The sequence below is a fragment of the Glycine soja genome, chromosome 14 (assembly GCF_004193775.1).
Source record: "Glycine soja cultivar W05 chromosome 14, ASM419377v2, whole genome shotgun sequence".
NCBI classification, from domain to species: domain Eukaryota; kingdom Viridiplantae; phylum Streptophyta; class Magnoliopsida; order Fabales; family Fabaceae; genus Glycine; species Glycine soja.
The window spans coordinates 35,749,633-35,821,721 of record NC_041015.1 but is presented as its reverse complement, the minus strand read 5'-3'; the positions used below and the strand labels follow the sequence as shown (position 1 = coordinate 35,821,721).

General features: G+C 36.9%; 1 protein-coding gene and 2 non-coding genes across 3 annotated transcripts; all 3 read left to right on the top strand.

The window, feature by feature from the left end:
* The first annotated feature begins 12,207 nt into the window (after positions 1–12,207).
* On the top strand, positions 12,208–12,314 carry LOC114385523. Its single transcript, XR_003660894.1, has one exon. It is a non-coding gene; the product is annotated as a small nucleolar RNA R71 (small nucleolar RNA).
* Positions 12,315–22,146: 9,832 nt separating this feature from the next.
* On the top strand, positions 22,147–22,253 carry LOC114385522. The gene has a single exon (XR_003660893.1). It is a non-coding gene; the product is annotated as a small nucleolar RNA R71 (small nucleolar RNA).
* A 12,704-nt stretch (positions 22,254–34,957) lies between these two features.
* On the top strand, positions 34,958–44,916 carry LOC114385306 (uncharacterized protein C57A10.07-like). The gene is made up of 3 exons (XM_028345323.1): positions 34,958–35,921; positions 37,664–37,788; positions 44,220–44,916. The coding sequence occupies exons 1-3, from the start codon at positions 35,324–35,326 to the stop codon at positions 44,538–44,540; spliced, it is 1,044 nt and encodes a 347-aa protein (XP_028201124.1). The 5' UTR covers positions 34,958–35,323; the 3' UTR covers positions 44,541–44,916.
* Positions 44,917–72,089: the final 27,173 nt, after the last annotated feature.

The following is a 72,089-nucleotide window of genomic DNA, read 5'->3' as shown; positions in this document are numbered from 1 at the left end:
ATCTTATACATTCTTATTTTTATTTTTATGGGTTCATTCTTTATTTGTTATCTTTGACTTATGTAACTTATTAAAGATTTGACTTTTCTCTTATAAATTTAAGTTTTCTATTATGGATTTGTCTTCTTTATAGTGAGAAGTGCACTTTAGAGGATTCCCTGTAATAATAATTATTAATTCAAAATTCATTATTAAAATGAAATTATCTTTTTAAATTTATTTTAATATTTTTTTTACTGGATATACATTTTTTTTCTACTCAAACTTCTATAACTTAATTTATCCATGGAACACATTATTCTTTCTAACATAAGAAGTATAAATAAAATATAACAAATTGTGATTAACATTTTTCATAAAAGAACAAAAACAAACACTTAATTTATAACAGGGATGAACGAACAAACAAAAATACTTAATTTATAGGATGAAAAGCTTGCCTTGAATTATATTAATAGTTGAATTACTTAGAAATTTTCTTTGCTTTATTATAATTTTAGTATTTTTTTAATTTATTGTTCTAATAGTTTTAAAGTAATTACTTAGAAATTATTATTTATTATTTATCACCTTTTCATTTTCATAAAATATTGAAACTTTTTCTATACCTATGTAAATATAATTTAATTATATATTGATATCTATATGTAAATTTACCAGTATAAAAATTATGTATAAATAAAACTCAAGAGATAAACATCTTTTTATGAAATCAAATCAGATTTTTTTTATCCGTAATCAAATAGGAAAATTTAACTTTAACTTAAGAGAATGAATATTTTCTACAAAATTTTTATATTTAAACTTATTTGTCAATTATATTAATGAAAATAAATTCTTATATATAATAATTAATTATACTACCCGTGCATTGACAATTTGTTGCTCATATAATTGAAAGTTATTTGCATAGAAAATGCTAATTTTTATAGTTAATATGTAGGTACACATGAGTTTAAGTTTATATCCAAAATATTTAAGATAAAATAAAATAAGATAAAATAAGCATGTTATTTGGAAAGTGTTAAGTTTTTACGTTGTAATTAAATCCGTAAATAAATTAATATAGATTTATAATACAAAGCTTTTGTATGTGAATAAAACAAATAAATAGTACCACAATAGAATAAATTGGATATACAACCCAAAGTGTAAAAGTAGTGAAATGATCAATACATATATGCTACATGCTATATCAAAAGACATTTTCAGTGAAGATCTCATCCATCAAATAACATCAACATATCAAAAGAAATCTAGGATTAGAGCAAATCATTACCCAACTAAAAGTACTAAACTATGCCTAAGTTATAAAAACAGGAAGGTAGTCAATCATCCTCCTCAAATGAAGGTTATACATCTTGTAGAAGCTCATGATACACTTCATCCTCCTCGAGCATCATATCGATGTGATCTCCCTGGTCCTCAGTGACTTGCATTGGATGTACTAACTTGAATCTCCAACTTAGCACATTAACTCTCGCATCAAACCTCACTAGGGTCACTTCAAATTCGTGAGAATCATGAGGCACTTCCATACCCAGATAAAAATTGATGTCTTCAAACCACCCTAGTTGTCGGTGAGATGTAAATTGTAATGCCCTAAAATTTTGATAATTGAAAATAGATGTTTGATGTATTTCTTGTATTATTTAATTACTTGATTAATTTGGATTAAGTTGAAGTGTTATGTGAATTATCCTTGTGCAACTGCTTGGTGTGGATGTTAGTGATAGAGGGTTATCCAAAGAGCGTAAGGACCTACAAAGCCAAGCTTCTACAAGAAGAGATGGCCAAGAGAATCGAGGATGGACTACTCATCAAAGGCAAGGAAGGAGGAAGCTACAAGGAGCTAAATTGGAGCACCTTGGAGATTTCCTTAATGGCTCACTTAGCGACACCAGCTCGCTAATTAAGCGCAATTTCATCTACAAGAAATAATTCACTTAGTGATACCAGCTCGCTAGGTGTAATTCCAGCCAAAGGAAAAATTACGCTTAGCGCGAATGTCTCGCTTACCGGCAACCTTCTACGAGTTTAAGTTAAATTTTGCTTAGCGACACCAGATTGCTAAACGAGTCTTACAGGTTATAAATATGTCCAACTACAAGAAAAAAAATGTGATTTTCTACCCCTCTTCTACCCAAACCTTAAACCCACCTCTTCCTCCACCCCCGCCCACTAACAACCACCACGAGCTGCCACCGCTTGTGTCAGACCACTACACGGAGTGGAACCCTTTGATTAGAGCAGAACCTTCAAAACTCAACTCATGGATTCGGTAGAGAACAGAGCCCTGACCCTCCCTTCACGGTTTCTTTGTGGTAACTGTGATTTCTATGCATTATCTTACTTAGATTGAGCCTATCATTGTATATCTTGTGATTTGGTTACCGATATTTGATGTTTTTATGTTTTCTTTGAAAAATCCTTGAGAATGAGACATTGTAAAAGTTGTCTATTATAAAATTGATTTCATTTTTGTGACCTCTATTGAACCCCGATCACATTGGCATGATCTAAATTTCAAAATGATGTCTCTTTGAAGTGGACCCCAAAAACACCATTTTAAACCTTTTAAAATTGATGGGTATTTCACCCCGAATTTTAAAATTGATCATGTCTTCGAAATCTATATTGAATTGTCTTTCATTTGGTATATAGAGTTCTGTGTTTGGACCAATGGGCATGAACCTAAGAAATCTCAAAACAACACTACGAGGAGCTAACAGGAAGATATAAATAGGTAAGGGGAGTTTATGGCTTGTTTATAGCTTTTGATGCCATACTTGGGGTTTGGGGACCCAACTATGGGGTTGTATGTTTGTCCTTGTTGCATGCTAGTTTTCAAGGAGAAACAGTGTTTTAAACTGAAGGAATGCAATATATTTGTTATTGATAAGTATAACTGTGAATGATGTTGTTGCTGTATTGATTGGAATTTTTGGGAAAAGTCTTAATTACAGGAGAGACTCTGCCCAAAATTTTATATATGTCCTCTTTATTACTTCTTTTATAATTTTAAATGAGCCTAAGAGTTTTCTTTGTTTACTATAGTTCTTCTCTTTAATTTAGAATCTTTCCTAAAATACCAGTCTCATTATATTACGAATTATTATTATATGTGATTTATGTTGTTTGAAGACCTGGGGAATGTAAATCCCTAGCATGAGTTTATATGTGTGTGTGTGGAATGTGATTGCTTCTGATGTTGATGACATTGAGATGAGATAATGTTGATGTCATTGAGATGGATGTATGTTGTGTATGTACATGGGGGTGTAGTGACATTATCTAAATATCCCTAGAGAGGGAATGAGATTGGTTTAAAAATTATAAGCGTCCCTGAAAAGGGAAGGGGATTGTTTAAATTTTTTAACTATCCAAGGTCAGTGTATTATTGGAGCCCGTGTTTCATGCTGCATAATTGTGTGGAAATAGTATAAACTTGTTAGTAAGTACATGTGGTTCATTATAAGGAAAAGTCCTGGTACTTGGGGGGTATTTCACTCAGTTTGAAACTTTCTTGAGACTCATGCTGATCAACATAGGGGAGGGGAGGGAGTGGCTAGTGCACGATTGAGTGACCTCGACAATTGCTGTCAAGTTTTCCTAAGTAAGAGTGTTTTTTGGGAGAATTGTGTTTTGTTATCAAACTCTTCCTTAATTGGTTGCTTGATGTTTTGATTAGGCATGAAAGGAATGATGTATAGTGGTTTAATATATGTATATATATATATATATATATATATATATATATATATATATACATACACGTATTTATGTGTTATTTGGCAAATGTATATCACAAAAAATTTACCACTGTTTTCGTAATTAAATTAATAAAACTTTCACTTAAAATTAAAACTTCATGTTTTAGAGTAGTAATATCGTAGCGACGAGGTGGGTCGTTACATAAATCCCCAAGGAATGTAGCATTAATGTAACATCCTATTTTTCATGAATTAAATTAAAAAGGTTTTTCATTTAAAATAAATAGAGTTTTAGAAGAAAAAAATGATGAGGTTTTTGTAATTAAATAAATAAAGAGAAATAATTTTATTAAAAATAATGGTTTGAAGGAAAATAAAAGGATATTTGATTTATTCATTTGGTAGGAAATAAAATAGAATATTTGTTTATAAAAAAAGAGTAAATAATAAGCTAAGAGTACCTAGCTATAAATAGACATGTTAGGTCATTTTTTCAGACTAACGGTAGTCTCTGCGGTTTCCCTTCCTCTCAGTTTCGTTTTCTCTTCTCCTCCTCCCAAAACCCTCTCTTTTTCCCGTATACACTCAAACCTATCTCAATAAAATAACAATCTTGGACTCGTTAACCGTTGGATCGTCGTAAAATTTGAGCACCATGTTCAAAACTTATTTCCAAACATTCTCACCATTGTAATTTGCGAAACAATTTTGGAGCTGAGAGAAACTTCCTTCGTATTGTAGTTTTCTCTTTTCCCATAGAGACTCAAAACCTGTCCCAGTAAAACTATGATCTTGGACTTTTTAACCGTTGTATCTTTGTGAAATTTGGGCACCGGTGATCGAGGTCGTACCCGAATCAAATAAACATGAAAATGCAGTAACTAGGAAGTGATCCTAGGTCGTTTCCCAACGAGCAGTGACAAGCCAAATGTTCATAATATGCTTGCAGTAACAGTAACGATGGGGGGGGGGGGGGGTTGGTTGTTTGGTAATTAAAGAGCAGAACAAATAAAATGGAATACGAAACTACTAATATTAAAAACGGGTTGTTTCCTCTGATTCAGAAGCCACTCTCTTATCCTGGGTTATGGAGAATTCGTCCCTAACAGTCAACCACTTAATCCAACCCTATTTCAATTTACTAAGCGAAAATCAACTTAGGGTTTTCAATACGTGATTAGGCACCACATACACCAGTTAGCCCTTCGTCCATTAAGCATGAACGCAAGTTAGGCTCAGAGGCAATTAATCGAACACGAAGCGTGCACTGATTAATATTCACGAAATTGGGATAACTGGTGAAGGGAAAACTGCCAGGAAACCACATTACAAGCGAAACCTCAAAGAGAGTAGGGCTTCGTCCTCAAAAGGAAACAACACCAGAAAATCTAGCCTTCCATGGATTCAAACAGAAAACGCAATTGAAACATGAAGCAGAAACGTAAATGAACGGAAACGTAAATGAACAGAAACGTAAACGAACAGAAATGTAAAATGGAACAGAAACGTAAATGAGAGTAAAAGAAGAAGCAAGAACGAAATTGTAATTAGAAGCAGAAAACATAAAATTGCATTACGAACTCAGAAGCAGCAAAACAGAAAAACGAAAAACCCTAAAACAAAGCTCTGAATAATGGATAGCATAACAGAATAGAATGCCCTGCACGAATCCCAAGGCAGCTATTTAAAAAGAGTCACTCAGAGTCACTGGGCCCTATTACAATACTCTGGCCCAAAACGAAATAAACACTGAACAACATAAAATAAAATTGCGAAATTTCCTAATTAGAAATTAACTAAGGTAAGCGCTGCTTTATTTGCCCTCTTCAAGTCCACAACCAAAATCCGGATTAAGCCCAATGTTTCATTAATTCCTGAAATTAGATTAAAAACATCAAATTAGCTAAATGAGCCCAAATAATAAAACTGCCTAATTAATTGACAATTAAGACCAATCAATAATTAAAATGGTGCAAAAAGGGTTTAGAAAATAGAAGAAAATGATGGCACATCAAAACCCCCCATACTTAGCCTTTTGCACTCCTGGGCAAAATGAAACAAAGAACAAAATCCAAGGATATTAGAGGGAGACAAACAAAAACATTCACATATTTCTCAATGAACATCAAGGAATGAAAGGAATGGGTAACATCTAACATAAGGAGATCCAAAAAGTCAAGACATTCATGAAAATCATCCAAGCAACCCAATCATGGCAAAATAGTTAATCAGCTCAAGAATGAAAAGTGATAAAGCCTCACAAGATATACACTCTATCTCTCAAGTGTCTAGGCTACTATTTACCCTCAAAGCACCCATGAAAGCAAACACCACATAAACTTGGCAAGATTCTAAAATTGACAATCAACCCATAAACACAAGCACATGAGGATCAAAAGGTCTTTTAAGGTTGTAACGGGGCCAAGGACAAGGTATGGAGAAATATGGAATAAGTGGCTAAATCCCAAAGGAATAGAGGAGCAAAGGGGAATAAGTGCATATTAAGAAAAAAATAAAAAGAAGTAAAGATAAAAATTAAACATGAAGAGTAGAACCAAGAGTTTCATCATTCTTGTGCCATTTAAGATCTTATTCACTCAACTTTATTGCTTTTCTTTTTCTTTTTTCGATTTTTTTTTTTTTTTTTTTTTTTTACTCTTTGGCCTTTGAGAAACAACATTTCATTCAGCATGTCCAACATTTAACCAATATACAATGTACATCAAGTATGGCCCAAAATACATCATGAAGCATAGCCAACAAAACAAGTTGTCCAATGAAACAAAAACCCCCCACACTTATTCCCAAAACAATTCCAAAGCTCCAAAATTCCTTAAGGATATGGTAATATCATGGTTTTTCACTTAAGGCTTGTAGTGAGCTTCAAAACAAGGAAAGGGAAACAAGGCTCAAAAGGGCTATCAAAGGAATTAATTCAAGGTAAGTCCATTTGGCTAGAAGCTTATAAGAACAAAATTGCCTTAATCATTTCCAAATATGCATGTGAATTAGGACGCATCAACAAGAATCAAGCCAAGGCTATTGTGCAAGCAATCAATGGGGCAAAACACACCAAATGATTATAATGATGGATGGCTCAAATTCTCACAAAGGTAAAATCATCACTTTCAAATTGAGCTTTCAAAACTATCATGACATGTAGAGAAGAATCAAGGATTTCAAGTCACAAAATGTCAAGAACTTTTATTTTCAAAACAATTACCCATTTCTTGAACATATCCTATAATTCAAAGAAAAACATGCAAAGTCGTACGTGCACACAAAATTGACCCAAAATATTAAACTAAAAATCCGACGAAACTAACAACATTAACAAATTAACACAACTAACAAATTAACAAAACCAACAAAACTAGCAAAACCAAAGAACACTCCCCCCCATACTTAAACAACACATTGTCCTCAATGTAGCACAATTAAAAGATTAAAAACAATTAAATCATCAAAGAGAATCGGAAAAGTGTAATAAAAGCAAAGAAGGAGATAGGAAAAGAAAAACTCCCTAAGTCATGGTGGAGGAAGAGTAGGGTGGAGTAAGGAAGTCTCTTCCACCACTACGTCCACTAAAGAAGGGTTCGTGAGGAATGGCTTAAGTCGATGTCCATTGACCTTGAAGCTCTTGTTTGTGGAGTCGCTTTTGATCTCAACTTTGCCATAAGGAAAAACATTAGTAACAACAAAAGGACCAATCCACTTAGACCTCAACTTACCACTCATGAGTCCAAGCCTAGAATTATACAATAACACTTTTTGCCCAACCACGAAGTCTTTTTTAACTATCATGCTATCATGGAACTTCTTGGTCTTTTCTTTGTAGAACTTGGCATTCTCGTAGGCTTCTAGGCGGATTTCATCTAACTCACTCAGTTGCAACTTCCTTTCCTCGCCAGCTTGATCCATAGAGAAGTTGCAAGTCTTCACTGCCCACTATGCTTTGTGCTCAATTTCCACTGGAAGATGACATGCCTTTCCAAAGACAACCCGATAAGGAGACATTCCTATGGGTGCTTTGTAGGCAGTCCGATGTGCCCAGAGAGCATCATCAAGCCTGGTACTCCAATCTTTCCTGCTTGGCTGCACAATCTTCTCTAGAATTCTCTTGATTTCCCTGTTAGAAATTTCTGCCTGTCCATTAGTCTGGGGGTGGTATGGTGTGGATACTCTGTGTACCACCCCGTACTTTTTAAGCAGGGCATGCATTGTCCTGTTGCAAAAATGGGTTCCTTGATCACTAACAATTGCTTTAGGTACTCCAAACCTGCAAAACAGATTAGACCTGACAAAGTCTGCAACAACTTTAGCATCATTAGTTCTAGTGGGCTTGGCTTCCACCCATTTTGAAACATAATCAACTGCAAGGAGAATATAAACATAACCAAAAGAGACAGGAAAAGGACCCATGAAATCTATACCCCAGACATCAAACACCTCACAGAATAGCATAGGTTGCTGAGGCATTTGTTGTCGCCATGTAAGTGTATTTCCTGCTCTCTGACACTGCTCACAAGTGCTGCAGATCTTCCACGCATCTTTAAAGATGGTGGGCCAATAAAAACCACAATCAAGGACTTTGCGAGCTGTCCTTTGAACACCCAGATGACCTCCCGGTGCGGAAGAATGACAGAACTGCAGGACTGAGTCAGTCTCATGATCTGGAATGCACCGTCTAATGACCTGATCACTGCACAATTTCCACAAGTAGGGGTCATCCCAAATAAAATGCTTAGCATCACTTTTAATCTTATCTTTTTGGGCCTTAGATGCTAAGGGAGGAAAAACAGAGGCAACTAAATAATTGACAATGTTAGCAAACCAGGGAGTAGAAAGAGAGTCAGAAATACTATACAATATATACAAATGATCATCCGGGAAATCATCCCGAATAGGTGAATCTGCCTCAGAGACACGTTCGATCCGACTCAAATGATCAGCAACTAGATTTTGTGCTCCGCTCCTATCACGGATCTCCAAGTCAAACTCTTGGAGCCAGAGCATCCATCGGATCAACCTAGGCTTAGAATCAGCCTTCTTCAACAAGTACTTTAGAGCTGCATGGTCAGTATAAACAATAATGCGAGTACCAAGCAAATAAGATCGAAATTTTTCAAGAGCAAAAACTATGGCTAGAAGCTCTTTCTCAGTAGTAGTATAATTTGCTTGGGCAGCATCTAAAGTCCTAGAAGCATAATATATCACCCTGGGCAATTTATCAATTTTCTGAGCAAGGACAGCCCCCAATGCATAATTTGATGCATCACACATAAGCTCAAAAGGGGCTGTCCAATCGGGTGCCTGGATGATGGGGGTGGTAGTCAACGCTCTTTTGAGGCAATCAAAAGCCTCTTTGCATCTGTCATTAAAGTCAAACTCCACCTCCTTTTGCAACAAGTTGGACAGTGGAAGGGCTACTTTGCTAAAATCCCTTATAAAGCGCCTGTAGAATCCTGCATGACCAAGAAAAGATCGCACCTCTCGCACACAAGAGGGGTAAGGCAATTGTGAAATAACAGAAATTTTTGCAGGATCTACTTCAATGCCCTTATTGGAAATAATGTGGCCTAAAACTATACCTTGCTCAACCATAAAATGACATTTTTCAAAATTTAGAACAAGGTTAGTTTCAATGCATCTATTCAAAACTTTTTCCAAACTATTCAAACAACCATCAAAAGAGGATCCATATACAGTGAAATCATCCATAAACACCTCTATGCAATTTTCTAAAAAATCACTGAAAATACTAATCATGCACCGCTGGAAGGTACCAGGGGCATTGCATAGGCCGAAAGGCATCCTCCTATAAGCAAAAGTGCCGAAGGGGCAGGTGAATGTGGTCTTTTCCTGATCCTCAGGAGCAATAGTAATTTGCATATAACCAGAAAAACCATCAAGGAAACAGTAGTGGGATTTACCTGCCAAGCGTTCAAGCATCTGGTCAATGAATGGCAGGGGAAAATGGTCCTTTTTGGTAACCTGGTTCAGCCTCCTATAGTCAATGCAGACTCTCCAACTGTTCTGCACCCGAGTAGGAATCAGCTCCTCCTTCTCATTTCTGATCACTGTGAGGCCAGTCTTTTTCGGGACTACCTGGACAGGACTCACCCATTGGCTGTCGGAGATAGGATAAATGATTCCAGCTTGCAAAAGCTTGGTTATCTCCTTCTTCACTACATCAAGAATCACCGGGTTGAGTCTTCTCTGTGGTTGTCTTACTGGTTTAGCTCCATCCTCTAAATTTATTCGATGCATACATGTGGATGGGCTAATACCAGGAATGTTCGCCAGGGTCCAGCCTATAGCCTTCTTATGCTTCTTGAGAACTGACAACAACTTCTCCTCTTGCTCATCAGCAAGGGAGGCAGATATAATCACTGGAAAACTCTTGCTATCATCCAAGTAAGCGTATTTTAAATTTGATGGCAGAGGCTTCAATTCTGGTGTGGTCGGCTGGACAGTGGTAGAAGGAGATGGTTTCTCAGCCTTTACCTCATAAAGAAAGTCAGAGGTATGTGTACTTCCTGAAACATGGTTAGTCCTATCTGACTCTATAAAATCAATCTCAAGAGGTAAAACACCACCACCAGGCATGCAATCAATATCACTCTCAGATTCACTCTCAGCATCAAATTCAGACATATGATCAAGTGCAATTTCAGACTCAATGCATGAATAATGAGAGGCATGCAGATTAGAATAAAGATCAGTCATGTATTCATCAACAACATGGTCAATTATTTCAGCACGAAATACAGAAAGATCTTCAGATGGGTATTTCATAGCATCCAGAATATTAAAATGAACAGTTATGTCACCAAATTCCATAGACAGTGTGCCTGCATAAACATCTATCTTAGTTTTAGCAGTTTTCATAAAGGGTCTGCCTAGAATGATGGGAACTGATCCTTGAGAAAATCCATCTTCCATATTCAAGATATAAAAATCAACAGGGAAAATCAGTTCACCAACTCTAACTAAGACATCTTCTATGAAACCAACAGGATAGGCAACACTTCTATTAGCTAAATGAATTACCACATCAGTTGACTGCAAGGGACCTAGAGATAGAGAATTAAAAATTGACAGAGGCATAACACTAACAGAGGCTCCTAAATCTAGCATGGCATTGTCAAACTTACTATTCCCTATAATACAAGGTATGCTGAATGTACCTGGATCTTTGCATTTTTCAGGAATTTGAGGAACAGATTTACCAATCAATGCGGAGACATTTCTGCCCATGCTAATTCGTCCACTTCCTTTAAGCTTCCGCTTATTAGTGCACAGCTCCTTCAAGAATTTGGCATATCTTGGAATTTGCTTTATTGCATCCAACAGAGGTATGTTTACCTCTACTTTTCTAAACGTTTCCAAGATCTCTTTCTCTGCCTCTTCCATTTTTTTGTTGGAAACTGCTCTTGGAGGGAATGGAAGAGGGGGAATGTGCTGCTTCTGCAAATCAGAATTACCTGTGGAAGAAGATTCACCTGCACAGAAATTGTTAGGTAAATTTTTGTCATCACCTTTTTCTGGAATAGAGTGAAGTTTGGCAGGCTCATTTGCAGATGAGGACGGTGCTATGGGTTGAGGTCCTTGACATTGCTTTCCCGACCTCAATGAAATGGCACTGACATTTTTGGGATTTTGGACAGCTTGAGAAGGCAGCTTGTCAGAATTCTGGGACTGTTGTTGATTCAATTGGGTAGCTAATTGTCCCATCTGATTGGTTAAGCTCTGAATGGAGGCTCTGGTCTCTTGCTGAAACTGCATGTTCTGCATAGTCATTTGCCTCACAAGTTCTTCGAGGGAAGGTTGTGGAGGGGCCTCAACCGTTGGCTGTTTCTGGGGTTGTTGCTGTTGTTGGATTGGTGGAGGAATGTATGGTCTGCTTGGGCCAGCAGCATTTTGGAAGGAAGGAGCAGGCTACTGTTGTTGTTGCTGAGGGCTGGACCATCTGAGGTTAGGGTGATTCCTCCATCCAGGGTTGTATCTGTTGCTGGAAAGGTCATAATTGTTCTGCTGTGGTTGATTTTGCTGCTGAGGTTGAGGAGGTCTATTGTAAATATTTGCAGCATAAGCTTCAGGCTGCTGAATTGCTCCAGGTTGCTGCATGGAAGGGCAAAGGTCTGTATGGTGGTCAGTAGAGGAGCACAAACCACAAACCCTTGCAACAGGTACAGATTTCTGATTCAAGGCCAGCTGGGTTACCAAGTTAACCAATGCATCCAGTTTGCCTTCAAGCTTCTTAGTTTCAGATGATGCAGATGGGTTTGTAGCTACCTCATGCACTCCTCTAATGACTATGGCATCATTTCTGGCACTAAACTGCTGGGAGTTGGAGGCCATCTTCTCAATTAAATTTCTGGCTTCAGTAGGAGTCATGTCTCCAAGGGCTCCACCACTGGCAGCATCTATCATACTTCTCTCCATATTACTGAGTCCTTCATAAAAATATTGGAGAAGAAGCTGTTCTGAAATCTGATGGTGGGGGCAACTGGCACATAGTTTCTTAAATCTCTCCCAGTACTCATACAAGCTCTCTCCACTGAGTTGTCTAATCCCTGAGATATCCTTCCTGATGGCTGTGGTCCTGGAAGCAGGGAAAATTTTTTCTAAGAATACTCTTTTAAGGTCATCCCAACTCGTGATGGACCTTGGAGCAAGGTAATACAACCAGTCCTTTGCCACTCCCTCTAATGAATGAGGAAAAGCCTTCAGAAATATGTGATCCTCTTGGACATTTGGGGGTTTCATGGTGGAGCAGACAATGTGAAATTCTTTCAAATGTTTGTGCGGGTCTTCACCTGCAAGGCCATGAAACTTTGGAAGCAAATGAATCAGTCCAGTCTTAAGAACATATGGGACATCCTCATCAGGGTATTGGATGCATAAGCTTTCATAGGTGAAATCAGGTGCAGCCATTTCCCTTAGAGTCCTCTCATGAGGTGGAGGTTGTGCCATGTTCTCAGAATGTGCAAAATCAGAATGCTCAGAATCAGAATGCTCAAAATTATAATGCTCAAGATCAGGATGTTCAAAATCACCAATAACAGAATGCACAGATTCACCAGTTATGGAATGCTCAGAATGATCAAAAGGTATAAAATGATGCCTAACTAATCTATGAAATGTCCTATCTATCTCAGGATCAAAGGGTTGTAAGTCAGATGGATTGCCTCTAGTCATACACTACATTCAGCATGCACACAACTAGTTGCCTTGTCATGTAAATAAAGGTGTAGGTTTGAACTACAGCTACCCTCAAATGATATCCAAATGACTTGAAATTTTGTGAGCAACCTTATAAAATGATGAGAAGATAGCACAAAAAATTTCAGACAAAAATTCAAAGTCTAACTATGAAAGCTAAAAATGGTAAGTTAAGAAAAATAAGTGAATAAAACTTGAAAAATAAAAAACTTTTGACAGAATCGCTTTTTTTGGACGATGGAGACCTCAGCCGGCCTAAGGCCGGCTTCCACGGCATAGGAAATTTTTTTCTACCCCAAATGCATATATAATAATTGCGATTCTGATAGCCGGAACAAAAGTTATGGCCGTTTGAAGTTTTGATAAACACAAAATTTGCTAGTTTTTTGGAACTTTCAAATCTGACCAAACTAAAGGCTCTAGCTATTTTTCCCACAAAATATATATTAAAAGAAGTTACCACAAAAAAATTCAGCCAAAAATAACAACCCTAGCTACTAAAACAAAAAATCTCAAATAATTCAGCATGGGTGGTCGCTAAAATCCGTCTCTAATTGATTTCTACTACTACTCTGTTTTTGCCGCAAGCTGATTTCTACTACTACTCTGTTTTCAAGCACAATCTTCACAACAAAACACACAAGACTGAAACAAGGGAAACGCTTAATGGGAAAACTGAAACAGAACACACATTAAACAAAATACCAGGACACTAAACAACACTAACACACATACTAACACAATACTAACAATTAAACATAAAACACGAAAGGATTAAACACACAACACTAGCTATCTATTATGAACCTTTGGACACTGCTCCCCGGCAACGGCGCCAAATTTGATCGAGGCCGTACCCGAATCAAATAAACATGAAAATGCAGTAACTAGGAAGTGATCCTAGGTCGTTTCCCAACGAGCAGTGACAAGCCAAATGTTCATAATATGCTTGCAGTAACAGTAACGATGGGGGGGGTTTGGTTGTTTGGTAATTAAAGAGCAGAACAAATAAAATGGAATACGAAACTACTAATATTAAAAACGGGTTGTTTCCTCTGATTCAGAAGCCACTCTCTTATCCTGGGTTATGGAGAATTCGTCCCTAACAGTCAACCACTTAATCCAACCCTATTTCAATTTACTAAGCGAAAATCAACTTAGGGTTTTCAATACGTGATTAGGCACCACATACACCAGTTAGCCCTTCGTCCATTAAGCATGAACGCAAGTTAGGCTCAGAGGCAATTAATCGAACACGAAGCGTGCACTGATTAATATTCACGAAATTGGGATAACTGGTGAAGGGAAAACTGCCAGGAAACCACATTACAAGCGAAACCTCAAAGAGAGTTGGGCTTCGTCCTCAAAAGGAAACAACACCAGAAAATCTAGCCTTCCATGGATTCAAACAGAAAACGCAATTGAAACATGAAGCAGAAACGTAAATGAACGGAAACGTAAATGAACAGAAACGTAAACGAACAGAAATGTAAAATGGAACAGAAACGTAAATGAGAGTAAAAGAAGAAGCAAGAACGAAATTGTAATTAGAAGCAGAAAACATAAAATTGCATTACGAACTCAGAAGCAGCAAAACAGAAAAACGAAAAACCCTAAAACAAAGCTCTGAATAATGGATAGCATAACAGAATAGAATGCCCTGCACGAATCCCAAGGCAGCTATTTAAAAAGAGTCACTCAGAGTCACTGGGCCCTATTACAATACTCTGGCCCAAAACGAAATAAACACTGAACAACATAAAATAAAATTGCGAAATTTCCTAATTAGAAATTAACTAAGGTAAGCGCTGCTTTATTTGCCCTCTTCAAGTCCACAACCAAAATCCGGATTAAGCCCAATGTTTCATTAATTCCTGAAATTAGATTAAAAACATCAAATTAGCTAAATGAGCCCAAATAATAAAACTGCCTAATTAATTGACAATTAAGACCAATCAATAATTAAAATGGTGCAAAAAGGGTTTAGAAAATAGAAGAAAATGATGACACATCAACCGGGTTTGTAATTCATTTCCGCATATCTTCACTGTCGGTATTTGCAAAATGTTCTCTTGGAATAGAGAAACACGCATTGCACGCAGGCAGTGGAATGAAGACTTCAATATCTTCTCAAAACTCTTGCTATCATCCAAGTAAGCGTATTTTAAATTTGATGGCAGAGGCTTAAATTCTGGTGTGGTCGGCTGGACAGTGGTAGAAGGAGATGGTTCTCAGCCTTACCTCATAAAGAAAGTCAGAGGTATGTGTACTTCCTGAAACATGGTTAGTCCTTATCTGACTCTATAAAATCAATCTCAAGAGGTAAAACACCACCACCAGGCATGCAATCAATATAACTCTCAGATTCACTCTCAGCATCAAATTCAGACATATGATCAAGTGCAATTTCAGACTCAATGCATGAATAATGAGAGGCTTGCAGATTAGAATAAAGATCAGTCATAGTATTCATCAACAACATGGTCAATTATTTCAGCACGAAATACAGAAAGATCTTCAGATGGGTATTTCATAGCATCCAGAATATTAAATGAACAGTTATGTCACCAAATTCCATAGACAGTGTGCCTGCATAAACATCTATCTTAGTTTTAGCAGTTTTATAAAGGGTCTGCCTAGAATGATGGGAACTGATCCTTGAGAAAAATCCATCTTCCATATTCAAGATATAAAAAATCAACAGGGAAAATCAGTTCACCAACTCTAACTAAGACATCTTCTATGAAAACCAACAGGATAGGCAACACTTCTATAAGCTAAATGAATTACCACATCAGTTGACTGCAAGGGACCTAGAGATAGAGAATTAAAAATTGACAGAGGCATAACACTAACAGAGGCTCCTAAATCTAGCATGCATTGTCAAACTTACTATTCCCTATAATACAAGGTATCTGAATGTACCTGGATCTTTGCATTTTTTCAAGGAATTTGAGGAACAGATTTACCAATCAATGCGGAGACATTTGCTGCCCATGCTAATTCGTCCACTTTCCTTTAAGCTTCCGCTTATATTAGTGCACAGCTCCTTCAAGAATTTGCATATCTTGGAATTTGCTTTATTGCATCCAACAGAGGTATGTTTACCTCTACTTTTCTAAACGTTTCCAAGATCTCTTCTCTGCCTCTTCCATTTTTTTGTTGGAAACTGCTCTTGGAGGGAATGGAAGAGGGGGAATGTGCTGCTTCTGCAAATCAGAATTACCTGTGGAAGAAGATTTCACCTGCACGAAAATTGTTAGGTAAATTTTTTCATCACCTTTTTCTGGAATAGAGTGAAGTTTGGCAGGCTCATTTGCAGATGAGGACGGTGCTATGGGTTGAGGTCCTTGACATTGCTTTCCCGACCTCAATGAAATGGCACTTGACATTTTTGGGATTTTGACAGCTTGAGAGGCAGCTTGTCAAATTTTCTGGACTGTTGTTGATTCAATTGGGTAGCTAATTGTCCCATCTGATGGTTAAGCTCTGAATGGAGGCTCTGGTCTCTTGCTTGAAACTGCATGTTCTGCATAGTCATTTGCCTCACAAGTTCTTCGAGGGAAGGTTGTGGAGGGGCCTCAACCGTTGGCTGTTTCTGGGGTTGTTGCTGTTGTTGGATTGGTGGAGGAATGTATGGTCTGCTTGGGCCAGCAGCATTTTGGAAGGAAGGAGCAGGCTACTGTTGTTGTTGCTCTGAGGGCTGGACCATCTGAGGTTAGGGTGATTCCTCCATCCAGGGTTGTATCTGTTGCTGGAAAGGTCATAATTGTTCTGCTGTGGTTGATTTTGCTGCTGAGGTTGAGGAGGTCTATTGTAAATATTTGCAGCATAAGCTTCAGGCTGCTGAATTGCTCCAGGTTGCTGCATGGAAGGGCAAAGGTCTGTATGGTGGTCAGTAGAGAGCACAAACCACAAACCTTGCAACAGGTACAGATTTCTGATTCAAGGCCAGCTGGGTTCCAAGTTAACCAATGCATCCAGTTTGCCTTCAAGCTTCTTAGTTTCAGATGATGCAGATGGGTTTGTAGCTACCTCATGCACTCCTCTAATGACTATGGCATCATTTCTGGCACTAAACTGCTGGGAGTTGGAGGCCATCTTCTCAATTAAATTTCTGGCTTCAGTAGGAGTCATGTCTCCAAGGGCTCCACCACTGGCAGCATCTATCATACTTCTCTCCATATTACTCGAGTCCTTCATAAAAATATTGGAGAAGAAGCTGTTCTGAAATCTGATGGTGGGGCAACTGGCACATAGTTTCTTAAATTCTTCCAGTATCCATACAAGCTCTCTCCACTGAGTTGTCTAATCCCTGAGATATCCTTCCTGATGGCTGTGGTCCTGGAAGCAGGGAAAATTTTTTCTAAGAATACTCTTTTAAGGTCATCCAAACTCGTGATGGACCTTGGAGCAAGGTAATACAACCAGTCCTTTGCCACTCCCTCTAATGAATGAGGAAAAGCCTTCAGAAATATGTGATCCTCTTGGACATTTGGGGGTTTCATGGTGGAGCAGACAATGTGAAATTCTTCAAATGTTTGTGCGGGTCTTCACCTGCAAGGCCATGAAACTTTGGAAGCAAATGAATCAGTCCAGTCTTAGAAAATATCCTTTCCTCGCCAGCTTGATCCATAGAGAAGTTGCAAGTCTTCACTGCCCACTATGCTTTGTGCTCAATTTCCACTGGAAGATGACATGCCTTTCCAAAGACAACCCGATAAGAGACATTCCTATGGGTGCTTTGTAGGCAGTCCGATGTGCCCAGAGAGCATCATCAAGCCTGGTACTCCAATCTTTCCTGCTTGGCTGCACAATCTTCTCTAGAATTCTCTTGATTTCCCTGTTAGAAATTTCTGCCTGTCCATTAGTCTGGGGGTGGTATGGTGTGGATACTCTGTGTACCACCCCGTACTTTTTAAGCAGGGCATGCATTGTCCTGTTGCAAAAATGGGTTCCTTGATCACTAACAATTGCTTTAGGTACTCCAAACCTGCAAAACAGATTAGACCTGACAAAGTCTGCAACAACTTTAGCATCATTAGTTCTAGTGGGCTTGGCTTCCACCCATTTTGAAACATAATCAACTGCAAGGAGAATATAAACATAACCAAAAGAGACAGGAAAAGGACCCATGAAATCTATACCCCAGACATCAAACACCTCACAGAATAGCATAGGTTGCTGAGGCATTTGTTGTCGCCATGTAAGTGTATTTCCTGCTCTCTGACACTGCTCACAAGTGTGCAGATCTTCCACGCATCTTTAAAGATGGTGGGCCAATAAAAACCACAATCAAGGACTTTGCGAGCTGTCCTTTGAACACCCAGATGACCTCCCGGTGCGGAAGAATGACAGAACTGCAGGACTGAGTCAGTCTCATGATCTGGAATGCACCGTCTAATGACCTGATCACTGCACAATTTCCACAAGTAGGGGTCATCCCAAATAAAATGCTTAGCATCACTTTTAATCTTATCTTTTTGGGCCTTAGATGCTAAGGGAGGAAAAACAGAGGCAACTAAATAATTGACAATGTTAGCAAACCAGGGAGTAGAAAGAGAGTCAGAAATACTATACAATATATACAAATGATCATCCGGGAAATCATCCCGAATAGGTGAATCTGCCTCAGAGACACGTTCGATCCGACTCAAATGATCAGCAACTAGATTTTGTGCTCCGCTCCTATCACGGATCTCCAAGTCAAACTCTTGGAGCCAGAGCATCCATCGGATCAACCTAGGCTTAGAATCAGCCTTCTTCAACAAGTACTTTAGAGCTGCATGGTCAGTATAAACAATAATGCGAGTACCAAGCAAATAAGATCGAAATTTTTCAAGAGCAAAAACTATGGCTAGAAGCTCTTTCTCAGTAGTAGTATAATTTGCTTGGGCAGCATCTAAAGTCCTAGAAGCATAATATATCACCCTGGGCAATTTATCAATTTTCTGAGCAAGGACAGCCCCCAATGCATAATTTGATGCATCACACATAAGCTCAAAAGGGGCTGTCCAATCGGGTGCCTGGATGATGGGGGTGGTAGTCAACGCTCTTTTGAGGCAATCAAAAGCCTCTTTGCATCTGTCATTAAAGTCAAACTCCACCTCCTTTTGCAACAAGTTGGACAGTGGAAGGGCTACTTTGCTAAAATCCCTTATAAAGCGCCTGTAGAATCCTGCATGACCAAGAAAAGATCGCACCTCTCGCACACAAGAGGGGTAAGGCAATTGTGAAATAACAGAAATTTTTGCAGGATCTACTTCAATGCCCTTATTGGAAATAATGTGGCCTAAAACTATACCTTGCTCAACCATAAAATGACATTTTTCAAAATTTAGAACAAGGTTAGTTTCAATGCATCTATTCAAAACTTTTTCCAAACTATTCAAACAACCATCAAAAGAGGATCCATATACAGTGAAATCATCCATAAACACTCTATGCAATTTTCTAAAAAATCACTGAAAATACTAATCATGCACCGCTGGAAGGTACCAGGGGCATTGCATAGGCCGAAAGGCATCCTCCTATAAGCAAAAGTGCCGAAGGGGCAGGTGAATGTGGTCTTTTCCTGATCCTCAGGAGCAATAGTAATTTGCATATAACCAGAAAAACCATCAAGGAAACAGTAGTGGGATTTACCTGCCAAGCGTTCAAGCATCTGGTCAATGAATGGCAGGGGAAAATGGTCCTTTTTGGTAACCTGGTTCAGCCTCCTATAGTCAATGCAGACTCTCCAACTGTTCTGCACCCGAGTAGGAATCAGCTCCTCCTTCTCATTTCTGATCACTGTGAGGCCAGTCTTTTTCGGGACTACCTGGACAGGACTCACCCATTGGCTGTCGGAGATAGGATAAATGATTCCAGCTTGCAAAAGCTTGGTTATCTCCTTCTTCACTACATCAAGAATCACCGGGTTGAGTCTTCTCTGTGGTTGTCTTACTGGTTTAGCTCCATCCTCTAAATTTATTCGATGCATACATGTGGATGGGCTAATACCAGGAATGTTCGCCAGGGTCCAGCCTATAGCCTTCTTATGCTTCTTGAGAACTGACAACAACTTCTCCTCTTGCTCATCAGCAAGGGAGGCAGATATAATCACTGGAAAACTCTTGCTATCATCCAAGTAAGCGTATTTTAAATTTGATGGCAGAGGCTTCAATTCTGGTGTGGTCGGCTGGACAGTGGTAGAAGGAGATGGTTTCTCAGCCTTTACCTCATAAAGAAAGTCAGAGGTATGTGTACTTCCTGAAACATGGTTAGTCCTATCTGACTCTATAAAATCAATCTCAAGAGGTAAAACACACCACCAGGCATGCAATCAATATCACTCTCAGATTCACTCTCAGCATCAAATTCAGACATATGATCAAGTGCAATTTCAGACTCAATGCATGAATAATGAGAGGCATGCAGATTAGAATAAAGATCAGTCATGTATTCATCAACAACATGGTCAATTATTTCAGCACGAAATACAGAAAGATCTTCAGATGGGTATTTCATAGCATCCAGAATATTAAAATGAACAGTTATGTCACCAAATTCCATAGACAGTGTGCCTGCATAAACATCTATCTTAGTTTTAGCAGTTTTCATAAAGGGTCTGCCTAGAATGATGGGAACTGATCCTTGAGAAAATCCATCTTCCATATTCAAGATATAAAAATCAACAGGGAAAATCAGTTCACCAACTCTAACTAAGACATCTTCTATGAAACCAACAGGATAGGCAACACTTCTATTAGCTAAATGAATTACCACATCAGTTGACTGCAAGGGACCTAGAGATAGAGAATTAAAAATTGACAGAGGCATAACACTAACAGAGGCTCCTAAATCTAGCATGGCATTGTCAAACTTACTATTCCCTATAATACAAGGTATGCTGAATGTACCTGGATCTTTGCATTTTTCAGGAATTTGAGGAACAGATTTACCAATCAATGCGGAGACATTTCTGCCCATGCTAATTCGTCCACTTCCTTTAAGCTTCCGCTTATTAGTGCACAGCTCCTTCAAGAATTTGGCATATCTTGGAATTTGCTTTATTGCATCCAACAGAGGTATGTTTACCTCTACTTTTCTAAACGTTTCCAAGATCTCTTTCTCTGCCTCTTCCATTTTTTTGTTGGAAACTGCTCTTGGAGGGAATGGAAGAGGGGGAATGTGCTGCTTCTGCAAATCAGAATTACCTGTGGAAGAAGATTCACCTGCACAGAAATTGTTAGGTAAATTTTTGTCATCACCTTTTTCTGGAATAGAGTGAAGTTTGGCAGGCTCATTTGCAGATGAGGACGGTGCTATGGGTTGAGGTCCTTGACATTGCTTTCCCGACCTCAATGAAATGGCACTGACATTTTTGGGATTTTGGACAGCTTGAGAAGGCAGCTTGTCAGAATTCTGGGACTGTTGTTGATTCAATTGGGTAGCTAATTGTCCCATCTGATTGGTTAAGCTCTGAATGGAGGCTCTGGTCTCTTGCTGAAACTGCATGTTCTGCATAGTCATTTGCCTCACAAGTTCTTCGAGGGAAGGTTGTGGAGGGGCCTCAACCGTTGGCTGTTTCTGGGGTTGTTGCTGTTGTTGGATTGGTGGAGGAATGTATGGTCTGCTTGGGCCAGCAGCATTTTGGAAGGAAGGAGCAGGCTACTGTTGTTGTTGCTGAGGGCTGGACCATCTGAGGTTAGGGTGATTCCTCCATCCAGGGTTGTATCTGTTGCTGGAAAGGTCATAATTGTTCTGCTGTGGTTGATTTTGCTGCTGAGGTTGAGGAGGTCTATTGTAAATATTTGCAGCATAAGCTTCAGGCTGCTGAATTGCTCCAGGTTGCTGCATGGAAGGGCAAAGGTCTGTATGGTGGTCAGTAGAGGAGCACAAACCACAAACCCTTGCAACAGGTACAGATTTCTGATTCAAGGCCAGCTGGGTTACCAAGTTAACCAATGCATCCAGTTTGCCTTCAAGCTTCTTAGTTTCAGATGATGCAGATGGGTTTGTAGCTACCTCATGCACTCCTCTAATGACTATGGCATCATTTCTGGCACTAAACTGCTGGGAGTTGGAGGCCATCTTCTCAATTAAATTTCTGGCTTCAGTAGGAGTCATGTCTCCAAGGGCTCCACCACTGGCAGCATCTATCATACTTCTCTCCATATTACTGAGTCCTTCATAAAAATATTGGAGAAGAAGCTGTTCTGAAATCTGATGGTGGGGGCAACTGGCACATAGTTTCTTAAATCTCTCCCAGTACTCATACAAGCTCTCTCCACTGAGTTGTCTAATCCCTGAGATATCCTTCCTGATGGCTGTGGTCCTGGAAGCAGGGAAAATTTTTTCTAAGAATACTCTTTTAAGGTCATCCCAACTCGTGATGGACCTTGGAGCAAGGTAATACAACCAGTCCTTTGCCACTCCCTCTAATGAATGAGGAAAAGCCTTCAGAAATATGTGATCCTCTTGGACATTTGGGGGTTTCATGGTGGAGCAGACAATGTGAAATTCTTTCAAATGTTTGTGCGGGTCTTCACCTGCAAGGCCATGAAACTTTGGAAGCAAATGAATCAGTCCAGTCTTAAGAACATATGGGACATCCTCATCAGGGTATTGGATGCATAAGCTTTCATAGGTGAAATCAGGTGCAGCCATTTCCCTTAGAGTCCTCTCATGAGGTGGAGGTTGTGCCATGTTCTCAGAATGTGCAAAATCAGAATGCTCAGAATCAGAATGCTCAAAATTATAATGCTCAAGATCAGGATGTTCAAAATCACCAATAACAGAATGCACAGATTCACCAGTTATGGAATGCTCAGAATGATCAAAAGGTATAAAATGATGCCTAACTAATCTATGAAATGTCCTATCTATCTCAGGATCAAAGGGTTGTAAGTCAGATGGATTGCCTCTAGTCATACACTACATTCAGCATGCACACAACTAGTTGCCTTGTCATGTAAATAAAGGTGTAGGTTTGAACTACAGCTACCCTCAAATGATATCCAAATGACTTGAAATTTTGTGAGCAACCTTATAAAATGATGAGAAGATAGCACAAAAAATTTCAGACAAAAATTCAAAGTCTAACTATGAAAGCTAAAAATGGTAAGTTAAGAAAAATAAGTGAATAAAACTTGAAAAATAAAAAACTTTTGACAGAATCGCTTTTTTTGGACGATGGAGACCTCAGCCGGCCTAAGGCCGGCTTCCACGGCATAGGAAATTTTTTTCTACCCCAAATGCATATATAATAATTGCGATTCTGATAGCCGGAACAAAAGTTATGGCCGTTTGAAGTTTTGATAAACACAAAATTTGCTAGTTTTTTGGAACTTTCAAATCTGACCAAACTAAAGGCTCTAGCTATTTTTCCCACAAAATATATATTAAAAGAAGTTACCACAAAAAAATTCAGCCAAAAATAACAACCCTAGCTACTAAAACAAAAAATCTCAAATAATTCAGCATGGGTGGTCGCTAAAATCCGTCTCTAATTGATTTCTACTACTACTCTGTTTTTGCCGCAAGCTGATTTCTACTACTACTCTGTTTTCAAGCACAATCTTCACAACAAAACACACAAGACTGAAACAAGGGAAACGCTTAATGGGAAAACTGAAACAGAACACACATTAAACAAAATACCAGGACACTAAACAACACTAACACACATACTAACACAATACTAACAATTAAACATAAAACACGAAAGGATTAAACACACAACACTAGCTATCTATTATGAACCTTTGGACACTGCTCCCCGGCAACGGCGCCAAATTTGATCGAGGCCGTACCCGAATCAAATAAACATGAAAATGCAGTAACTAGGAAGTGATCCTAGGTCGTTTCCCAACGAGCAGTGACAAGCCAAATGTTCATAATATGCTTGCAGTAACAGTAACGATGGGGGGGGGTTTGGTTGTTTGGTAATTAAAGAGCAGAACAAATAAAATGGAATACGAAACTACTAATATTAAAAACGGGTTGTTTCCTCTGATTCAGAAGCCACTCTCTTATCCTGGGTTATGGAGAATTCGTCCCTAACAGTCAACCACTTAATCCAACCCTATTTCAATTTACTAAGCGAAAATCAACTTAGGGTTTTCAATACGTGATTAGGCACCACATACACCAGTTAGCCCTTCGTCCATTAAGCATGAACGCAAGTTAGGCTCAGAGGCAATTAATCGAACACGAAGCGTGCACTGATTAATATTCACGAAATTGGGATAACTGGTGAAGGGAAAACTGCCAGGAAACCACATTACAAGCGAAACCTCAAAGAGAGTTGGGCTTCGTCCTCAAAAGGAAACAACACCAGAAAATCTAGCCTTCCATGGATTCAAACAGAAAACGCAATTGAAACATGAAGCAGAAACGTAAATGAACGGAAACGTAAATGAACAGAAACGTAAACGAACAGAAATGTAAAATGGAACAGAAACGTAAATGAGAGTAAAAGAAGAAGCAAGAACGAAATTGTAATTAGAAGCAGAAAACATAAAATTGCATTACGAACTCAGAAGCAGCAAAACAGAAAAACGAAAAACCCTAAAACAAAGCTCTGAATAATGGATAGCATAACAGAATAGAATGCCCTGCACGAATCCCAAGGCAGCTATTTAAAAAGAGTCACTCAGAGTCACTGGGCCCTATTACAATACTCTGGCCCAAAACGAAATAAACACTGAACAACATAAAATAAAATTGCGAAATTTCCTAATTAGAAATTAACTAAGGTAAGCGCTGCTTTATTTGCCCTCTTCAAGTCCACAACCAAAATCCGGATTAAGCCCAATGTTTCATTAATTCCTGAAATTAGATTAAAAACATCAAATTAGCTAAATGAGCCCAAATAATAAAACTGCCTAATTAATTGACAATTAAGACCAATCAATAATTAAAATGGTGCAAAAAGGGTTTAGAAAATAGAAGAAAATGATGACACATCAACCGGGTTTGTAATTCATTTCCGCATATCTTCACTGTCGGTATTTGCAAAATGTTCTCTTGGAATAGAGAAACACGCATTGCACGCAGGCAGTGGAATGAAGACTTCAATATCTTCTCCTTCTCTCTAACGTTTGGAAACCTTATCAGAGCAACCAGAGAAAAAACTCGAGGAATCTTAGGAAACTGTTAGACATGCCGTTGTCGCTGTCAGAATACACACGTGAGCCTGCTTAGAAGTAAGGGATGAGTTATTCACAATTGGGGACTAGTGAGAACATGTGTAGGGATCCTTAGAGTATCAATTGGAATGGGTTTTTGGGTTGTTTATGCAAATTTTGATTCTATCTTTACAATTATAACTATGAATTATATATGTTTGACAAATCAATTGATGTTCCAATGAGAAATTCTTGTATTAAGTGTGAACCTTAAAAATTGAGTTCTTTTTATTAACATGAATTATACTCTAAATAATATTCTTTTTAATGAATTATTTTATACAAATTATTATCTTGTTTTATATTTTCCCACGATGATGATCAACATGTTATGTGTGTGTGTGTGTGTATATATATATATCTGTGTGTGTGTGTGTGTGTGTGTGTGTGTGTGTGTGTGTGTGTGTGTGTGTGTGTGTGTATCAGTTATGAGGCGTGACAAATTATTATAATGAAATTATAATATTGTTATGGAGATTGAGAGTGCAAAGTTGAATGTGTTAATTGGAGAGATACATGTAAACATGACATGGTTGATTATGACATAATGAGATGTGAAATTGTGAACATGAGTTTTAGTTGTAAATAAGTGTGTCGTTAACACTTGATGTGACATTACTTGTGTTGTGAGTTGTGAATTATACAATAACCCGACCAGTGTTTATCTTGAGAAAAATGTTGATATGCAGTGTTAAAGGGAAAATGAAGGTTTTCTAGTTAGGAACCAGTGTTAAATTGTAGTACAATGTGTAAACGTGTTTGAAACATGAGTGTGAGGTCGTGGGTATTGTATAATTCACGAGCAGTGTCTACTTATAATATTATTGTCGAAATCGAGTATAAGTACAAAGTTGAACATGTGTTAAATTGTGAGATACATGTAAACCTGTGATGGTGGATTGTGACATTACGAGATGTTGAATTATGGACATGATATTTGGTTGTGAATAAGTGTGTGTATTTAACACTTGATGTGACAATAATTGTGCTGTGAGCTGTGAATTATACAATAACCCGACCAATATTTATATTGAGAAGAGTGTTTATGTGCAGTGTTAAAGAGAAAGTGTAGGTTCCTAGTTAGGAACCAGTGTTAAATTGTAATGCAATGTGTTAAACGTGTTTGAAACACGAGTATGAGGTCATGGGTATTGTATAATTCATGAGTAGTGTCTGCTTGTAAAAATTATTTTAGGGGTTGGACCTGAATCAAGAAGGTGAGGCCCTAACGGATTCTTCTGAGTCTAGGCCTTGGTGGATGACTCTAAAGAACCTCGTGCCAGAGGACGTTGAGACACAATGTGTAACGACCCGCCTTGTCACTACGATATCACCACTCTAAACCGCGAGAAATTTCAATTTTTAAATGAAAACCCTGTTAATTTGCTTATGAAAAATGAAAGTAATTTTTTTTCAATGTACATTTACCAAACAACGCGCCATTACTTAAGCGAATACATATATTTATATATCGAAATAGTAACTCAGTACACATCATTCACATAATGGAAAGTAAATTTGTTCATACATATAATTAAATTTGTGATTTACATCCTCAATTCAACAAAAAGAATTATGGAACCATCTATGGAGGAGTTGATAAACAAAACATAATTATCTCCCAAAATAATCTCAATGTCATCACATCGGCTCAATGGCTCCACAAAAGAAGCTCACTTCTCGTACTCTACTGTTGTCATTTTGCTCTCACAAACAAAGGTTCATGATCATCATAGGTACCAACCACATGGTACAAAATTGCGAGGGGTGAGTTTATTATAAAAGAAATTAATACAAAAAAAATCAAATAACTACGTTTAGTAAGAAAACATTAACAAATATCATAAGCTTACACAAGCATTCATTAGTCCAACACACACTCAACAAATAGTCATCATCCGTCCATGGTTCCAATCAATCATGCTCAGTATGATGCATGCACCTAACCTCAACTCTCAAATGCAATGTGGTACCATCCCCAAGGAAATAGCCTAAGCATGTCCACGCGACACTCTCACTTAGGAAAACTAGGCAATAAGTGTCGAGGTCACCCTGTCGTGCACAGGCAACTCGCCCCCACGGTGATCAGCCTGAGTCTCAAGGGAGTTCCAAACTGAGTGACATACCCCCAAGTACAAGTATTTTTCCTCATGAAAAATTACAAGTACTTACTGACAAAGTTTGTACTATTTCCATGCAATATGAAGTATGAAACATGGGCACCATCAATGCACTGATCGTGGATAATTAAAGATTCTAAGTCATCCCCCTCCAAAGATGTTTAAAACTCTTTAACCACTGTATTTCCCCCACCAGGGATATCCAACAAGGTCACTGCACCCCCCATGTACATACACAACATATAACGTATGAAACATGAGCACCATCAATGCACTGACCGTGGATAATTAAAGATTCTAAGTCATCCCTCTCCAAAGATGCTTAAAACTCTTTAACCACTCTATTTCCCCCACCAGGGATATCCAACAAGGTCACTACACCCCCCATGTACATACACAACATAACATCATCACAGTGCATTTTCAACATCATCAACATTTTATCTCAATATCATCATCAACATCACAAGCAATCACATTCCACATACATACACATAAATTCATGCCCGGGATTCACATTCCCCAGGTCTTCAGGTAACATAAACCTCATACAACAACAATCTATAATACCACGGGACTCATTTTTTTTAAGGAAAATTCTAATTTAAAGAGGAAAACTATAATATTCAAACAAACTTTTATCCCCATTTAAAATTTAATAAAGAAGTACATAGAAGAACAAATATAAAATTTTGGGCAGAGTCTCCTCCATATTTAAGACTTTTCCCAAAATTTCCAATCAATACAACAACATCATTGACAATTTTTATCATTAGTAACAAACCTATCACATCCCATTAGTTAAAAACACAGTTTTTCTTGAAAACCAGCATGCACATCAATAACAAATATATCACATCCCATTAGTTAAAAACAAAGTTTTTTTTTGAAAATTAGCATGCAACAGGGACAAGCATACATCCTTATAGTTAGGTTCCCTGACCCCAACTATTGTATTAAAAACTGTAAACAATAATAAACTCCCCTCACCTACCGTGAGCTCTACGTCAATATCTCTTTGCGTCGCCCAGAGACCTCTCTTGTTCCCGTTTGTCAATTTAAATGCAAGGTTCTATATACCAAATTGAAGGAAATTTAGTATAGATTTCAAAAACAAGGTTAATGACAACATTTGGGGTCAAATACCCTTGTCAAAACATAAAGGGCAGATGGGTGTTTCGAATTCTACTAAAAAGAGACATCATTTTAAAATTATGATCACACCAATGTGACTGGGGTTCATTGAAGGTCGCGAAAATAACATCTGTGTTATAAAAAGATAATTTTTACAATGTCTCATTTTCAAGGGTTTTTCAAAGGAAGTGTAAAAACATCCAATAATGGTTCCAAAGTCAAAAGAGATGCAAAGATGGACTCAAACTAACAAGGAGAAGGCTTAGAATCATGGTTACCTTGAAGAAACCGTGAAGGAATGATTGGAGGCTTCATTCTCTATTGAATCCTTGAGTTGAGTTTTGAAGATTCTGCTCCGATCAAATTGTTCTTCTCCGTGCGGTGATCCGACGGCAAGCAAAAGCGGCTCGTGGTGGTCACCAGTGGTTAGTGGTGGTGGAGGAGGAGCTTGGGGGTGTTGGGGGAGGGTTTAGGGGAAGAGAAGGAGGAAGAAGATGGCTATTTTACACTGCTAAACATATTTGAAGCCTGCAACACTCGCCCAGGTGAGTTTGGCTCGCCTGGGCGAGCTGATCCACAACTCAAATTTTTTGCTTCGGTAAAAATATCATATCTCATACTCAAGATATTATATTGCAAATCTCAACGGTCAGAATTTTGATAATTGTCTTAGGAACTTCCAAACAAAATTGGAAGACAATCTAACGGTTAACGAATCTGAAATGACAATTTTACTGAAATAAGTTTAGGTAAAATTTGAAATCTCATAATTTTAACTTAGTTCAACAAAACTCCACATAACTCAACATCCCCATCAAGAAATTTACACATGACTAATTCAAGCCATACCTAAACTCATTCAAGTCAACCATATAGTCAAATAACACAATAAATATAATTAAACATCAATTTATAATTAGTAATATCTCAGGGTGTTACACAATGCTCTGATAGGATGTGACATTAGAGATGAGTTTTTAATTTAATTGCATAATGTTATTTTATTTTATTTTACCTCACTGATTTAACAAAACATTTTTTATAAACTTTGACGGCATTGTTTTGAGCCGAATATGTTTTTAATAAGTCTTATTTGGTAATAGTGAAGTGAATGTGAACCTTTTACCCATGTGAATTTGTTGATCAATATTTTTATATATTTTATTTATTTATATGTATGTCGGGGTAAAGGGTGTCACAATTACCAACGATGATCAATAGCGATGGGCGTGACATCTGGTCTATCTACCGACACCATGTGTGTGGAAGCAAAGCTACCATGATGATTCACCAATATGTTTTGATGATGTCAAAGATCAAAGAATTGTTTCAAGATTAAAGAATCAAGCATTCAAGATTCCACTCAAAGATTCAAGAATCAAATGAAGAAATCAAGAAGCATCAAGCCAAGTCAAAATAGGTAGTAAAAAGTATTTATTTCAAAAAAACATCAAATAGCACACTTTTTGTTTGAAAAAGGATTTTCTGAAATCTACTAAGTTACCTAAGTTTTTACTCTCTAGTAATCGATTACCATTTATTAGTAATTGATTACCAGTGACCAAAATGGTTTTCAAACTGATTTCAATGCTTTGCAACATTCCAAAATGATTTTCAAATAGTGTAATCGATTACACTATATTAGTAATCGATTACAAGTGAATCTAAATGTTGGAATTCAAATCCAATTGTGAAGAGTCACAACTTTTCATAAAATACATTGTGTAATCGATTACACCATTATGGTAATCGATTACCAATGAATGTTTTTGAAGAAAATGTTAAGAGTTATAACTCTTAACATGATTTTCTCAAAAGGTATCAAGGTTCTATAAATATAAGACCTTGGCACGCATTTTAAATATACAATAACATAGAAAAACACATTTGATTACACAGAACTTTCCACTGCTTTTCTCTTGCAAAACCTTTGCCAAATTCATTCTAAGTTTTTGTTCAATCTTTCCTTGAAGAAAGGAAAATTCTGCAAAAACAAAAACTGTTCTATCCTTCTGTTTTTCTCTTCTTCTTCTTTCCTTCTCCCTCTTGCCAAAAGAATTCAAAGAACTAACCATCTGAGAATTCTTTTGATTCCCCAAACAAAGAATTCAAAGAACTAACTATCAGAGAATTCTTTGCCCAAACACTGAATTCAAAGAACTAACCGTCTGAGAATTCTGTGTAAGAAGCAGGTAACTTCTTGGTTGTAATAGTGAATACAAGGGAGGGTACATCCTTTGTGGTTCGCTTCAAGTAGAGGATACATCTACTTGGTTGTTCAAAGAGAACAAGGGAGGGTACATCCTTTGTGGCTCTTTGCTTGTAAAGGATTTTTACAAGGAAAGGAAATCTCAAAAGGTTGCTTAAGGACTGGATAACCAGTATAAAACTTGTGTTTGCTTTCTTCTTCCCTACGCTCTTTACTTTTCCACCGTGCACTTTTTATTGCCGCTTTACTTTTGTCGAAGTTATTGTTTCTATTCTTTACTTTCTCATAACTTAGCAGTAAAGCCTAATTGAATCTAGTAACATTAAGAATGATAAATTTTTAATTAGTCAAGACACGTTCATAATTAATTCAACCCCCATCCCCCTTCTTAATTATTCCGAGGCCACTTGTTCTAACAAGTGGTATCAGAGCAGGTTTCTGGAGAAAAGTTTCACAACTTCAAGATCAATGGCCTCCTCAAATTTTCTATTCCTCGAAGGAAAATCCATCCATAGGCCACCTATCTTTAATGGTGAGGGTTACCACTACTGGAAAACCAGAATGCAAATCTTTATTGAAGCAATAGATTTAAACATTTGGGAAGCCATAAAAATAGGACCTTATGTACCCACCATAGTAGATGGAAACACAAGCACAACAACAGAAAAACCTAAAGATAAATGGTCTGAAGAAGATAGAAGAAGAGTTCAATATAATCTTAAAGCCATAAACATCATTACTTTTGCCCTAGGAATAGATGAATATTTTAGAGTCTCAAACTATTTAAATGCCAAAGAGATGTGGGATACACTACAACTCACACATGAAGACACCACTGACGTGAAAAGATCTAGAGTCAATACCCTTACACATGAATATGAATTATTTAGGATGAACACAAATGAGAACATCTTCTAAGTTGTAAAGATCTAGAGTCAACACCCTTACGCAATTAAATACGCATAAGTTGTAATTTTTTCAGGGTGTTACAACTCTATCTTATTTTAATAATTCTATATCATATAATTAGACACTTTAATTAGTCACCAACTAATTAAACTAAAATTTTATTTTTAAACTAATTGTATAGTCATTTATGAAAATGCCCTCCATTTTTAACTCTTATGACTTAATTACCCATTTTCTAATTCTACGAAATCTAGATCACCATTAATCAACTTTTATTATCCCTACTTAATTTTTAACCTTACATTAATTACTGATTTTCTTTCAAGCTTCTAATTTATATTTTTAGACCAAAATTCAATTATTAACATTTAGGCCATTAATGAGTCAACCATTATTTGATTAGAGATTTTTCTCGGAACTATTCTAATTCTTTCTAAACTTTAGCTTTAAAACTTAAGAGGTTAACCATGGTAAGGTATCCTATGGTAACATCTCATTTTCTACCATTTCAATAGTCTAAAAACACTACCCAATTACACAACAAAAAAATAACATTGTCTACCACACACACATGGAAAATTGGAATGTTATAGTTGACATAAGTATCTCATGATTTCTTCATCGGTGTTGTCTTCAAGTGCTTCATCAACAATATGTTGTCAAACTATATCGAAGTTAGAGTTTCAAGTCATTTTATGAGTGAGTGGGGGTAGAAAAATAACAAAAGAAGTTTAAAGAAGAGCCAGGTTGTGCATGAATGAAAGGAAACTGAACAATTAAATAGCATCATTAACAACAACTAGTTTTTGTTGGCTTGTTTTTATAATAGTTAGTTTATATAACGGCCAGTTTTTGTAACGATTAGTTTTTACTGGCTATTTTTTGTAACGACTAGTTTTTTAACAACTGCTTAAAAAGTTACAATTAACAAATCACTTACATAATTAAAAATAAACTTCAACATTCAACTAATTGAAAATGCATTACAACATAGTGACTGATAACTTAACACATAAAAAATAAACTACTAAACTAATTAAAAACAAACTTACACGTACAACTAACTAATGATAACTTAAAGGTATAAAAATTCAGTCATAAACTTCTTTAAAATATAATCTCAAGTGATTTTGTGTTTCTTGAGTTGATCTTCAGTCATGTTAATTGTGTCCTTCATAAGAATATCATACATCTCCACAATGTTATTGAGCGCCACTGCCTCTATTATTTGTTTTTGGACAACATTTTTTTTTCATTTCTTTTTCAATGCCAGACAAGTCCACAACCGATGTAGAAGAAGATGCTCATTTCCCTTTCATTTTCCTTTTGGATGCCTTTTGTCCCATTGGGCGAGTGAGTAGTGTAAGGGTGTCACTTTCGGAAATATCAATCGGTATCTCTGGATTAGATGACGATGAGTAATTACAATTTTCATTCAATTTTGTTCTTTTCGAAGGAACTTCTTTGCATTGTTCTAACCATCTAGGTTGATCTTTTAACTGCCCCCATGCATGCTCCAAAGCAAAATCCTTTTATTTTTTTTCTTTCTTCCAAATAGTATATGCATTAACCATCACATTGTTCTCCGTGTAACTGCTTTTCTTCAAAGCAACAACTTGCTTGTAACACAACCATTGAACTTTTGAATGACATTGTGAATTTTTGGCCTCAGGATTTCAGTTGATTGTTGAATCTCTCACTTAGATTGCCACAAAATGTGTTGTAATTTTCTATGATCCTTTTCCAAAAAGCCTCTAATTATTTACCATCATTGACAATTGAATTGAGTGAAACATTAAGCCATGAACTAATGACAAGTTTATCCTCTTCAATTGAAAAGAATAATCGTTTTCCCTTTTTCTTCTTTGTAGAACTCCCTCCTCCTTCCTCTACTGTAATATCAACTTCCTCATTTGAAGGAGTTTGTGCACGAATATAACTATTGGGAGGCTTATGAAATGCGATAGAGGTGTTTTGTGACATTGAAGAAAAGTTTGAGATCTTTGAGAATTTTCGGTAGAAGGGGATTGATTATAAGTTACTGGTGGTGGAGGGAGTGGAAAATAGGGAATGAAATGAGGAGGAATTTGAGAATTTTCGCTCATTGAAGGAGGTGGTAGTGGCAACAAAGGAAACAACGAAGGAGGATGTTGTGAATTTTCGTTCGAAGGAGGTTGTTGGTAATTTTGCAACAAATTGATATAAGCTTGTTAATTAAATTGATTTAGATCCATATGACAAGGAACAGATAAAACAAGATTTAAAATTGGAATTGGAGAATGACAATAAGAAGGCAGCAAACAATATAGAAATTTCCTTTTCCCCTCTTTGATGCTTAGTAGATTCCTAGCCCTCGAAGCTAAGCTTGTTTCTTTCCTCCTAAGCATCAAATAGGGGAAAAGGAAATTTCTATATTGCTTGCTGCCTTCTTACATCAACATTCATATTTATACAACAATATAGCATTGTTGAATTACACCAGGACAAAATAACAAACAATATAACGAAAAAGAGTGGCAGACAACATATTGGTAGACAACATATTCCACTTATTCAATTCCATCCATCTCAGCACTCGCTAACCAATTTCGTTAGATGAAATCAATGTGTTTGGATGAGGCAATTTAAAATTCTAAAGAATTTTAAATTATAAGAAATCCAAATGTTTCAATTGAAATTCTTTTATTTTCAAAATTCTGTGTTTGGATAAAGAAATTAAATTTCTTCATTTTCAAAATTTTGTATTTGGATAAATCACAACTTATGCTCCTTGACCCCAAGGTAACTACTTGCAAGCGTCTTAAACGCCGAAAAATCACAAAGCAAAAAATATCCCCGACACGCTAATTCTTGTTGTTTTCTCCGTGAGAAATTGATTCAGGTCCTTGATCACCACCACCGACTTTGGCGTTGTTTGCAGGAGGAGCGATTTCAGATCCGAATCGCTGGAAATTTCGTAGAGGTCAATGTCATAGATGTCGTAGTAGAGGAAATTGGTCATGGCGGTGGCGAAGCTCGATTTTTCGGTGTCGAAGGGACTGTAGAGGAGGAGGCATCGTTTCCTGATGCAACTGAGGCAGTGGTAGTACTGCTTCACTCTTAGGAACGATTCGAGATCGAATTTGATTTTGCTTGTGTAATCTAGTTCCATAGTGATTGTGTCGAATGTGGAAGGATATGTGAACGGAACGAATCTTCAGTCGGGAGTCGTTGGGGGTGTTCATGAAGAGGTGCAAGTTGCACTTTCCTTGCCGATCGATTTAGTCAGTGACGACATAAATATGCTGAAGAAGAGAATTTCAATTTTTCACATTTTAAAAAAAAATTAAAATTTCATATTTTTAATTATTTAAAATTTTAAAAATTTAAATTCTTTATAAAAAAACATTTAAATAAAAAAATTTAAATTAAAGAATTTTAAATTCTCTGGTAAATTATTTTATCTATCGGAACGCACCCAGGTATCTTGGGTGGCTGGATCTTCCATTTGGGCCTCATGTTCCCTTTGCTATCAAACGCTCTCCATCTCGTAACTCCCAAGACCTTTCCACGCAGAGTGCTGCAATAACAAGTCCTTGCAATTTCACTCAACTCAACCAAGCCAAAACTTAGAATTTTCCATTACTTTTCCTTTAATTCTTATTATTATCTTGATTATTTTCTAAAATTCCAAGTGCAGATCCTTCAATTCAATTCTCTCTGCGAATCATTGGAACTTTCAAGCACCACATTTTCCCCACTCACTACTCCATGTGACCCCATTGATCACTTCTGTGATCCAATGATTCCGTTGCTTCGCTTCACTCTCTCCCAAATCATAGAAAAAACCCCATTACAATGAACAATTACCCTTTTGGATCCCAAGCCCCCAAGTCCTTTCCCGCATACCCAAAAACCGAATTCGACTTAGAATCAGGAACCGCCATAAAGCGAACCCGAAAGCCCAAAAATTCGCCCTTTCACCCTCTCAGAATGATTAAATCATTTGGGAACCGTTTTCATCACTTCTTCAAGCTTCACCCTCTAATGGGTCTCTTCCTAGCCTTGTGCTTTGTGCTCGCACTTGCCATGATTCTCTCTTTGTATGGCACCCAATATGGGGTGCAGAGTGGTGGTTATGTGAAATCTGACATGGGTTTTGATGATTACCCTTTTTCCAAGCTTCAGAACCTTGTGATGGTTGCTGGGCATTCCATTTACACTAGTAGTAGTTGTGGCAAAATTGAGAAGGAGGATTCTTGGTTTTTGGAGTCTTATCAGAAGAATCCAGGCCAAGCTGCCACTTTTGTGACACACATTCATGAGGGGATTGAGATTGTGGCAAGGGATGACTCTGCTTTGCTGCTCTTCAGTGGGGGAGAGACTCGGAGAGATGCTGGCCCCCGCAGCGAGGCTCAGAGTTACTGGGCTGTTGCGGATTCGAAAGGGTGGTTTGGTGAGTTGTGGTGACTGTTTTGGCATTTGCATTGCAGCATTTTGTCTGATTGGTGGGATTCAATGTCTGCCTAACGCATATTGTTGGGGATTATAGGCTATGAAGCATTACCAAAGGAGAAGGAATAGAATAGAAATGCCTGATTGCACTGTTATTGTGTTAATAAATCCCATTAAGAAGGTTTATAGCAGGGAGAGGAAGAGTGGTAACGAAATAATAGTCATAGGGATTTTTTAGCAGCAGTAAATGTTTAGTGGACAAATGATTGTAATAAAGAGAGAAGGAATAAATGAGGAGGGAGAGAGTTTGTAACTGTCTCCAGTAGACAGTAATTTCCATTAAGGAGAAGCCTTGTATAAATAGGAAAAGTGGGGGAGTTAGTGGATACATAAGATTTGAATGTGGGAGAGTCCAGGTCTCTCGAATACCTGGGTTATATTTTCTATTTTTCATTAATTTGTATTGTCCATTCCAGTTTAAGAATTCATCTCCACTGAGCCAGAAAGTGGGGATTGATTTGAATATTTTTTCTATTTCTTTATCATTTCTGATCCACTTCTATCGTATTGTTTGTCATGTGCTTGACATAGTTGCTTTCAATTATAGTGTATCATTCACTATGTGTGAGGCATGAACTTGCAAAAACAATTTATAAATTGTCATAGTAAAAGATAATTGAACAGGATAGATTAGCTAGTGATTTGAGCTGGTCTTGGGCTGCACTTCTGCAACAAGATCATATCTCATGGGCTGGTCTTGGGCTGTACTTCTGCAACAGGATAGATTAACTATAGTGTATCATTCACTATGTATGTGAATAGAACATGAGAATTGATAAATTGAATTGTTGTTTTTCTTGACTTATTGTCATATTTTATCATTAGCAACAAGATCATATCTCATGGGATGGCCAAAATTTACGATTAAAATATTAAGTATTAACTTTTAGCAGTATTATTTTTCGCATTTTCATGTTATACAATATTTCTTTTATTGTTTACAAGTCCATAAATAGGATTAGTGAATGAATTAGGCATGGAAATTGGAAAGTATGATTAGTTGACTTTATAGAAGGCAATTTCAATTCCAATATCTGATACTCATTCTATTTGAGTCCAACTTCTGTGATTTGAAAGCAACTTCTGTGAGTTGACTTTATAGTAAGCAGCTTCAATTCTAACAACTGATTTTATTGCTGCATCTTGAGTGTACTCATTCTATTGAGTCCAACTTCTTCATTTGTAAGCATATAAAAAATCATGGGAAAATTCCTTTTAATAGGGAAAGAAAGGAAAGCACAGACAGGTACATTCTTTTGTAAGAAAAGTGTTTTCTTGGCCTTGGTTATGATTTAGGAAGAGATACAGAACCTTAGTTTCAACAGCTTGTACTCTGATTACTGGTTTATCCCATGGTCCTACTAACGTATGAAGATCATAATAGAATTATTGCTGTATTCATCAATTTTGTATCATGTTTTATGTTACTGATAAAATTGCTTCTTTTCTTGCTTATAAATTTTAATGCTTATCTAATGAAATCCCACATCCTTAGTTGCTCAAATTTTTACTATAACTTTTTAATGTTAGCTTGATGAATCTCGTCTGCATCATTTATCTCAGTTTTCTCAGGCTGTTGATATGGATGTCATAATGATTCACCTTTATAGTTTATTTATTTATACTTCTCTAGTAAACTGCTTTATCAGAAAATATCTCATTCTTTTTGGGTTGTTTGTGTAGGTAAGGAAGAAAGTGTGAAATGGAGAGCACTTACAGAGGAGCATGCACGAGACAGCTTTGAAAACCTTCTATTTAGTGTTTGTCGATTCCGGGAGCTTACTGGCACCTATCCCCAAAATATAACTGTATGTAAGCCTTACTTATCTGAGTTGTGAATCATTCTATTCCTTTCACATAAAGATGGAAAATGTCAATATTTGCATGGAATAGTTAAAGTAAATGAAATTGAGGAATATGAATTTATTGAAATATGTGGCCAGACTTCGTTGCATGACAAGCTTTTATTGCTCTGTTTTTTGTAATGGCTGCTGAGAAATACTCTGAATTAATTGGTCAAATGTTAGGATATAAGGAGAAGAGAGAGTTAGTTAAGATAGTTAGACTACTAATGAGTTAGTTAGTTTGTTAGTTAGAGGGGTTTATTAGATATAAATAGGGAAAGAAGGATAGGAGAGAGGGGGATCTTATCATTTGTAGATTGAGCATTAGTTCTTTGTGAAAGGAGAAATCCTTTGTGAAGGGGAAATCCTTGGAGGAGAGTTATCTCTCCTATTTTCTGTTCTTTTACAATCAAGAAATTCCATCTTTCTTTCCTTTCTTCTATTCTCTAATTTGGGTTCCTAACATTTGGTCTGACCTTTTGGATTCAAGTTCGTGATGGAAAATCGAGTGGGAGCGTTGGAGAAATTGGCCAGCGATCAAGGGGAGAAACTGACAGATGTGATGTGACATTGCCCACATCAAGGACAATATGCGAGAGATGAAACAGATCAAAGAATTGATTTTGGAGTGCATGTAGAGCAAGAAAAAGGAAACCCGCATCGAAAAAAGGGAGAGTTCCACAGTGTTCTTGAAAGAAAGGACCAACATTTCAGAGCTGAAACATATGCTGTGCAAGATATTGAATGAAGAGGTGGTCCTCATTTGACTTAGCAAGACAAAAATAACATGGAGGGAAATGGGTCAGAATGTAGTGAAGCAGAGGCTAGTTCTTGGACAAGAAAGCTGGAACTACCCACCTTTGATGGAAGCATAGAGGAGAAAACTGATACAAAGGGTAGCAATTTTGAGTGTGATGGTGACCCATCACAGTTCTTGAAATCAGAAAACAGAAGTAAAGAAGGTTCAGTTATCAAGAACCACACTCTTTGTGGTGGAGAAGAAAGCAAAAATGATGAAGCAAAGTTAGCAAGAGAAACAAAGATTGAAAAAGTTATGATGGACGAAGAAGTTGACCCATTGATAAAGAGGGAGACAGCCTAGGAAAATACAGTGAGGAATGTGAGCTGCGAAGACAATTTTCTTGATAACCCAATAACGGAGTTGATCAAGAAGGAAGTTGAAGGTGGAGATGCAACCAAGCCTCATTGTCTTCAAGATTCAGATTTTCATAAAAAGATCGGTATGATGAAACAGAAATCATTGTTGGACCCAGATATGATCATGAAGGTGGTTGGAAAATCAATGGTGTTGGAATCTTGGAATTTCAACTTGCTAAGTGAGCCTTTTGCATTAAACTTTGTTGCATCTATGGCTGACAGCTCAACAATGGAGCTAAGGCAGAAGGAATGTACTGAGGCAGCATGGTGATTAAAGTTATATGGAGTCCACCCTTGTCCACCCCACCATTGAAGCTGCTAGACCTAAAGTTTGCATGTAGTGGCCAGTGGGTTCACAGTTGATCCCCCATGAGGGACACCAAAGAGGCACGTCCTGTTAGAGTAAAATTTGGTTTTGAAGGATGAGAAAGAGGAAGGAGAGGTTTTGGAATTCTACAAAGTTTGTCCAAGTTTTTACATAGTGAGTAGTCCCAAATGGGCTGTCGAAAAGGGATTCAAAAAAGAGGAGCAGAAACTGGGCATTCAAACTAGGCAGCAAGATTTATACTACTAAATTTGGAACCCTGTGTAGCTGATGACATTTTAAGAGAGCAGCGATGGAAAGAGATTGCAGCACCACACATGGCGATTATTCAGAATTTGCTTCCATCCTGACCTCCATTGGAGCCACAGAACTCAACCCCACATGTAGGGGCAGTGGGCCATTCCTAGTTAAGCAACAAGGGGTGCAATTGTCTTCCAGCAATCGAAGAATACTTGAGGAAGTTTTAGTGTACAATTCCAGTTTTTAAATTCCAACCTTGAGGACAAGGTTGATTTTTAGGAGGGCTGTATTTTTAAGATATAAGGAGAAGGGAGAGTTAGTTAAGTTAGTTAGACTACTAATGAGTTAGTTAGTTAGAGGAATTTATTAGATATAAATAGGGGAAGAAGGATAGGAGAGAGGGGGATCTTATCATTTGTAGATATTGAGCCTTAGCATTTTGTGAAAGGAGAAATCCTTTGCGAAGGGGAAACCCTTGGAGGAGAGTTATCTTTCCTATTTTCTGTTCTTTTACAATCAACAGATTCTATCTTTCTTTCCTTTCTTCTATTTTTTATTTTGGGTTCCTAACATCAAATGTAAGGGCAACGCGCTGTATGGCTCGAGTACAGTGTCAAAAGAGCAAGGGCCGCTGCATCGCCGCCCGGATGTAGTGAAAAGTAAGCAAGAGTTCCCACATTTTCGTGAACGGGTGTGGGTAAAGAAGCTAGTTCATGACAGGAGGATTCGCTTTGGTACATGGAATATAGGCACACTTACTGGAAAATCTATGGAAATAGTGGATGTTATGGTGAGGAGGAAGATCAATTTTATGTGCCTACAAGAAACTAAGTGGACAGGTGAAAAAGCGAGAGAATTAGACAACTCGGGTTTTAAGCTGTGGTATACGGGAAAAATCAGATTAAGAAATGGGGTAGGGATTATTGTGGACAAGGAGTGTAAGAAGGATGTCGTGGATGTAAGAAGAGTAGGAGATCGTATCATAGCCTTAAAATTGGTAGTGGGACAGGACACCTTTAATGTTATTAGTGGGTACGCACCTCAGGTTGGGTTAGCAGAACACTTTAAGGTAAAATTTTGGGAGGATCTAGAAGGGGTACTTCAGGATATACCCCAAGGAGAGAAAGTTTTCCTAGGAGGGGATCTCAATGGACATGTAGGTAGCGTGGCTAGAGGTTTTGAGGGGGTGCATGGGGGTTTTGGCCTAGGGGAGATGAATGGGGAGGGTAAATCCATCTTGGAGTTTTCGGAGGCTTTGGATCTTTCTATAGCCAATACATGGTTTAAGAAAAGAGCGGAATATCTTATCACTTACAAAAGTGGAGGAACATGTTCTCAGATAGATTTCTTCCTTATCAGGAAGTCTGATAGGAAGTATTGCTTGAACTGTAAAGTTATCCCGGGAGAGAGCTTGACTACCCAACATAGAGTTTTGGTCATGGATGTAAGAATTAGAGATAGGGCAAAGAGAAGAAGTCCTATGGTAGCACCAAGGATCAAATGGTGGCACTTGAAGGGTGAGAAACAAGGAATCTTCCAACAAAAGATATGGGAGGGATGGTGTGGACAATCACAAGGAAGTGCAAATGATATGTGGAACAAGATGTCCCAAGAGATTATTAAAGTGGCTAAAGAGACGTTGGGTGAATCTAGAGGTTTTGGACCTAGGGGTAAAGAATCGTGGTGGTGGAATGAAAGTGTTCAGAGCAAAGTTAGAGTAAAAAATGAGTGTTTCAAGGAGTGGTCTAGGTGTAGAAATTCTGAAACTTGGGATAAATATAAGATAGCTAGAAATGAAACCAAAAAGGCGGTGAGTGAGGCAAGAGCCCAAGCTTTTGACGGACTATACCAAGCTCTAGGAACCAGGGACAGAGAAAGATCTATATATAGGCTTGCTAAGGGTAGAGAGAGGAAGACTAGAGATTTGGATCAAGTAAAGTGTGTTAAGGATGAAGAAGGCAAAGTCTTAGTGCATGAAAAAGATATCAAGGAAAGGTGGAAGGCGTATTTCCACAACTTATTTAATGATGGATATGGATATGACTCTAGCAGTTTAGACACAAGAGAAGAGGACCGGAACTATAAGTACTATCGTCGGATTCAGAAACAGGAAGTAAAGGAAGCGTTGAAAAGAATGAGTAACGGTAAGGCGGTGGGGCCAGACAACATACCTATTGAAGTGTGGAAAACTCTTGGAGATAGAGGTCTTGAGTGGCTCACCAAACTCTTTAATGAAATTATGAGGTCAAAACGCATGCCGGAGGAATGGAGGAGAAGCACGTTAGTGCCAATCTATAAGAACAAGGGGGATATACAAAATTGTGCAAATTATAGGAGAATCAAGCTCATGAGTCATACCATGAAATTATGGGAAAGAGTGATCGAACGGAGATTAAGAAAGGAGACTCAAGTTACTGAGAATCAATTTGGTTTCATGCCGGGAAGGTCGACCATGGAAGCGATCTATTTATTACGGCGGGTGATGGAGCAATATCGCATGGACCAACAAGACCTGCACTTGATTTTTATTGACTTGGAGAAAGCGTATGATAGAGTGCCTAGAGAGATTTTGTGGAAAGCTCTAGAGAAGAAAGGGGTTAGGGTTGCATATATTCGAGCTATCCAAGATATGTATGATAGGGTATCGACTAGTGTTAGGACACAGGGTGGAGAGTCAGACGATTTTCCCATCACAATTGGTTTGCATCAAGGGTCAACCCTTAGCCCCTACCTTTTTACCTTAATTCTGGATGTCCTCACGGAACAAATCCAAGAGATAGCGCCGAGATGCATGCTTTTTGCAGATGACATAGTCCTCCTTGGAGAGTCGAGGGAGGAGTTGAATGAGAGGTTGGAAACTTGGAGACGAGCTCTAGAAACACATGGTTTTCGCCTAAGCAGAAGCAAATTGGAGTATATGGAATGTAAGTTCAACAAAAGAAGGAGGGTTTCTAACTCAGAGGTGAAAATAGGAGACCATATTATCCCTCAAGTCACACGGTTTAAATATCTTGGGTCTGTAATACAGGATGATGGAGAAATTGAAGGGGATGTGAATCATCGCATTCAAGCAGGATGGATGAAATGGAGAAAAGCATCGGGGTGTTATGTGATGCAAAGGTACCGATCAAGCTAAAGGGAAAGTTTTATCGGACTGCGGTAAGACCGGCGATGTTGTACGGAACAGAATGTTGGGCGGTCAAGAGCCAACATGAGAATAAAGTAGGTGTAGCGGAGATGAGGATGTTGCGGTGGATGTGTGGTAAGACTCGACAGGATAAAATTAGAAACGAAGCTATTAGAGAGAGGGTTGGAGTAGCGCCTATTGTAGAGAAGATGGTGGAAAATAGACTTAGGTGGTTTGGGCATGTAGAGAGAAGACCGGTAGACTCTGTAGTGAGGAGAGTAGACCAGATGGAGAGAAGGCAAACAATTCGAGGTAGAGGAAGACCCAAAAAGACTATAAGAGAGGTTATCAAAAAGGATCTCGAACTTAATGATTTGGATAGAAGTATGGTACTTGATAGAACATTATGGCGGAAGTTGATCCATGTAGCCGACCCCACCTAATGAGATAAGGCGTTGTTGTTGTTGTTTGTTCCTAACATCAAATGTGTTACTAATGCAGTAGTGTGCATACAGCATAAATATGGAGTTATCTTCAATGATCCTGTATATGCATACAGCATATGCAGGATCAGATACAGCATGTGAAGTATATCATTTTGTATTCCCAATTAACATGGAGTTCTCTTTAATGATCCTGTGTAGGTTCCCCCCTTGTTGCCTGAATATTTAGTACTCCCTCCAGTTTCGATATAAGGAAAAATATGCCTTGAATGAAAAATATGCCTTGAATGTTGGTTTTAAATATAAGCAAATCTCTTGCTGTAAAAATAAAACAAAAAAGAAATATAAGCAAATCTCAACCAATCTTCATATAATTAGACCATCTCTAAGTACCCTTCATTTAATAGGGGTTTTAATTCCAATAACTCCTTGTTCTTGATATCAAATTCCAATAAGATAGTTTAGGGAAATAACTTATTTTTAGTTGTGATTGGTGCAATTAAATATGGCTTACCAACTTTCTTAGTTAGGGTGAATTAGTTTTTTTTGCTTATATTTAAAATGGAAAGTACGTGGAGTAGCAGAGAAGCAACTAGGAATTATTAATTACTAATATAAGGGGGAACATGTAGTTCTTGTTCTTCTTATTGGTAATACTATCATTAGAGAAAGCTAATTGACTTTATATTGATGAGGGATGCTAACAACACTCTCTAACACCCTATAATTGGCTGAAATCCATTATAAATCTCCAACTTTGATTGGTCTCACTTTTTATTTAATAATTCTCTCTCCTGGTTTAGAAGTTAGATTCACCAAAATTGGTGGTATTCGATAAGTTTTAGCCAATCATAGAGTGTAGTTGTTAGAAAGAGTGTCAGAAAGTATCACTAGCATTTATCTTGTATTGATTTTATTGATGGTATCTATCAATTGCACCATATAAATGTGTTCCCCATGGACTAACAAATTTTATTTCGCTTTGTTGCATTTAGACCTTTGCATGATGGCCACTTTGATGTCATAATCGTTGACTTACACTCTTTGTTCCTTACACATTTGTTGCATGTTTTCAATCTGATTTGTTGAATCTGGGAATCAGGTTGTAAGTTATGATTTCAAGGAAAAAAGATTTGCACATCTACACCGATCTGCTATCGGCTTTCCAGAATCAAGGTTCTTCTATACCGGCACTCCTGCTACATCAAATGCAAAAGCAACTGCTCTAAAAGGTGAGGAATTGGTCAGAACTCAATTCCAAAGAGATCCATTTGGATGTCGAGGTTCACTTTATCACAAGAAACTAAAGCGTGACCCTTTTCATCGGTCAATTCCTTATCCCAATGGGTGTCCTGAAATTGAAGGATTATTCAAATATTGTGGACCAACTCCTTATCCTGGTGCACTCCCGTGGGCACAGTAAACTGACACGGTCAGATTATACCACTGTATGCTAACAAAATAGAGATATTAGATGCAAATTAAGTTGACTTAACATTGCATGACTTTGTTGATAAAAGATGTGAAGATGAAATTTTGTTCTGGAGAGATGATGATAAATTGTGTAGATCAAAATGTTGTTGCATGTTTGTGTGAGGAGATTTCTTTAATTGAACTCAGTTACTCAAATTGACGGTTGCGATAGTCAGATAGGAAATGTTTTGCTTTCTGAGAGGGATGCATTTTGTTACATGTTTTGTTGCTTTAATGTTGATATAGATGTTCAGCAAAAAATAATGTTGATATATATGTTACAGGATAAATATTGAATGCAATTATGTCCAGGCTTCATGTTTCTACATTTGGATATATTGACATGTATGTAGGACTTGTTGCATATGACAGTCATTTATATTGCATTCTCACTGACCTGAGCAAATGACATGTAGGACTTGTTGCATATGATGGTAATCCTAAAATTTGCATTCAAACAACAGAATTAGTCTCTTAAAGTAAAAATAAATGAATAAACTTTTTTTTTTCATTTTGGTCATCACGTGTGAAATAGGAAATTTTATTTTGAGGGAACAGATATCAGACTTATCTGATTTCATTGCATCTGAACTTTGAATTCCTGATAAGTGACCATGAATGTTATTATTTTATAGTTTCATGGTTTTAATAATCAAATTGGAGGAAATAACCGGTTCAACTAATCTGATTGAGAACCAGACTGATGACCTGTGTGTTAACTCTGAAGCTTTTTAACAAGAATTGTTGAATATCAAAAACTTATTACGCGAAATCCTATTTTTTTAGAACAGGTTGAGGGGCTAGGTGTAGTTGATATAAAGGAAGTAATAAATTGGGGTTTATCAGGACCCATGCTTCGGGCTTCCAGAATACAATGGGATCTCCGTAAAGTGGTTAACAAAATCAGCATTTTTAGAATCAGTCAAACTGGTCCAAAACCGATACTAAACTGGTGTAGAGAATCGGTATTTAAGTTTTTTATTTTTTAAATTTAATCTAAAATATTTTAAAGATAAATAAAATCATATTTATTAAGATTTACAAATTGATATTAATTATTTTTTTCTTACAAAATATAAAATTTATGATTTATATTTTTATATCTTAATTTCTTGTCATTTTATATTTTATTCTGTGTAAACTTGTTATTGTTGGACATTGTTGTATTTTATTAAAATTTAATCATAAATATTATGATATATTTGATTTAATTTTTTTTGTTTATTTTGAATGTTAAGAACCTATCAAATGATATTTTTATTTTAATTTTATGTTAGAAAATTATAATATTATATTTATTTAATACTTTTTTATGTATTATTGAATTATTGTTATTATTTTATTAATATTGGTTCGATGTTGGTTGAACCATTAAATTTTGACCAATATCTTAATTGTCAATCCATCCATCATATTGTCAATTAATTAAAGTTTTTATCGGGATCATTTATATATTTAGTTTAATTATATGAAATAATTTATGATAATAAACTTTACATATTAGATTTAGCCCATGCAAAACAGTCTAAAAAATTATTTATTTGATGGAGGTACAACCAATCATTCTAATGATTCTTTACATGGGATTGAAGATTCTATGATAAGGTCCAAAATTATGAGGATGAAGCAAGTTTTGAAAGAGCAAATAGAAAGAAGACTATTGTGAATTAAGAGTTACACCTAATTGGGTCATTCTCTTACAAATTAATGAAGATGCTTTGAAACCAACCTCAAGAATCACTTCACTAAACCCAATTTACAAGACAAGAAGCATCAATGGGTTGAGTTGGTCAATTTTGGTGAGATTATTAATATTGGACTGATTAGATAATAATTAGGCCCAACATGCTCATAAATTTTAGTCAACTTTTAGAATAAGATTTATTTTGATTTTTTAATTTTATTTTGGGCTCATCTTTAAACTTGTAATGGACTGTGACGACCCTTTATTGTTATTTAAAGTCTTTTAATTATTAGATAAGTTATTGGGCCTTGGGTTTAGGGTTATTAATAGGAGTATAAATAGAGTCCTTAATATGTGAAATTTGAATATTAATGAAATTAGAGAGTTTCTCTACGTGAGAACTTTTCCTTTGTTCTTGGGTTAATAACTGATAGTGTTGGTTCTATCAGCAGTTCGCGGTTAGTTCCTTTCTGTTTATACTTGTTCTCAAGACGATCCTAAGTGGTGTCTTATCATTTGGAGGTGTTATATATCCTGTGTTTTGTTTCTTCTCTTGTGTTTCCTCCTTTGTTTGTTCTTTTCCTTTTGTTTAACTCTATATTATTGTTTCATCTTCCTTTGTTCTATTTCTTTGCATCTATCTTCCTTTTTTGAACTCTATCTAGTATTAATATCCTTTTGTCTTATATATATATATATATATATATATATATATATATATATAATAAAAAAATTCGTGAAAAAAAAATCCAATTTTCATATTTGGAGCCAAAATTCTGTTACAATCCATATTTGGATAATTAAAGTTGTTAGGATCAGAACTTGTTTTTCAAATTTGGAGTCAAAATTTTGTTACAATCCAGATTTGGATAATTGAAGTTGTTATGATCTGAATTTGATTTTCAAATTTAGAACCAAAATTATGTTACAGTCTATATTTGGATCTACCCAATCACATATTTACGTTCAAATTTGAATTTCGTGCAAAAAAAAGATGCAGAAAAAAAAAGAAACAAAAAAAACATGAAAAAAGTAGAAAAAAAAGAAAATTGGGACAGTTTTTACATTTGTTTACAAGTTTTAAAAAAATAAACACTTTTCTTAAATCTCTTATTCCTTGTCCTTTGTTTGTTCTTATTCACTAACCTTGTTGTGTCTTGTCGTGTATAATCAACCGCAAAGGTTCTTACTTAAGAGCTCATAAGAAGAAGTTGAGTGGTAAAAGGCAAGAGTGTTGAGACTATTAGAGGGAAAAAAACTAAAAAGAGTGAAACACAATTGAAAGTAAAATTTATTGAGTGTAAACACGTGAGAGAGTGTTTGTGTGAGGATATTTATTTTTCCATTTATGATCACTTCTAAAAAAATTCTTGCAACAATTTTAATCATGAGTGGATCTCAAGTTGTTTGTTAAAGTTGTTAATGAACAATTTCAAGCTTTAAAGATTGGATAGTTTGCAATCTCCATTTTGATCTAAAAGTCGTAGACAATCAATGTCAGAAGAAGAGGATGAGGAGTATTCAGATGCAAGAAGGCGAAGAGGCGAACCAAGAAGAGATAATCATTTGGGGAGCATTAAGATGACAATCCCTACGTTTCAAGGTAAAAATGATCCTGAATTGTATTTGGAGTGGGAGAGAAAGGTTGAACATGTGTTTGATTGCCATAATTATTCTAAGGAGAAAAAGGTTAAATTAGTTGTTGAATTCACCAATTATGCTAGTATTTGGTGGGACCAACTTGTGACTAGTAGGCACAGGAATGGTGAAAGGCCTATTACTAGATGGGACGAGATGAAGACTGTCGTGAGAAGGAGATTTGTACCTATCCACGATCATAGGAATTTGCATAGAAATTTGCAAACTCTAACTCAAGGTTCCATGAGTGTGGAGGACTACTACAAGGAGATGGAAATAGCCATGTTAGAGGCAATGTTGAAGAAGACTGTGAGGCAACTATGGCCAGATTCATTGGAGCTCTAAAGAAGGGGATAGTCAATGTGGTAGAATTGCAACATTATGTGGAGATGGAGGACTTGTTACACAAATCTATTTAAGTGGATAGGCAATTGAAAGCTAAGAGTACTTCCAAATTTGCTTCCACTTCTTCATGGAAGTCAAATTGGAAAAACAACAAATCTATGACAAAGTCAAAAGATGAAGCTAAGTCCAAAAATTTGTTTATTGCACCTAAAGGTAAAATGAAAATTAATTCATCTTCTAGATCTCGCGATATCAAATGTTTCAAGTGTCAAGGAGTTAGACATATTACTTCTCAATGTCCAAATAAAAGAGCCATGATATTGCTAGATAATGGAGACATAGAGAGTGAGAGCTCAAGTGATGATGAAATGCCACCATTGGAGGATTGCAGTGATGTTGATGTTGCTGAACCTATAAATGGAGATGTGCTTGTTACTAGGCATGCTTTTAACTTGCAGCCTAAGGTGGGAGGCGATGAGGAGCAACATGAGCATATTTTTTGTACAAGATGCCACATAAAAGACAAGGTATGCAATTTGATATTGATAGTGGAAGTTGTACTAATGTTGCTAGCACCTTGTTGGTTGAGAAATTGGGTTTGCCCACATTAAAGCACCCTAATCCATATAGACTTTAGTGGCTGAATGATTGTGGAGACATAAGGGTGACCAAGCAAGTGTTGGTTTCTCTCTCCATTGGTAAATATAAGGATAAAGTTCTTTATGATGCGATACCTATGCATGTTGGGCATATACTTCTAGGGCGTCCATGGTAATTTGATACAAGGTTGCACATGATGGTTACAAAAATAGATATGCTCTTGTTTTGAACAATCACACCATTGTGTTAACACCTCTCCAGCCTGCTGAGGCCTATGCCAATCAAATCAGAATTGTAAGAGAATGTAAGCTGAGAAAAGAACAATTGAGCATTCAAGAAAAAGAGAGAAAAGAAAAGAAAAATGAGAGTGAAAAGAAAGAAAGAATAAAAAAAGAAAGAAGAGAAGAGAAAAATAAGAAAGTGAGTACATTTGCAAAGAAAAGAGAGGTCGAGAGTGCTTTGATGGCTAGAGAGAAGCTACTTGTACTCATGTACAAGGATGTTTATTTTACTAACGATCTTAACTCTTCTTTGCTTTGTGAGGTTGTTTCCTTGTTACAGGAATTTGTTGATGTTTTTCTAGAAGAAATTCCATATGGATTACCTCTTTTAAGAGGTATTGATCATCAAATTGGCTTCATTCCTGGTGCTTCACTTCCAAATAGGAAACCTATAGGTCAAGTCTAGAAGAAGCAAAGGAGATTCAAAGGCAAGTTAATGAGTTATTGCAAAATGGATTTGTGAGGGAAAATCGTAGCCCATGTTCAGTTCCTACGATCTTGGTTCCAAAGAAAGATGGGACATGACGCATGTGTACAAACTGCTGAGCCATAAATAAAATTACTGTAAAGTATAGATATCCTATCCATAGACTGGATGATATGTTTGATGAATTGCATGGTTTGTGTGTGTTTTCTAAAGTAGATTTGAAGAGTGGATACTATCAAATCCGCATGAAAGAAGGTGATGAATGGAAAACAAATTTTAAAACAAAATATGGTTTATATGAATGGTTGGTGATGCCATTTAGTTTAACTCATGCACCCAGTACCTTCATGAGGTTAATGAACCATGTTTTGTGTGCTTTCATTGGGAAATTTGTTGTGGTGTATTTTGATGACATTTTGATCTATAACAAAACATTAGAGGAACATGTTGATCATTTACATGTTATTTTTAATGTTTTGAGAGAAAATAAATTGTATGCCAATCTTAAAAAGTATTCTTTTTGCGTTGAATCTATTGTGTTCTTGGGTTTTGTCATTAGCTCAAAAGGAATAAGTGTGGATGAAGAAAAGGTAAAGACAAATAAGGAATGGCATGTACCTAAGAATACTAATGAGGTAAGAATTTTTCATGGTTTAGCAAGTTTTTATAGAAAATTTGTGAAGAACTTTAGTTCACTTGCTGCACCTTTAAATGAACTTGTCAAAAAGAATTTGAAAATCTGAGAGAAATGCTTGCCACATGTTGAGTTTGCTTATAATAGGTATGTTCATTCTACTACTTCTTATTCTCATTTTGAAGTTGTGTATGGATTTAATCCTTTGACTCCTTTGGATATCTTACCTTTGCCTTCTAATGAGTATGCTAATTTTGATGGTAAGAAAAAGGCAGATTCTATCAAAGAGTTGCATGCAAAAGTTCGAGCCAACATTAAGAAGAAGAATGAACAATATACAAAGCAAGCAAATAAGGGTCGCGTCAAAGTTATTTTTGTACCAAGAGATTGGGTTTGGGTTTATATGAGGAAGGAAAGGTTTCCTACTTGAAGAAAATCCAAGTTTCAACCAAGAGGAGATGGGCCTTTTCAAGTTCTAGAAAAGATAAATGACAATGCTTACAAGCTGGACTTGCCAAGAGAATATGGTAACATAAGTATTACCTTTAATGTGGCTAACCTATCTTTCTTTGATGTAGGTAACAAATCATATTCGAGGATGAATCCTTTCGAAGAGGGAGAGAATGATGGAGGTGCAACCAGCCCGTCTAATGATCATTTACATGGGATTGCAGGTCTTATGACAAGGTCCAAGACTAAGAGGATGAAACAAGTTTTGCAAGGCTTGATTCTAAAGATCAAAGAGAAAGAAGACCAATGTGAAATAAAGGTTGCACCTAATTGGATCACTCTCCTACAAATTGATGAAGATCTTTTGCGACCAACTTGAAGAATCACTTTGAGAAACCCAATTTACGAGACAAGAAACATCCATGAGCCGAGTTGATCAATTTTGGTGGACTATTAATATTGAGTTGATTATATAATAATTAGGCCCAACATGCTCATAAATTTTAGCCAACTTTTAGAATAGGATTTATTTTCATTTTTTTAATTGTATTTTAGGTCTATCTTCAGACTTGTAATGGGCTATCACGAACTTTTATTGTTATTTTAAAGTCTTTTAATTATTAGATTAGTTATTGGGCCTTGGGCCTAAATTAGGATTATTAGTAGGTGTGAATCATGCAGGTTTTTGATGATGCCAAAGTATAATCAAACAAGATTGCTTCAAGAAACATTCAAGGTCAAGCAAACAAGATCAATAAAAAGATAAGGCCTTAGTTTATTTGTTAAAAGAATCTCATTGGTTGATCAGTTTTGGCCTCACAATTATTTTCAACAACTCAAGGCACTGGTAATCGATTACCAGAGACAGATTGCAAATGGGCTTTTCAAAAAGGGTTTTGAAATTTGAATTTTAAATCCTGTAATTGATTACCAGTAACGACACTTCAGAAAATACTTTGAAAAGTCATGACCCTTCAAAATATAATTGTGTAATCGATTACCAGTGAAAAAATTTCAAAAAAAACTTTTTGAAAAGACATATCTCTTCAAACTATTTTGAAAAGGCACAATGGGCCTATATATATGTGTGTCTGAATTCGAAAAGCAGAAGAGAGAGATGTTCTAAGAGAACTTAATTGTCAAATGCTCTCTAAAAAACTATTGGCCAAACACTTGCAAATCTATTGAGAATTCTTCTAAGATCTTCAATTTGTATCATCTACTCTAAAGGAGAGAAATCTTTTTGTTCATCTCATATACTCAATTGTAATCAAGAGATTATTTGTCTCTTGGATTGTGAGAATATTGAACACAAGGGTGAGAGATCCCGATGTGTGTTCAAAGACTGTAAAGGATTTACAGAGATAGTGGAAAATCTCAAGTGGGTTGCTTGAGGATTGGATGTAGGCACGGGAAGTGGCCGAACCAATATAAACTGAGTTTGCATTTCTCTCTTCATTTATCTTAGTTATTTTATTACAGTTTACTTTGTCTTACGCATTTAAAAGAACATTATTAAATTAATTGATTCTTTTTCTTCTGCATTCTGAGCCTATCATATATCATTTAAAAGGGGGTTAAAATTTGTTAGTGGGAAAATTTTGAAACTTAATTCATCCCCCCTTAAGTTATTGAGGCCACTTGTCCAATAGTAGGAGTATAAATAGACTCCTTAAATACTTTGTTGGAAAAATTTGAAAATTAATGAAATTTGAGAGTTTCTCTATTGTGAGAACTTTTCCTTTGTTCTTGGGTTAAGAACTGATAGTGTTGGTTCTACTGGCAGGTCGCGATTAGGGTCATGCTCTTTTGATAACTTTGGTTCTACCGGAAAGTCACGATTAGGGTCAAGTTCCTTTTTGTTTATACCTATTTTCAAGATGATACCAAGTGTTCTCTTATCATTATTAATAAAATATCATTTGTCTAGAATGAAGAAAATCCTTAACATATGTGGTGATGATGCTTATGTGGAGTGAATTGAGTTGTGAAAATATTGCAGGTGGCAATACAGGCTAATATAAACTGGCTCATATCATTTTGGCTTGCTCTGCCTTTAGCCTGCCAAATATAGGATAGGGAGGGTTGACTCACTATAGTTAGGACAGGTTGACATTTTGGCTTGTCCCTCTTAAGGGAGGGTTTTTTTTTAAGTCAACAAAAATAATACTATATATAAATGTTAATGGGTATTGGAGGTATGAAAGTTACAACAAACATACAGAGACACAACTCTAATACATATCCACCACCCCCCCCCCCATGTACATATTCAATAACCTTACTTGGGAGAAATATTCAATAACCCTCATTGGGAGGATTGCATCATCCCCTCCCTCTTTAAGAGAATTTGTCCTCAAATATATAGACCCCTCATCATCTAAATCAGTTACACCTGCAAAAGGAACCAAATCATTAATGTTAAAGGTGTTGCTAACTCCATACTCCTCTAGGAGGTCTAGCCTATAAGCATTGTTGGTTATCCTCTCCAAGACCCGAAAAGGGTCATCACCTCTGGGGCTAAGTTTGAACTTTCTCTTAGTAGAAAATCTATCCTTCCTAAGATGGAGCCAAACCCAATCCCCTTCATTAAGCACTAACTCTTTCCTTCCTCTATTGCCTTTAGCTGCATACAACTTTATTTGGTTCCTAACCCTCTCATGTAATTTCTTCACAAACTCTGACCTAGATACCCCTTCTTTATGTATAAAAGAAGTGTCAAGTGGAAGGGAAATTAGGTCCAAAGGTGTGAGAGGATTGAACCCATAGACAACCTTAAAAGGTGACTGCTTGGTAGTTTTATACCCTGTTATAGGCAAACTCCAAACGAGGAAGGTATTCATCACAAGACTTATGATTTCCTTTTAGGAGAGCCCTTAACAATGTGGATAGAGATCTATTCACTACCTTTGTCTTCCCATCAGTCCGTACGTGACAAGTGGTGGAGAAAAGGAGCTTAGTTTCTAACTTAGCCCATAAAGTTTTCCAAAAATGTGTAGAAGCAAATGACTTTGATGTTTTGATGATGATCATGATGATTTGATGCAAATGATGAAATGCGCTTTTCAAGTTTAAATTCAAGACAATGATTCAAGAATACAAGACACAACATCAAGATGATCACTAGTATTTTAGGAAGGGAATTCCTAATTGATATTGCAAAAGGTTTGGCCAAGTAATTTAAGTTAAAAAGTTTTTTTCAAGAGATTTACTCTCTGGTAATCGAACCAGAGGATGTAATTGATTACCAGTGGCCAAAAATGGTTTACAACAGCTACTAAATATTTGAATTCAAATTTTAGACTGTGTAATCGATTACACAATATTGGTAATCGATTACCAGCAGTTAATAAATGTTTTAATTCAAATTTTAAAACCTGTAATCGATTACACAAATCCTGTAATTGATTACCAGAGGAGATTTTCAGAAAATAACTTCCAAGAGTCACATATATTCAAAAGGTTTATGAATGACCATCAAAGGTCTATTTATATGTGACTTGGAAACACGAATTAAGAGAGAGTTTTCATTGCCCAAAAATTTTTATCCTCTCAAAAGATTAAGAGATTTTTTCTGAATAGAAATGTCTTATCCTCTCAAAGATTCCTTGGTCAAACACTTGCATATTCAATAAGGAATTGTGATTGATCTTCATTGTACAATCTATCTCTTTCAAGAGAGATTTCTTCTTCTCTTCTTCTTACTTCTGTAAAGGGATTAAGAGACCGAGGGTCTGTTGTTGTAAAGGATTCCTGAACACAAGGGAAGGGTTGTCCATGTGTGATTCAGACTTTGTAAAAGGAGTTTTACAAAGAGAGTGGAAAATCTCAAGTGGGTTGTTGGAGGACTGGACGTAGACACGGGAAGTGGCCGAACCAGTATAAATCAAGTTTGCATTTCTTTCTTCCCTTAAACTTCTTTTATTTATTGCTATTTATCTTTGGCTTGAAAGAAGTTTATTTTGAATTGTCTTTTGAGTAATTCATGTTAAGGGTGAATTGTTAATCTAAAAAGAGAGAGTGAAATTTTAATTGGGAAATAGTTCTTGTTATCTTAATTCAACCCCCCTTTCTTAAGATAATTGAGGTCATTTGTCTAACAAGTGGTATCAGAGCAGGATTCTTGTATAAAGTTTAAAAACTTCAAGAATAGATATGCCTCATCCAACTTTCCATTTCTTGAGGGAAATTCTATTAATAGGCCTCTTATGTTCAATGGCGAGGGTTATCACTATTGGAAAACCCGAATGCAGATCCTTATTGAAGCCATAGATTTAAATATATGGGAAGCCATTGAAGTTGGTCCTTTTATTCCTACAAAGGTAGTGGGAAATGAAACTATAGAAAAACCAAGAGAAGAATGGAATGATGATGAAAGAAGAAAGGTTCAATACAATTTAAAGGCCAAAAATATAATCACTTCTGCATTAGGCATGGATGAATATTTTAGAGTCTCAAATTGTAAAAATGCAAAAGAAATGTGGGATACATTGCAAGTAACCTATGAAGGCACAACTGATGTCAAGAGATCTAGAATAAACACTCTCACACATGAAATGGAACTTATGAGACTCCATCAACATGAAGAGAATGATACAAAGAGAAAAGGAATAGCACTCAGAGCCTCATCATCTTTTATTCAAGAAGAAAGTGACAAAGAGGACTTGACTGAAATAGAAGAAGATGATGATGATTTCAGATTCTTTGTGAAAAGGTTCAATAAATTTTTGAGAAACAAAATAAATAAAAGGGAATCAAACATCAATACAAAGAGGAAAGAAGAAGACTCCTCCTTAGCCTTAACATGCTATGAAAGCAATCAACCTGGGCACATGAGATTTGATTATCTTGTCTTTGAAAGAAGAATTGAAAAATCCGACAAGAGGAATCTCAAAGAAAAGAAAGAAAAGAAAGCATAAATCACTTGGGAAGAAAATCACAAAAATTCTTCAAGTGATTCAGAAAAATAAAAACATAAATCTGGGTATCATGATGAAAGACTATGAAAACGGAGAAGTGCAAAGGCAATACATCGATAGCAATTTCTCCAAACACATGGCATGCATCAAAGTTTATTCATATTTCTCCCCAAGATAAATGGATATGTGATTTATGGAGACAACAAACAAAGGCGACTTGATCAACAAGCCCAACAAGTAATATCAAATGATACCAGTAGGTCACTTGTCTTTGATTGATTACTTTGATGATTTTTGTCTATGATTGTTAACTTTTGATTGAGTTTTGATGCTTGTTTACTGCTTAAATATTTGATTGTCATTAATGTTTTTGATTGATAGTTATGTTTATTGTCTTTGATAATTGTTTTTTGATTATGTTTTGATGATTGCTTTTGTTTGATTGTGTTTAATTGTAAGTATTTGATTATATTTGATTGGTGTGTGTTAATTGTTTGATTAATACTTGTTTGATTGAATTAAATACATTAGTAGTGATGATTGATAGTATTAGATGTATTTAGCATAGACATAGGTAATTTTTAGAGGAACTAGCCTAGTTTATGCTCTGGTAATCGATTACCATTTAGTGTAATCGATTACACAAGAACAGGCAGCCTGTAATCGATTACAACATCCTGTAATCGATTACCAGAAGGCTTACTACTCATGTAATTGATTACCACACCTTGTTATCGATTACAACTCGTCCTCCTCTATAAATACCCACGAAACCAGTCACGCTGCACAGCCTTACCCTCGTTCTCGAGCCTCCTTCATCCCTAATCTTCAAATTCTCATATCTTCCTCAATTCTTCACCAAAACATGTCCCGTAAAGCCCAATCTTCCTCTTTTTCACTCCTCTTTCGATTCCACTGATTGAAATTCACCAAAACTTCATCAAATGGAAGAATCGTCAAAGAAGAGAAAGGGATCATCCTCCATCGCCGTTGCTGCTGCCCATCGCCGCCACGGACCATCCAAAGCACCCACAGCACCTATTCATCCTTCCTTGTCATCTCCAAGATCATCCACTCTGTTTTCTTCCAATGATCAACGTCTACGGTACCTTTCTCAATTTTATTCTAGGATCATTTTAGACCCTATGTACCTAGACATAGATTTCTTCAATGATGAGACATTTGATTGTTATCAAGTGTTTCAAAATTCTGGCTTGGTTGATTTCATGTCTTTAAAATTGCCTTATTATCCTGAACTTGTCAAAGTCTTTTACTGCAATTTAAAAATTCAGGATGACATTATTTCTTCTGAGGTGCATGGTATTCCCATGATCATTGATCAATCATTGTTCTTTTCTTTGACTAAATTACCCAGTCAAGGTGCACCTTTTGAGGACACCATTGTTGATGACTGGAAATTTGATTATTCTAGTCATGATGCTCGTCGTATGGTTAGCAATGACCAGGCTGAAATGACCGGTAGATTGTTGGTCGGATCATCAACTTTTGATAATCGCATCATGCACTACATTATTGTTAGAATTTTGCTTCCCCGATCTTCAAATTTGGCTCAAGCCTCTAAGGAGGATTTGATTTTGATGTGGGCTTTCCTTACCGGTCGTCAGATCGATTGGGCTCACTTGGTTCGGTACCGAATGCATAAGGCATTACGGTCCAATGCACCTCTCCCTTACCCTTAATTAGTCACTATATTTCTCCGTCATTTTCAAATTCCGCTTGATGATGAACCATTTGTTCAAGTCAAGCGTTCCTTTGCTATTGGTGCTGGTGCAGTGACTTCTTTTGGATACCGTAAGGATCGGAATGGTCAATGGCTGAAGAAAGATGCACTTCCTCCTCAAGATGAGCGTACTCCTTCTCCTCCTCCTCAGTGAGATGATTCGGCCCTCATGACTGAAGTTCTTTCCGAATTATGGGGTCTTCGTACTTATGTTGGTGAACGTTTTGATTCTCTGGATACTCGCTTTGCCGGCATGGATATCCATCTCACACAACTTGAAAAAGATGTGGGTTATATTTGTTAGAGCTTCGACCTTCCACCACCACCTCCACCTTCTTAGAGTTTAGTTTCTAATTTTCTTTTAAGCCTTGTATTTTGGCTATGGTAGTTAAGTTATCATTTTCTGCACTTTATTTATCTTTTAGTATTTGGACTTGAGTCTTTTATGTTTAGATTCTATGTGGTTTTGAATTATGACTATTTGGATTATATTTTGGTTATGACTTATTTATAATTTTGGTTGGTTATAACCTATAATTGATCTTTGTCCACTTCATTATTTTATCTGTATTGATTCCCACAAACTTTGGCTTTTTGATGTTGCCAAAGGGGGAGAAAAATGGGGTGGTAGAGAAGCTTAGAAAAAGCTTCGAAATCAAGTGATCATCAATTCCAAAACATAGGGGGAGTGAACGCTTAATATATTATGCATATAAATTTCTTGCTTGTATCTTGATTTCAGGACTTAAATTGTCATCATCAAAAAGGGGGAGATTGTAGAAGAAAATGACTTCGATGTTTTGATGATGATCATGATGATTTGATGTAAATGATGAAATGCGCTTTTCAAGTTTAAATTCAAGACAATGATTCAAGAATACAAGACACAACATCAAGATGATCACTAGTATTTTAGGAAGGGAATTCCTAATTGATATAGCAAAAGGTTTGACCAAGTAATTTAAGTTAAAAAGTGTTTTTCAAGAGATTTACTCTCTGGTAATCGATTACCAGTGGCCAAAAATGGGTTACAACAGCTACTAAATATTTGAATTCAAATTTTAGACTGTGTAATTGATTACAGAATATTGGTAATCGATTACCAGCAGTTAATAAACGTTTTAATTCAAATTTTAAAACCTGTAATCGATTACACAAATCCTGTAATCGATTACCAGAGGAGATTTTCAGAAAATAACTTCCAAGAGTCAGATCTATTCAAAAGGTTTATGAATGGCCATCAAAGGTCTATTTCTATGTGACTTGGAAACACGAATTAAGAGAGAGTTTTCATTGCCCAAAAAGTTTTATCCTGTCAAAAGATTAAGAGAGTTTTTCTGAATAGAAATGTCTTATCCTCTCAAAGATTCCTTGGTCAAACACTTGCATATTTGATCGAGGCCGTACCCGAATCAAATAAACATTAAAATGTAGTAACTAGGAAGTGATCCTAGGTCGTTTCCCAACGAGCAGTGACAAGCCAAATGTTCATAATATACTTGCAGTAACAGTAACAGTAACGATGGGGGGGGGGTTGTTTGCTTTTGTAAATTAAACAGCGAATATATGTGAATTAGAAAATATCAGAATTAAAACACGTTGCTTCCCCTTGATTCACAAGCAAGTCTCTTATCCTAGGTTACGAGAGTTTATCCTTTATCAGTTTAACCACTTAATCCAACCCTAAATTAAATTACTAAGCGAAATTCAACATAAGGCATTCATTATGTGATTAAGCATCACATACACCAATTACTCATAAACGATCATTAAGCATGAACGTAAATTAAGCGCAGAGACAATTAATCAAGCACTAAGCATGCATGAATTAAAAGCAACAAATTCAAAGTAATTAGTGAAGAGGAAAAACTAAACAGAATTTAACAGTAATAATAGAACCTCAAAGAGAACTGTGCTTGATCCTTAAGGGAAAACAACGCTGCGGACTTAGCCTTCCATTAATCAAATAGAGAATGAAATTTTATTGATAAAACTAAAAGTCTGAACTGGAATTGAAAAAAAAACGAAAATAAAAGAGAAAGAGAAGAGAGACTAAAACTAAAAACGAAAAATAGAAGAGAGAGAGGAGAGAGAGAGAGAGAGTCTCCCGCGAGGGAGAGAGGGGGCTCTCTAAACTAGAACCTTGGTGCTGTTATATAGTTTTTTTCAGCCCCAAAGCTTACAAATATGTTTTAAATCCAAGCCCATAAGTAAAATCAAATCAAATCTAGATAAGATAAGATAAGATAAGATCTAGATGAAATAATATCTAGATGAGATCAAATCTAAATAATATCTAGATAAGATAAGATCTAATTTTATAGAATAAATTAGTCTGCCCTCTTCAAGTCCAAGCCCAATTCTAGATTCAAGCCCAATGCTTCATTAATTCCTGAAATTAGATTAAAAACATCAAATTGGCTGAATGGGCCCAAATAATAAAACTGCCTAATTAATTGACAATTAAGACCAATCAATAATTAAAATGGTGCAAAAAGGGTTTAGAAAATAGAAGAAAATGATGGCACATCAATATTGAATAAGGAATTGTGATTGATCTTCATTGTACAATCTATCTCTTTCAAGAGAGATTTCTTCTTCTCTTCTTCTTACTTCTGAAAAGGGATTAAGAGACCGAGGATCTCTTGTTGTAAAGGATTCCTGAACACAAGGGAAGGGTTGTCCCTGTGTGGTTCAGACTTTGTAAAAGGAGTTTTACAAAGAGAGTGGAAAATCTCAGGTGGGTTGCTTGAGGACTGGACGTAGGCACGGGAAGTGGCCGAACCAGTATAAATCAAGTTTGCATTTCTCTCTTCCCTTAAACTTCTTTTATTTATTGTTATTTATCTTTGGCTTGAAAGAAGTTTATTTTGAATTGTCTTTTGAGTAATTCATGTTAAGGGTGCATTGTTAATCTAAAAAGAGAGAGTGAAATTTTAATTGGGGAATAGTTCTTGTTATCTTAATTCAACCCCCCCTTCTTAAGATAACTGATGTCATTTGTCTAACAAAATGGCTAAGGAACTTAGCATCTCTATCAGACATAATAGTGTTAGGCAAACCACCAACTTCTCTAAAGAAGAGTCTTGAGATGTGACTAACATTATCTACCTTGTGGCATCATATGAAATGTGCCATCTTGCCAAACCTATCCACCACAACAAAGATAGAGTCTACACCCCTCTGGGTCCTAGGAAACCCAAGGACAAAGCCCATACTAATATCTACCCAGGATGCAGATGGAATGGGTAAAGGTGTGTATAGCCCATGAGGCATCACCCTAGACTTGGCTTGTGAACAAGCCACACACCTAGTGCAATACCCATGGACATCTATTTTCATATAGGGCCAAAAGAATTTTTCCTTGAGGAAGACAAGAGTCTTATCAATTCGAAAATTCCCCATTGGCCCACCCTCATGGCTTTCTTTGACCAACAACTTTCTAATGGATCCTTGGTGTATACAAAGCCTTCCTTCCTTGAACAAATACCCCTTAGCAATGTAGAATCCATCTTGGGCCTTGTGCCCATAGCTATCATAAATGGGAGAAAAGTACTCATAAAAAAATATACAATTCCCTTATGTTATCAAATCCTAAGATTTGAGCACCAATGGAAGAAAGCAATGTGTGTCTCCTAGAAAGAACATTTGCAACCATAATGATCATTCCCTTTTTGTATTTGATAAGATATGGAAATTGCTCTAGGAACTCTCCCCATTTTGCACGCCTCTTGTTTAACATACATTGCCCTCTAATGTACTTAAGTGATTCATGATCACTATGAATAACAAACTCCGTGGAAACAAGGTAATGTTCCCAAGTTTGGAGGGCTCTAACTAAGGCATAAAGATCCTTATCATATGTGGGGTAGTTGAGTTGGAGAGTCCTAAGTCTATTTTTGAGATTAGATGTTTTCTGGGCTTAGCAGGATATTACCGGAGAATCATAGAAGGTTTTTCCAAGTTATCTTTACCTTTGACCAAACTGACTCGTAAGGCTCAAGCTTTTGTGTGGGATACCCAGTGTGAGCATATAAAGGAACCAAACAATTAATCAGGACACAAGTTATTCAAGTTATCATTCTGATCCTGTGGCCTAGAATCACTACTCTTACGTTTCCTAGAGGCCATCTGCATATAAAGGAACCAAACAATTAATCAGGACACAAGTTATTCAAATTTCAAAAACTGAAAAATACATTGAAAAAGACATTGGCCGCTTAGCGAGACATGGTCTGCTTAGCTGGCCGTTGCAAAAAAAAAAAAAAAAAAACACTACCGCTTAGCAACATGTGAAGCCGCTTAGCGGAAGTTGCACAAATTCAGCTTCTGCAGAATTGGCTTAGCTAGACAGTGTCTGCTAAGCTGAACATCTGCCGCAAGGATATGCGCTAAGCTTCTTAAAGGTTGCGCTTAGCGGCACCAACTCTTCAAAAATTCCACTAAGTATTGGGAGCTTAGCGAGAGAAGCTCGCTTAGCTCAGAGGATGCCGCAACAAATCACGCTTGGCCCAGGAAAGCTCGGCTTAGCGTGCGACTATCAACAAAAAATTGTCTAAGTTACTTGGGCTTAGTGATTCAGCCTCGCTTAGCCACATGTAGTTCAGCAAGAGGATGAGTGTTCATCCTCAAAGGTTGAACTCGCTTAGCGCGGTAGGTGCACTTAGCTAGTTCTTTAGAGAACGCCTATATACACAATGAGTACTGATGAACTCGCTTAGCGCAGCATGCTCGCTTAGCGAGTTCATCACGTTTTCCAGAAAACGCAGAAAACACAGTTCGTTTTCTTGCACTATTCAAGCCTCTATAAGGCATATCAGACATGGAATGTGTGCATCATACTCAATACAATATACAAGCGTATATAGTCCTAATCTTAAATTAATTTTAACAAAACATAAAAACCCTAAAAATCTAAAACTACTGTTGAAGTCTTCTACCCTAAAGTTTAGACAAGAAAAAGAGAAAAAGAATCAAGGAACTTATTTGGATTGTTAATGCTTTGGGATTGGAAGTAGACAACGCAAAGAGAAAGCACAGATGCAAAATGCGCAAATTTTTTAGAGAGAGAGAGAGAGTGCAGAGAAGGAGTTTCCGAAATCTGGCAAGTGTGAGTGTAACTGTTGTTACACTCACTTAAGCAGTTTTTGACACTTTCTCTTATCGGAAAGCTGTGCTAAGCGAGCCAGAGAGACATTTGGTTTCTCAACAAGGCTCGCTTAGCAGATCTACGCGCTTAGCCGACGTTTCAAATTCAAAATCAGTTTTTTTTTTCTTTTACACACAAGCTTGGCTTAGCGCGAGGATAAGACCGCTTAGTGAGGTTTGCAAATCCGAAAAGCTATAACTCTCACTAAGCCAGGCTCTGGCTGGCTTAGCTAAAATGATGCATATTAAGTATAGAGGAGCATGCGCTAAGCTGATAAGGACTCACTTAGCGCTCACATTGCCGCAAGGAATTCAGCTTAGCTTCCATGACTGGCACTTAGCTTCATGGACCTCAGTTATGGTCATACGGAATTTAGCTTGGTGACAATAGGTCATGCTTAGCCAAGGATAAGTTGTCACTTAGCGATTAGGCTAAAGCTTAGCCGAATTCAGATCGAATTGAAGTTGGCTTAGCTCATCCTTGGCCAGCTTAGCAGACCAAATCAGCCTCAGATGCAAGGGTTGGGCACTAAGCGCTTGAGGCTCGCGGCTTAGCGCATGACCAAAGATGTGCTTAGCGAAAGGACTGTTTTTCAGAAAAATGTTTTCTGAGTTATATATCAGTCCTTTTCTCAAAAAATTGAAACCCTTATGTTAAACATTCAAAGATAGGCTGATATACTCCTATGTACAAATTATACAGCAAGTTCCAAATGATTAAATGCATGAAAAACAAAGATAACAAAGATTAAAATTGGGTTGCCTCCCAGGAAGCGCTTCTTTAACATCATTAGCTTGACGTTTTTACCTCACTGGGTGATCTTATGTTTTGGTTCTTACTTTTAGAACCTCTTGACCTCCTTCCATTACCTGTAAGCAGACATTGTGTTCTGGAGCAGGCTTGTCTTCAACAAACAAATCAAAATAAATCTTCTGATCTTCAAAACCTAGCTCCAGCTTTATCTTCCCCTTATCAACTATGCAGCTTGCGGTCAACATGAATGGCCTTCCCAATATTACAGGGATGTCAGTATCTTTAGAGATATCCATTACCACAAAGTCTGTCGGGAAGATAAAATGTTTTACCCTGACCAACACATCTTCAATTACTCCATATGGCCTGGTAATGGAGCGGTCAGCTAATTGTAAAGTCATTCGAGTGGACATTATTTCCAACTCTCCCAATCTTCTGCACATGGAGAATGACATCAAATTGATACTGGCTCCCAAGTCAATAAGAGCTTTTCCCACATTGACTTCTCCAATTGAACAAGGAATAGTTACACTCCCAGGATCTTTATGCTTGGGTGGAAGGATCTTTTGGATCACAACACTGCAGTTTCCTTTCACTATGATGTTTTCCTGATGAATATATTTATGCTTCCTTGTTAACATATCTTTCAAGAATTTAGAGTAGAGTGGCATCTTCTGCAAAGATTCTTCGAAGGGCATGGTTATTTCCAGTTTCCTGAAAATGTCTAAAAATTTCACCAGATGACGATCTTTTTCCTTCTTGGAAGGTACCACAGGATATGGTACTTCCACACCTTCTGATGGAAGCTTGCTTGTGGGGCTTCTATGGAGGCTGGATCTTTGAGCTTCAATGAGTTCCTTTAATGGTGATTTTCCACCATGGAGATGCAGCGGAAGACAAAGGAGAAAAGGTGAGAGGAGGCGCCATCCACTAGGGAATAAGCCATGGAAGAAGGAGCTTTACCACCAAGATGAGCCTTGGATAAGAAGCTTGGAGAGGATGCTTCAATGGAGGAAAAGAAAGAGGGAGAGAAATAGAGAGGGGGGAGCACAAAATTGAAGGAAGAAAAAGGGAGAGAAGTTGAACTTTGAGTTGTGTCTCACAAGACTCTCATTCATCAAAGTTACAACAAGTGTTACACATACTTCTATTTATAGACTAGGTAACTTCCTTGAGAAGCTTCTTTGAGAAAACTTCCTTGAGAAGCTTCTTTGAGAAAACTTCCTTGAGAAGCTAGAGCTTAGCTACACACACCCCTCTAATAACTAAGCTCACCTCCTTGAGAAACTTCCTTTAAAAGATTCCTAAAGAAGCTAGAGCTTAGCTACACACACCTCTCTAATAGCTAAGCTCACCTCCTTGAGATGAGAAGCTAGAGCTTAGCTACACACACCCTATAATAACTAAGCTCACCCCCATTCCAAAAATACATGAAAATACAAAAAAAAGTCCCTACTACAAAGACTACTCAAAATGCCCTGGAATACAAGGCTAAAACCCTATACTACTAGAATGGCCAAAATACAAGGCCCAAAAGTAGGAAAAACCTATTCTAATATTTACAAAGAAGAGAGGATCCAACTTTGACCCATGAGCTCAAAAATCTACCCTAAGGTTCATGAGAACCCAAGGGCCTTCTTTAGTAGCTCTAGCCCAATCTACTTGGAGTCTTCTCTATCCAATGCCCTTGCGGGGTAGGATTGCATCACCTTCATCCACAGCTTTTTCACTTCTACTCTTCTTTGCATTATTAATATTTTTTTCTTCTTTTTCTTCTTTTTCATTTTTTTCATTTTCTATTTCTTTTTCTACTTCTTTTTCTTTTTCTTTGTCCTTTAATTCTTTATTCTTGACCATTATTTGTTCCTCTTTTTCTTGATTACTTTTACCTCTCACCTCATTTTTCTTGCAATCAGTACCTTTCTTGTCAGCAATTTTCTTCTTATGCACAACACTATCCTCATCTTAGCCTTCACTTCTACTCTTCTTTGCATTCTTAATATTTTTTCTTCTTTTTCATTTTTTTCATTTTCTATTTCTTTTTCTACTTCTTTTTCTTTTTCTTGGTCCTTCAATTCTTTATTCTTGACCATTATTTGTTCCTCTTTTTCTTGATTACTTTCACCTCTCACCTCATTTTTTCTTGCAATCAGTACCTTTCACCTCTGTATTTGCCACAAAACTGTTGGATGACTTGTCAGCTATCTGCTTGGCCAGTTGTCCCACCTGGACCTCAAGGTTCTTCAGTGCTGACTCAGTGCTTTTATGGTTTGACATTGTTACCTGCATAAACTGAGTCAAGGTCTCCTCCAGCTTAGTAGTCCTCTGGAATATGTTAGGTCCTTGTTGGATTGGCCTGTTTGAAGGCCCACTCTAGTCTTTGTTGAACTGGTTACCAGGGTGTGTCCTCCACTGTCCTTGTTGATTATAGGGACCCTGCTGGAAGCCTAAAAATCCTCCTTGAGTATACCCTTGTCGCTATTGATTTCCCATATAATGAATTTCTTTAGCATTTTCTTCAGTGGGAATACATTAGCCCTATTTCATGAGCCTCACCACAGATGGTACAACCTATAACTTGCAAAATAGAAGAATGTGTAGGTTGACCCATAGACAACTTAGTTGGCAACTTACCGAGTGTTTCTGTTAAAATCTCAAGTTTCTTAGAAAGCAACTTGTTCTGTGCCAATAAAGCGTCATGTGATGATAGCTCTATCAAGCTTTTCTTCGTGGGTTGATGGGTTCTGTCTCATAGAATGGCATGATCACTAGCTGACATGTTCTCAATTAGCTCAATTGCTTCTTATGGGGTCTTCAGTTTTATCTTTCCCCCTGCAGAAGCATCTAACAATTGCTTGGTTTGTGGTCTCAGCCCATCTATAAACATATTCAATTGGATTGGCTTGGAAAACCCATGAGTGGGAGTTCTTCTCAACAAGCCTCTGAACCTCTCCAATGCTTCACTCAGAGATTCATTAGGAAACTGATGAAATGAAGAGATTGCAGCTTTCCCTTCCGCAGTCTTGGACTCTGGGAAGTATTTCTTTAGGAACTTTTCAACAAATTCTTCCCAGGTTTTCAATCTATTACCTTGGAATGAGTGGAGCCACCTCTTGGCTTCTCCTGCCAATGAGAATGAGAAAAGGTTGAGCCTAATGGCTTCGTCTGGTACACCGGCAATCTTAACAGTGTTGCATATTTCAATGAATGTTTCCAAGTGTGCATATGGGTCTTCATTAGGTAATCCTTGAAATAAGTTCCCCTGTATTAAATGAATTAAGGAATGTGGGTAGTTGATGTTGTTAGCTTGCACTTCAGGACGTGCAATGCTGGTGAAAAATTGTGGTACTGAACTCCTCAAGGGTAATCCTCTGGTCATGCTCTTCTGCCATGGTAATGACTTCAGGTAATTGAGTGGCAGATTCCCTTGATGATGGTAAATCAGGTGATAATAAGTCAGAGAAACGAGTCTCCTCCTCAAGAATGGATGCAACTGTTCTATCTTGCAGAAGTTTCCTTCTCCTCTCGGCCCTGTTCCTTCGCAATGTAGCCTCAATTTCTAAGTCCAAAGGAACTAAATTGCCTATGGGAGATCTATGCAACAAGAAAAGACAAATAGGAATTAAGAACAAATATTCACAAAAGCAATCAAAGAATAACAAATAAAGAATAGACACCTAAAGATGAACTAACTTCCCAAATAAAAAGAAGTTTCCCGGCAAGTGCATCGGATCGCACAAGTAGTATAAAATGGTAAGAACCGAGTATCGAACTCTCGGGGAACTTGTGTTATTTGGTAAGCTATTTCAGCAAATAAGTGTCTAGTGTGTAAAGATAAATGTGAATATGAACATGTGTATAAACTATCTGTGCAAAAAGAAAGAAAATCATGCGAGAGAAATGATGTGTAAAAATAAGTAGAAACATGTTGGTCTTCCTAATAGGTGCTTGATGCTAAAAAGATATTCTCTATCTAACAATGCTCATATGTTCTTATGGCGTCTCCTGAGATACTAAACCCCGATTCCTCATGATAGTTTAGCCTAATCCTGATCAAGCATTGTCCTCAGATTCCTCTTGTAAGACTAAACTCAACCAGGACCGCATTAAGACACACATACACAACTAACTTATCGCACCCCGATTCCTCATGATAGTACAACAACTTAGCCCTGTACTATCAAGGACTTTAGAGTCAGACCAGTTTCCACTATTGAATGACCCTAACAAAGCATGCATCTACGTGATCAAGGTAAAGGCATACTAGAGTGAAAAGCAGATAGCATAGAGAACACACAAAACATCATTAAATAGATAAAAATATATTTACATCAGGTACCTACAGGGAAGATCCAACAGAGGATTTAGCTTTCCATACCAGGAAGCCTTCTTTACAACAAAGAGAAGAACAAGTTGAAAGATTGCAAAAATAGAAGTGGTAATACTTGTACTAGGGGGTGTGTCACTCGGTTTAGAACTCCCTTGAGACTCAGGCTGATCACCGTGGGGGGGGGGGGGAGGAGTTGCCTGTGCACGACAGAGTGGCCTCGACACTTACTACCTAGTTTTCCTAAGTGAGAGTGTCGTGTGGACATGCTTAAGCTATTTCCTTGGGGATGGTACCACATTGCATTTGAGAGTTGAGGTCAAGTGCATGCAACATACTGAGCATGATTGATTTGAAACTATGGACGGATGATGATTATTTGATGAGTGTGTGTTGGACTAGTGAATGTCTGTGTAAGCTTATGATATTTGTTAATGTTTTCTTCTAATTGTGGTTATTTGATCTTTGTATAGATTTCTTTTATAATAAACTCACCCTTGCAATTTTTGTATCGTGTGGTTGATACCTGTGATGATCGTGAACCCTTGTTCTTGGGAGCAGAATGATAGCAATAGGGTACAAGAAGTGAGATTTTTTTGTGGTGTCGCCGAGCTGACGTGATGGCGTTGGGATTATTTTAGGAGAGAGTTGTATTTTGTTAATCAACTCCTCCATAGCTAGTTCCACAATTCTTTTTGTTGAATTGAAGATGTAAATCACAAATTTAATTATATGTATGAACAAATTTACTTTTCATTATGTGAATGATGTGTACTGAGTTACTATACTAATATATATGTATTCACTTAAGTATTGGTTCGTTGTTTGGTGAATGTATATCGAGGAAAGAAGGAAAATTTACTTTCATTTTTTTATAAGCAAATTAACGGAGTTTTCATTTAAAATTTGAAATTTTTCGCGGTTTAGAGTGGTGATATCGTAGCGACGAGGCAGGTCGTTACAATTAGACATCATTGTCACTCTTGAACTTGTGGTGGTGGAGGTGGCTGTTTTGGTGGTGGTGCTGTAGGTTCAGCAGCGGCAGATGGAACACTTGTTGTTGGTGGTTGCTCAAGAGCAGATAGTTGTTAGATGGATGGAGGTGGACGATCAACTAGTGTTGCAATAGCAAGTGCAACAATAAGGGGTGCAACAAGTCCAAACAAAGGCATCTGGGCTTGATGTAGGTTTTGTAGCAAGGTAGCACCCTAATAGGTGAACTGAGTAGTGATGGCATTCTACATAGCAAGTTTGAACTGATCATTCTCTTGTCTCTATCACTTAGCAATAGTGTCCATGGCTTGACCAATCATATCTTGAACTTGATTTATGGTTACAACGTTTGGAGGTGCATAATTGATAGGAGTAGGACCTAAGTTTATGGAATAGGCAATCATTGCATCTGGAGCGTCCCTTTCTTTGGATGTAGCTTCATGTGAGGTCTCTGAATGCTTGAACACAGGTTCTTGTTGTTGTTTTGTAGCTTCATCAACTTGAGCCGCCTTGGACACCTTTGGGTTCTTGTCCATGACACCAGTTAGTGAGATCAATGGTAACCTCATTAACAACGATGTCATCCATAGCTTTGGTAGCAACTTCAATGTGTGCTTTAGCATTAGCTTTCTCCTTATCAGTTTTTGCAGTAGCTATATCTTTTTCAAATTTATCTCGCTTTGTCTTTTGAGCATTATAGAGTTGAATCACATGATCTCTAGAGTTCCTTTCATCCATCTTTGTAAGATCATGAGTAGTTTCATGGAAGATGATGGGAAGGTTCTTCAACCTAGTGATAACGGCATAGCTATCAACATCCTTTTTGAAGCACACACTAGCATCATCAAAGTGATACGTCTTGATGGGACGCAAAACTTGAACGAAGTCAGGATGTTTAGCATTATCGCTTCCATCATAGCCGAACAATGAAGATTTTAACGTGTCATTCCACACAATCTGATTCCATAAGGTCTTTGTGTCAAACACATTTGGGTCTTGTATCAACTTCTTGATACTGAAAAGGAAACTTCAATTTCTTAGAATGTTCACCACTTCTATCTTCATCTCCCTACAAGGCATCTCAACATAATGATATAGTTTGAAGCCTTTATTCTTTGTTGCATCCCATATAGGTAGACAAAGGCAAACTCTATCTGCAACAATCTTGGCCTTAGTGGCCTTAGAGATGTGCAAACCAAGTGGGTAAGCAATGGCTTAGTTTCGAGTATACATGTGAGCATGTAGACCACCTAGCATGGAGTACTCAAAGTTGGTGAGATCTAGATCAACTGGACTTACTAGTAAGAGCTTGGTTGGAGGTGTCCAGATGTTGATCTTTTTCTGCCATTAGAGGTTGTACTTCTTGAAAGAGATTCATCTTGTGTTTTGCAAACAGGTCTAAAGGAATGTCATTTTGAGTACTTTTATGCTCCTTTGATCTCATTAAATTTTTCCAAGCTACTTTTAGTGATACCTCTGTTGATGGACGAACACATTGCTATGTTCAAGGAGGCAACCAATGTGGTTGCATCTTTATGAAGTTGGAGTGAGTGTGACATGTCCATTTAGGAGTCTCAAGATGAATTATGGCATTTGAAGATAGAGCCTTCTAGGCCTTTGAAGGTGTATGCTCATATTCATATTTCATCCACTCATGAGTAGAAGCAAGAATGAGTTCTTTGTTAACAGGCTCACATTGCACCACTTTAGAGAAACTACTTCTACTTTGTAAGTTCTGAAGATTACCTAAAATGAATGTCAAAGGAAACCTTTGCTCATCGGTTAGAGGTCCGTTTATCTTCTAGATGGATTTGAACTTCTCTAGATGGATAAGAGATGAGATAGATGTTGCTCTATAGAGGATGGATGTGTTTGCCTTGGTGAGATGGAAGCATCGTGTGTGGTTTCACTGCTTAATGATGAAGGAGGTAAGGGAGGAGTGCATTCCTTGCAAGCTACCTTGGAAAGAGCCCATTATTTATCAGCAATTTTTAGATTAGCCTTGGTTGCTTTGGTTTTTAGTCTTCTTGGAACTTCAGAAAGGATAACTAGTTTCTTAGCTACAAGTGTTGCTCTAGCCTTCTTAAGAGCAAGAGATGCTTGCTTCTAAGTATTGACCTTCCTTTTCTGTAGAACAAGTTGAACATTATCAACATCGTTATCCTCAGTTTCACTTCAGTTTTTCAACTTCTAAGTGGTTTTTTTTCCTCAAATTGCTTCTTGGGAGCAGTGGTTTGTTAGATAATTAGCAGTGGCACCAGCTTGCTCATGCTTCTTTTTTGCTTTACTTTCTTCCGTCGAGGACTGTTTTCTTGTTTCCTTCTATTCATCCGCTATGGCTTTGGCCAATCTCTTATGCTTCCTTTTATTGATAGCCTCCTCGTCCACTCGAGGAACTTCTGTTTGAGCAAGATTAATTACAACCTTCATAGCCTTCAAATTAGCTTTGTTAAACTTCTACTATTTAGCAATAAAACCTTTGACTATGATGATGTGCTTGGAATCCTCGCCCATCATATCAAACACATAATAAACTCTTTAATCCCACATAATCTTGTTCATCAATGTTGCATAATATATATCATCCAATCCTCTCATACCTCTCAGATTTCAACGGATATTAATATAGATAGTGAATGGTAAATCAAAAGGAAGATTCTCCATAAGACAGGAGAGTACAAACACTTCTGTTAAGAATTTTTGTCCAAATCTTGATTCTTTCACACTTTAGGATTGGTACTATAAAAGATTTAAAATCTCCCGATGGTACTGAAAAGAGTGGATTGCTACTATAAAAAAGTATTAGGTGGATGGAAGTATGGAATGGAATAGTAAATAGGGGTGTGATGATATGGGAAGTGTTAAGAGATAGTTTGTCAAATACTTTTTATTTATAAGGATCACAAAGATAAATAGGAGAAATGTTTGATTTCTTTTACATGATTTTTATTTATAAAGATCACAAAGTTATAAGATCACACATGAGATGTAACACCTGCCCAGAACTAGAAGGTCAAGGAAGAAGTTGGTGACCCAAAGACAAATGTTTCTTTACCATTAATGGGTGGCTCCATGATTTCTTACGGACACAGGCACCCAAGTAATTTAATCTTTCGGTTCTTCATTATCAGCATTTGATTTTTTTTAGTCACCGTTTTTAAAATGCCTGACATGTAGTAATTAAAAATTGAGTTCTAGATAGAAACCCAGCATTTCAAAATGCATAATGCGGTGCAAATAGAAATTGAGTAGAAATTGAGGCCCGTTTGGTGAATGAAAATAAATGAATTGATATAATTTTGAATTAAAGAGGAAATAAAAACATAATCCCATATTATTTTATTATTTTTTTTCTTTTTCACTCCCTTACTATACAAACAAATGTATCCTTGGCGGGCAAATTCTTCATGTATCAGTGCCATTTTTTGTTAATATGAATTAATTACCATTTCTATTTATTTTATTGCTTTGATCCTTATAAAAAAAATCACACATTTTTTCCTGGAATTGCAAAAATAAGCTCAACAACAAATAGCACAATAAGTTATTACAATATAC

What these genes read in the sequence shown, in the direction of transcription:
- LOC114385306 (XM_028345323.1), top strand. Translation starts at nt 35,324, where the DNA reads ATGAACAATTACCCTTTTGGATCCCAAGCCCCCAAGTCCTTTCCCGCA. An exon ending in GGATTCGAAAGGGTGGTTTG is followed by an intron (nt 35,922 to 37,663) that starts GTGAGTTGTGGT and finishes TTGTTTGTGTAG; the next exon opens with GTAAGGAAGAAAGTGTGAAA. An exon ending in CCTATCCCCAAAATATAACT is followed by an intron (nt 37,789 to 44,219) that starts GTATGTAAGCCT and finishes TCTGGGAATCAG; the next exon opens with GTTGTAAGTTATGATTTCAA.